Source organism: Lithobates pipiens, unplaced genomic scaffold (assembly GCF_037356315.1).
Source record: "Lithobates pipiens isolate NorthernLeopardFrog02 unplaced genomic scaffold, aLitPip1_a1.2 Scaffold_13, whole genome shotgun sequence".
NCBI classification, from domain to species: Eukaryota; Metazoa; Chordata; class Amphibia; order Anura; family Ranidae; genus Lithobates; species Lithobates pipiens.
The window spans coordinates 225,845,632-225,917,720 of record NW_027507718.1 but is presented as its reverse complement, the minus strand read 5'-3'; the positions used below and the strand labels follow the sequence as shown (position 1 = coordinate 225,917,720).

Below are 72,089 nucleotides of genomic sequence, written 5' to 3'. Positions count from 1 at the left end.
CCGGTCACCTGACCCCGCCCCTCTGACGCTGGAGAGGGAAGCCAGGGGTTCCCCAGTGACGTGGGGGTGACCCCGCCCCCTCTGATGTAATGCAGGTTTCCGTTACATCAGAGGAGGCGGGGTCACCCATACGTCACTGGGGAACCCCTGGCTCCCTTCACCAGCGTCAGAGGGGGTGGGGTCAGGTGACGAGTGGCCCCGCCCTCCTAATATAAGAAACGTCAGCGCTGGGATCTCCGCAGTCTCCGCAGTGGAGACAGAAGAAGGATGTATAGACAGCGCTGGACTCAGAGATCCCCCGTCGCTGGATATGATCATCCATCGCTGGACCCCGGAGATTCGTCGCTGGATAGCAAGAGTGGATTAGCACCGCTGGAATCTTTTTTTTATTTTTTTATTTTTAATAAAGGAATTTTTCAAAAGTGTGTTTGTCTTATTTAACCATTTTGACACTTTCTTTGTGAAATGGTAGGGGTACTTTTGTACCCCCTTACCATTTTAAACAGGGGGGGGCCGGGATCTGGGGGTCCCCTTGTTAAAGGGGGCTTCCAGATTCTGATAAGCCCCCCGCCCGCAGACCCTCACAACCACCGGCCAGGGTTGTGAGGATGAGGCCCTTGTCCTCATCAACATGGGGACAAGGTGCTTTGAGGGGTCACAGACCCCCAAAGCATCCTCCCAATGTTGAGGGTATGTGGCCTGGTACGGTTCAGGAGGGAGGGGGGCCGCTCTCTCGTCCCCCCCTCTTTTCCTGCGGCCTGCCAGGTTGCGCACTCGGATAAAGGGTCTGGTATGGATTTTTAGGGGGACCCCCACGTCAATTTTTTTAAAATTTGATGCGGGGTTCCCCTTAATATCCATATCAGACCTGAAGGGTCTGGTATGGATATTTAGGGGGGCCCCCACGTCAAATTTTTTTTTAATTTGACACGGGGTTCCCCTTAATATCCATGTCAGACCTGAAGGGCCTGGTAATTGAATTTAGGGGAACCCCCACGCTTTTTTTTTTTTTTTTATCAATGAATGAATGAATTGTCGGCTAATACAGAGAACACTCATTGAGTGTTCTCTGTATTACGGGGAGCCAACAATTTAGCCGCAAGTGATTTTAAAAGACTTTTTTTCCTGCACAAATGACACTTTGTGCAGGGACAGTTCTAAGCAGCAGAAACATGCGCCCCTTCACAGGCATACTATAGATACCCCCCAGCTACGAAATTTAAAGGAATATTACACTTTTATTGTTTCACTTTAATCATTATTAAAATCACGGCTCCTGAAAAAACGGCCGTTTTTAAAGCTTTTTTTTGCATTGATCCATGTCCCCTGGGGCAGGACCCAGGTCCCCAAACACTTTTTAGGACAGTAACTTGCATATTACCCTTTAAAATGAGCACTTTAGATTGTGAACGTTCGAGTACCATAGACTTTAATAGGGTTCTAAAGTTCACACGAAGTTTAGGTCTGTTCGCAGGTTCTCGTGCGAACCGAACAGGGGGGTGTTCGGCTCATCCCTACTGAGCACCTGTCAGCCCATCTGAGTACCCGAGTACCTATCCCAGCCCATCTGAGTACCCGAGTACCTGTGTCAGCCCATCTGAGTACCCGAGTACCCGTCACAGCCCATCCGAGTACCCGAGTACCTGTCACAACCCATCCGAGTACCTGTCACAACCCATCCGAGTACCTGTCACAGCCCATCCGTGTACCTGTCACTGTCCATCTGAGTACCTGTCACAGTCCATCTGAGTACCCGAGTACCCGAGTAACTGAGTACCTGTCCCAGCCCATCTGAGTACCTCAGTACCTGTCCCAGCCCATCTGAGTACCCGAGTACCTGTCACAGCCCATCTGAGTACCCAAGTACCTGAGTACCTTTCACAGCCCATCTGAGTACCCGAGTACCTGTCACAACCCATCTGAGTATCCGAGTACCTGAGTACCTGTCACAGTCCATCTGAGTACCTATCACAGTCCATCTGAGTACCTGAGTATATGTCACAGCCCATCTGAGTACCCGAGTACCTGAGTAGCTTTCACAGCCCATCTGAGTACCTGAGTACCTGTCACAGTTCCTCTGAGTACCCGAATGCCTGTCATCAGCCCATCGGAGTACCCGAGTACTTGTCACCAGCCCGTCGGAGTGCCTGTCACCAGCCCGCCGGAGTACCCGAGTACCTGTCACCAGCCCGTCGGAGTAACGGAGTACCTGTCACCAGCCCGTCAGAGTAAAGGAGTACCTGTCACCAGCCCATCAGAGTACCCAAGTACCTATTTGCAGCCCATGCCTCATAGAATACACATTGGGGTGTTTGCTTTCCAAAATGGGGTCATTTTGTGGGTAATTCCATTGTTCTGGTGCTCCAGGTCCTTCAAAAGTGTGATAGGTAGGAACGAAATGAGATGTGTCATTTATGCTCCTAGAACGCCTGAAGGTACCACTTCCATGTTGGACCGCTGTATAAAAGTCTCACACATGTGGTATCACAATACTCAGTAGGAGTAGCAGAATGTGTTTTGGGGTGTAATTTTTGCTATATACATGCTATGTGTTAGAAATATCTTATAAATGGACAACTTTGTGTAAAAAAAAGAAAAAAAAAAAGATTTTTATTTTCTTTCCACGTTTTCTGAAGACTTGTGTAAAAAAATTAACCATTCAAAAGACTCATAATGCTTCATAGAATATACTTTGGGGTGTTTGTTTTCCAAAATGGGGTCATTTCTTGGGCAATTCTATTGTCCTGGTGCTCCAGGGCCTTCCCAAATGTAATAGGTCATTAGGAAATTAGAGGAGTCATTTATGCTCCTAGAACACCTGACGGCGCTCCCTGCATGTTGGGCCTCTGTATGTGGACACGCTGTGTAAAAGTCACACACATGTGGTATTGCCATACTCAAGATGAGTAGCAAAATCTATTTTGGGGTGTCATTTTTGCTATGTACATGCTTTGAGTTAGAAATATCTTATAAACTGACCACTTTGTGTAAAAAAAAATATGTTTTAATTTTCTTTCCACGTTTTCTGAAGACTTGTGGAAAAAAATTAACTGTTCAAAAGACTCATTGTGCCTCATAGAATATACGTTGGGGTGTCTGCTTTCCAAAATGGGGTCATTTTGTGGGTAATTCTACTGTCATGGTGCTCCAGGGCCTTCACAAATGTAATAGGTCGTTAGGAAATTAGAGGTGTCATTTATGCTCCCAGAACCCCTTACGGTGCTCCCTGCACTTTGGACCTCTCTGTGTGGCCAGCCTGTGTAAAAGACCACACATGTGGTATCGCCATACTTGGGAAGAGTTGCATAATGTATTTTGGGGTGTAATTAGAAGTATGTATATGCTGTGTATGAGAAATAACTTGTTAATATGATCATTTTGTAAAAACAAAAAAAAAAACATTCTTCTTTTTCCCAAGAATTGTGGGAAAAAATTACAACTTCAAAAAACTTACCATGCCTCTTACTAAATACCTTGGACTGTCTACTTTTCAAAAAGGGGTCATTTGGTGGGTATTTGTACTTTTCTGACATTTCAGAGCCTCAAGAAATGAGATGGGCCATCAGTACATCAGGTGTGATCAGATGTGATCAATTTTCAATGATTTGCACCATAGCTTGTAGACTCTATAACTTTCAAAGAGACTAAATAATATCCACTAATTTGGTTTATTTTTACCAAAGAGATTTAGCCGTATACATTTTGGCCCAAATTTATGAACAAAAATGAATTTTATCATAGAAACAAAAAAAAGTGGGTTTTTTTTTCAAGATTTTCGCTCTTTTTTCACTTATGTCGCAAAAAAAAAAAAAAAAACCCAGTGGTGATTAAATACCACCAAAAGAAAGCTCTATTTGTATGAAAAAAATGATTTGAGAGCGCTGAAAGCTAAAAATTGGTCTGGTAAGGAAGGTGTATAAATGCCCTGTATTGAAGTGGTTGAGTGCAAATTATAGTATTTAGGCTACAAACAAATACAATATGCAATTAGCAATATGACTTAAGGTAGATGATAAGGCAAAAAACATATTTCTTATTTTAATTTCGATATAGTAAGTAAGTAGCTCAGGGACAGGACCTAGGAGGGCAAGAAATTAGAATGGGTGGCACACACATATAATTGACTCTCCCAGTGACACTGACAGCAGTGTGCAGCAGCATAGATGATGATGAGACCTCACAGACATGACATGTCCCCTCCTGAGTCACAGTAACAGTCTCTCTCCAAGCCAAGTGGTCCCTCCAGTCCACTCTAGTCCAAACAGCACTGACGGTCCCGGTCCCAGCCTGCCTTGCTTCCATACCGTAGACTGGCACACGAGGCTCTGGCCACTCTGCTTGGCACCATTGCACCATGATATCACACGGCATGCTCAGGCACCGCCTCTGCCAGAGCTGCCCAATCACACTGTAGCAGGCACGTGGATGGTCTCAGCTGCCTCCGGACCAAGCCAAGCATCACAACCATATTTTTTATTTGGCAACCTTTTACTTTTACTGGCAGGAGAAAATTACCTGTTTTTTACTGGCTGCCAGTAAAAATACTGATGGTTGGCAACACTGACATATGAGTGCTGCCAGCATTGCTGCAGAGGTTGAAGGGGTAGAGGGTCAGCCTGTCAGTGCTCAGACCATACACCGCACACTGCATCAAAATGGCTGTCATCCCAGAAGGAAGCCTCTTCTAAAGATGATGCACAAGAAAGCCCGCAAACAGTTTGCTGAAGACAAGCAGACTAAGGACATGGATTACTGGAACCATGTCCTGTGGTCTGATGAGACCAAGATAAACTTATTTGGTTCAGATGGTGTCAAGCGTGTGTGGTGGCAACCAGGTGAGGAGTACAAAGACAAGTGTGTCTTGCCTACAGTCAAGCATGGTGGTGGAGTATCATGGTCTGGGGCTGCATGAGTGCTGCCGGCACTGGGGAGCTAAAGTTCATTGAGGGAACCACGAATGCCAACATGTACTGTGACATACTGAAGCATAGCATGATCCCCTCTCTTCAGAGACTGGTCCATAGGGCAGTATTCCAACATGATAACGACCCCAAACACACATCCAAGACGACCACCGCCTTGCTAAAGAAGCTGAAGGTAAAGGTTATGGACTGGCCAAGCATGTCTCTAGACCTAAACCCTTTTGAGCATCTGTGGTGCATCCGCAAACGCAGAGGTGGCTGGTGCTCAAATTTTTTAGGGGGATGGGGGAGTGCAAGCAAACTGAAAAAAAATTGAAAACAAAAACATAAATTACAGCCATTGTGCCATCAAACGCAGCCACTGTGTCATCAAACGCAGCCACTGTGCCATCAAACACTGCCAGTGTGCCCATCAAACACTGCCTGTGTGCCCATTAAATGCTGCCATTGTGCCCAACTGCCCATCATATGCTGCCAGGGTGCCCATCTAATGCAGCCAGTGTGCTCAACTGCCCATCATTTGCTGCCAGTGTGCCATCAAACGCTGCCAATGTGCCATCAAACGCAGCCACTGTGCCAAACGCCGCCACTGTGCCATCAAACGTAGCTACTGTGCCAAATGCTGCCATGGTGCCCATAAAACGCTGCCACTGTGCAATAAAATTTAGCTACTGTGCCAAACGCTGCCATTGTGCCCATAAAGCGCTGCCACTGGGCCATCAAATGCTGCCACTGTGCCATCAAACGCAGCCACTGTGCCATCAAACACAGCCACTGTGCCCATGAAACGCTGCCACTGTGCCATCAAACGCTACCACTGTGCCATCAAACGCAGCCCCTGTGCCATCAAACACAGCCACTGTGCCATCAAACGCTGCCACTGTGCCATCAAACACAGCCACTGTGCCCATGAAACGCAGCCACTGTGCCATGAAACGCAGCCACTGTGCCAAATGCTGCCACTGTGCCATCAAGCACAGCCACTGTGCCATCAAACGCTGCCACTGTGCCATCAAACGCTGCCAGTGTGCCCATCAAACACTGCCAGTGTGCCCGTCAAATGCTGTCAGTGTGCCCATCATATACTGCCTGTGTGCCCATCAAATGCTGCCATTGTGCCCAACTGCCCATCATATGCTAACAGGGTGCCCATCAAATGCTGCCAGTGTGCCCAACTGCCCATCATATGCTGCCAGTGTGCCCATCAAATGCAGCCACTGTGCCATCAAATGCTGCCGATGTGCCATCAAACACAGCCACTATGCCAAATGTTGCCACTGTGCCATCAAACGTAGCTACTGTGCCAAACGCTGCCACGGTGCCCATCAAACGCTGCTACTGTGCCAAACGCTGCCATTGTGCCCATCAAACGTTGCCACTGTGCCATCAAATGCTGCCAGTGTGCCCATCAAACGCTGCCAGTGTGCCCATCAAATGCTGCCAGTGTGCCCATTATATGCTACCAGTGTGCCCATCAAATGCTGCCAGTGTGCCCAAAAAATGCTGCCAGTGTGCCAACTGCCCATCATATGCTGCCAGTGTGCCCATCAAATGCTGCCAGTGTGCCGAACTGTCCATCATATGCTGCCAGTGTGCCCATCAAATGCTGCCAGTGTGCCCATTAAATGCTGCCAGTGTGCCCCCGCCCGCTCGCCGTCTGCCCGGCACTTACTCTGTGTCTGTGGGGTATGGAGTGACTGCGACGAACGGAGACCTTCGTGTGTCTCCTCCCCTGCCTCATCTCTCGGGCCGTGCGTTCCATGGAGTTTCAGATGCCACTTCCGGTTTCTCTCCCTTTTTTTACTGCTGGGGGGGCGCCGCCCTTGCACCTCCTATGGACGCTGAAACAGAAGCTGGAGGAGCGCAAGGTCTCTAACATCCACCAGCTCTGTGATGTCGTCATGGAGGAGTGGAAGAGGACTCCAGTGGCAACCTGTGACGATCTGGTGAACTCCACGCCCAAGACGGTTAAGGAAGTGCTGGAAAATAATGGTGACCACACAAAATATTGACACTTTTGGCCCCATTTTCACTTAGGGGTGTATTCACGTTTATTGCCAGCGGTTTAGACATTCATTGCTTCAGCCAATCAGGGCTTTCAATGAACTGTGCGGCAAAGTTCATTGTGGTCGTTCGGTGGGCCGAACACCCTTTTAATTTTGTTTTTTCAGAGAACTTCAGGCCAAATGTTCAAGCCAGACTCATGCTTGGTCCTAACCGTTCACCCATCTTTATTGTTTGGGGACTTTAAAGCCTTGTTGCATCAGTTTTGGGGACTTTTAAACCCATTTTTACACATTTTCTGCCTCCCTAAACTATTGGCCAAAGGTGTGAATATTTAAAGGCACACCTTTCTCCTTGACATTTTAGCCTTCAAAGCATTGTTGCACCCCCAAAGTGTGCAAAAAAAAAAAATCGAGGTCCAATTTACCCATGAAAATTACTCAAAGACCCAGGACATTTTTCTTCCCTTCCAAATCCTATCCCATAGCCAAGCAGGAAGTTAGAGGAAATCCCTGCAAATTAAGGGCATTCCTTGGGGGACCCCCCAGTCACCAGAACTAGTGTCCCCATAGGAAGATTTCCCCTCTATTACTTTTCTGGGGACAACCCAACATTTTGGATTTTCTTTTACTTTCACTGATAATGGTAAACAGGATAAATAGAGAGGGTTAATCTCCTTAATGCAACTTTCACACTAGGGCGGGCAGGCCCCGGCGGTAAAGCGGCGCTAATTTTAGTGTCGCTTTACCGCTGTGTTAGCAGCGCTATGCGGCCACTAGCGGGAGGTGTTAACCAAGGGTGTCTTAGACAGGTTTAAAAAGAAAAAGGGTTAAAACCGCCCGCAAAGCACTGATGCAACTGGTGCTTTGCCGGCGGCTTGGTGGCGCTGCCTCGTTGTTTTCAATGGGCAGGGGCGCTTTAGGAACAGTGAATACACCACTTCTACAACGCTGCAAAGATGCGGCTTGCAGGACTTTTTTGACCGTCCTGCAAGTGCACCGCTCCAGTGTGAAAGCACTCGGGCTTTCACACTGGAGAGACATGAGAGGCTCTTAACAGGCGCTGTGCAGGCGCTATTTTTAGCTCTGTAGCGCCTGCAATGGCGCCTCAGTGTGAAAGTAGCCTAACAGGTGCACAGACAGAATTAAAACTAACAGGTGTATTTTATCCCTCTCCACTCTATCCAAAACAAAAAAAAAGGCTTTGCCTTTAGTTATACTTTAAAGAAAACGTGGCAACTTTATTCACACTACAACGCACGTTAAAAAGAAAGTAAACTCCTCTATTTTGTTTTTACCTATAGGTAAACCTATAATAAGGCTTACCTATAGTTACTGTAAATATCTCCTAAACTTGCACTGTTTAGGAGATATTTACTGTATACGCTGGCTATTACGTCATCAGTGCATGCATTCTGAAGAAACGTCCGCCCGTGCTGTCTCTTTGTGGTCCCTGCTGTGACTGGCAGCTCCCGCGCACATGCGCAGGAGTGACGTCATCTCAGCTCTGGCCGATCACAGCGCCAGAGCCCGTGAACCTGGAAGAAAAACCTTTGAAAGATGTCAGCTGTGTCAGCGGTATGCGGGCGCCGCTGCAGGGCTTCATTCTAAGGTAAGTATTTCATAATGAGCTAGTATGCGATGTATACATACTGGCCCGGCAAGAAGAACCGGAGAGGGTGACAAGACCCCCGAAGTCAGAAGAAGAGGGCGGCAGCGAAGCCGGGCTCCTCCGCTAGTAAAAGAGCTAGCAGAAGATAGCGGAGGAGTCCGGTGACAAGACCCCCGGAGCTGTGCAATAAACTATTTTAACCCTTGTGTGTTGTGTTTTTTTTGTAAATTTTTTTCACAGGTGAATGGGTAGGGGTACAGTGTACCCCATACTCATTCACATAGGGTGGGGGGCCGGGATCCGGGGGCCCCCTTATTAAAGGGGGCTCACGGATTCCGATAAGCCCCCCGCCCGCAGACCCCGACAACCAACGGCCAGGGTTGTCGGGAAGAGGCCCTTGTCCTCGTCAACATGGGGACAAGGTGCTTTGGGGTGGGGGTGCCGCGCTGTCCCCCCTTCCCCAAGGCACCCCCCCATGTTGAGGGCACGCGGTCTGGTACGGCTCAGGAGGGGGGGGCGCTCGCTCTTCCCCACCCCCTTTCCTGGCCGGCCGGGTAGCATGCTCGGATAAGGGTCTGATATGGACCTAGGGGGGACCCCATGCCATTTTTTTCGGCGTAGGGATTCCCCTTTAAGTCCATACCAGGTGACGAGGCCAGCGACGCTTCCTTCGCTGGTCCCAGCTACCTGGAGCCGCGCTCAAAATGAGCGGACTTTTCTCCTGGCGGGAAAAGTCAGTTCATTTCAAAAGTACGGCGGACTAGCACACACACGGCCGTACTGTCCGCCAAAATGCAAGTCCGGCGGACAGATTGATGTGCAAAACTCCAATCTTAGTCTGCCGGACTTTTGGGTAAAAAAAGTCCGCCGGAGCCTACACACGGGCGGATTGCCCGGCGGACTTGGGTCCGCTGGACGTTTCCACCTGATTGTTTGATCGTGTGTATGGGGCATTATCTGCATTTAATTAGCCTCAGAACCTGTGTAATTCATATGTGTTCGGGTTTAAAGGGATGAGGTGGTAACCCTAGCACCGCTAAAGCTATCGCTAACACTGGCACTGCCCCAGTGTGAAAGGGGGTCTAATGCATAGAAACACATAAAATGTATGTAGCACTAACCCCCGAAGGCGCGGACTAATTTTTCTGGGCTTACCGATTACCTCCACCAGCTCGTCACTCGTTATTCTTCTGTAGGGGTTCCCAGGGTTGATGACCCAGTAACTGTAGAGACCGACACTTGTGTTCCTTTTTAGGATTTTTATTTTGCATAAAACAGTTGAAAAAACTCAGTCTCTTTGTTGGGAATAGAGGGTATAAGGATAAAGTTTAGCGCAGGTGCTTGGAACTGCTAACTTCAATAAAAGTCTCTTTGTATACAATCCAGGGAATAGCCATTCACAACTGTATTCTTTAACTGGTGGATAAATCCTTGACCTTTCATCTAGCAGCCAACAAGTAATTCTAGCCTTGCAAAGTCTCTCACAGACTTGGTTGAAAACTTAGTTGCAAACGGAAGGATAGAGGTAGGAACTTTTCTTACTGTACCAGAATCTTGCAGCCGGTCTAGCGATACTGTAAGAAATGTGGATTCAATCAATGGCCATGGCAGCTCAGCTGCCAGGCTCTTACCAGGCAGCCAGCCTCGTACGTGGCTCTCTAAGCCCTTGTACACATGGTCAGAAATTCTGACGGAAACTGTCCGATCGGATTATATTGTCGGAAAATCCAATTGTGTGTGGGCTCTATTGGATTTTTTCCATCGGAAATTCCGACTGGAAAAATTTGAGAGCAGGATCTCAAACTATCTCAGGATCGTTTGTAGAGAATTCCGATCAGACAAAGTGCCACGCATGCTCAGATCAATGTACGAGAGCAAAGCTATTGGCTACTTGTCGGATTTCCCGACAACTTTGTCCGACCATGTGTATGCAACACCAGTTTTGGACAAAATCCGTCTGAAAAAATCAGACGGATTTTGTGGTCAGAATTTCCGACCGTGTACAAGGGCTTACTGAAGAGTCCTCCCCTGGTTGCATGTAGAGTTTGCTGGGCCTCTCCAAACCTGAGACGGCACCGGAACACCTTAGAATCCTCTTTCCAGTTACTGCTCCTCGAACTAGCCAGTTCCGAGGCTCGGGCATCTGAGGGCCTCTGGCGGCTGGTCAGGAGGACCAGGACCACGGAGTCAGCAACAACTTCTGGACCGGAACCCAGAACCACGTGACTTCAGCACCTTAAGTACCCTCTCCTGGAATACACAGCAAGACAAACACGCCCACTGATTGGCTCCGAGAGAGAGATTGATACCCAATGTGTCTGTAGCGGCGGGCTCCTGAAGAGCACGCGCTATGTGTTTTCAAAATTTAACTTTACCCAAACTACATTTTGGTTTGGGTCTATTTGCCTAAATTTGAATTTTGTGTCAGTCTGACTGGGCTGTGAGATGTTCAGCCTAGCCACAGGGGGGCGCTGTCTCTGGTGGCAGGCGTGGAACTATGGTCTGGTTGGGTGTTTAATTTACTCTGTCTCAGAGTCAGGTCAGTGGGAGTGGCCCTCTCGCTGTGCTCTCTGGGAGAGGGTATTTAAGATGCGTACGTCACATGGTTTGGGGTTCCGGTCCAGTATGCTGTGCTGATTACATGGTCCTGGTCCTCCTGACCAGCCCCCAGGAAGGCTATGGCCTGGGGTGTGGATCCACCCAACTTTAATGCCTCGAGGCTGGCTAGCCCAAGGCAAGGGAACTAAGGAAGGATTTCAAGGTGGACGAGTGCTGTCTCTGGGTTCGGGGGAGACTCATTGAACTTCAAGCATTACAGGGGAGGACTCTTTAGAAGAACACCACGTACGGGTTGGTTTTCTTAACAAGAGCCTGAAAGGGCTGAAGTAACTGAGAGAATACGGTCTTGTGGATATCGCCAAGCAGGCTAAAAGATCCAGGTATTCTATAAGTGTTCTACAGTTTCGTTTCCTATGTGTTCTGCAACGTCGGTGATAAAGACTTAGTTCCTGAGTAAACACCTGGTTGGCTGCTAGGCCTTGTGAGAGAGGGATTGTCCAATCTGAGTGTTCATCCAGCTGCAAATGGCTATTCTCTGGATGCAGTCAAAGTAAGCAAATTCTTTAACGTTTTTGGACTTTGACATTGAGAGTACCTGAACCTTCCTTTCCAACCCTCTGATCCCAAGTTGAAAGACTGTTCAATGGTTTGAATTTTTTCAAATAAAATCCATTCAAGTGGATCTATTGTAAGTCTCAAGTTACTGGGCCATCTACCACAGGACATTCCCTAGACGTGAAACAAGGAGAACGAAAGGTAACATTAAAGCAGGGTTCCACCCTAAAGTGGAACTTCCGCTCATTGGAACCCTCCACCCTCCAGTGTCATATTTGGCACCTTTCAGGGGGGAGGGAGTGCAGATACCTGTCTAAGACAGGTATTTGCACCCACTTCCGATCATAGACTCCCACGGGAGTCCTGTCCCGCCGCGCTGTCTGCTGGGACACAAACGGGTCCCAGAGACAGCGCAGACCATTCCTAGTGCTATGCGTGACTCGCACATGCGCAGTAGGGAACCAGAAAGTGAAGCCGCAACGCTTCACTTCCTGATTCCCTCACCTAGAATGGCGGTGGCAGCAGGTCTCGGCTGCCGACATCGCTGGACCCTGCGACAGGTGAGTGTCTATTTATTAAAAGTCAGCAGCTGTAGTATTTATAGCTGCTGGCTTTTAATATTTATTTTTTTGTAGGTGGAATCCCTCTTTAAGCCCAAAAATAACCAGCAGCTCCTTCGGGGCTTAGTGCTACACTTCCAACCAGACTGCGTTCTAATACCTCTCATAGGTGCGAACCCCACCTATGACCAGGCAGAACCTTAAGACAGCCCAGCCAAACTAATGTCAAAGCATAATTTAGAACAATTAACCCCAAACGTAACTGTAGTTTGGGGCAAAAAACTAAATTTACAGTGCGTACTCATCACGTACACAAATGCTTGCCACTGCATATCCATGTGTATGACCCGAAAACGTTTGTTACAGTAAATAAAAAGTGCTCAAGGTCACATACAGCTAGAACTATTGCATAATATGCCCCCACCAAACACGGCCGCTGAGGATTCATCAGCAAAATGTCTGTGGCTGCCTGGACATTGGTGGGAAGGCTCTGACGTCACCGCTGTGCGCCGGAAGCAGCGTGCTTGACCGGGTCGGAGAGAAGCTGACAGCATGACTGGTTATCAGCGGCTATGGAGCTGCAGCCGGTGGCTGGGACAATGCCGGAACGGATTAATGGGAGCGGTACCGGAGACTGCGTGGAGCCCGAACATACGAGGCAGGCTTTACTCCGCTGTCAGCTCTTCCTATTACACTCGTGTTGCATCAGCCAGGACCCAGCTGATCCGCTGTCTCAGTGCTACCTTTTCTTCCCATGTCCCTCAGCTGCATACCGTGCACAGGCGATCTGTGCATGACTTCGGGAGTAGGGGCAGCGGGGCTTTCTCTGGAGAGGACGGAGCACAGTCCGGGGAAGGAGGAGATGAGAGCAGCAGTGGGGAGGATGGTGGAGGGGCAGAAGAAGCAGCTTATAGCGCTCCCATAGTGACTGCTCTCACCCCTCTCATTGTTCCAGAGGTGTTCCCCAATGTGCCTGTCATCGCAGTGTCCAGGAACCCCGTCTTCCCCAGGTTCGTCAAGATCATCGAGGTAAGGGCTGGCATACACACTGGACTAGCTGTGTGGGGGGATCTAGGGAGAGAACAGGCTTAGGTGGAAGAAAAGCCCAACCATAGTATGTGTAGCCACTTCAAGACTTGGCTTTTTTCTGCCACTTTTTGTTTACAAGTTGAAATTTAGTTTTTTTTTTTTTTGCTAAAAAGTTTCTTATAAGCCCAAACATTTGTATGTGTGTGTATATATATATATATATATATATATATATATATATACACACGTTTATTTTTTTAGCAGAGACCCTGGGTAATAAAATGGCGATTGTTGCTTTTTTTTTTTTTTTTTTTATATATATTTTGTGCAGCGATTTTTGCAAACGCAAAAAAAAAACACTTTAATGAATAAAAAAAAAATATATATATATATATATTTACCCCAATTTTTTTCTATACTATGTAAGATGATGTTAGACCAAGTAAATAGCTAACATGTCACACTTTAAAATTGTGGACGCTTGTGGAATTAGCGACAAACTACGGATCTTATAAATCTCTATAGGCGACGCTTTAACCACTTCCCACCCGGCCAATGCACATATATAGCCGGGTGGGAGCCGTCTACTTCTGATCGGACGTTCAGGAACGTCCATCAGAAGGAGCGGGATCGCACGCGCGTGTGCCCGCGCAGCGGCGCGATCCCGATGCGCCCGTGTCACCCGGACACAGCGCATCTCAGATCGGCAGGAGGGCTCTCTGATTGGCCCTCCTGATCACATGACGCCGTGTCCAATCACGGCCGTCATGTGATGTAAACAAACAGCCGGTTGCTAGGCAATCGGCTCCTCCTCTCCTCACACAGAAGTCATCGCTGAGGAGAGGAGAGCAGATCGCTGCAGCCAGCTGATGATCAGTGAGTATGAGCTGTTTTTTATAGCTTTTTAATCACTGATCACCAGTCTAGTGTAAACACACAACATACCATACAGTATAAACACAGTCCCCACATATGTCCCCAAAACATGCATGTCCTCAAATAATAAAAACACATGTCCCTAATAATAAAAACATGTCCCCCACATATGTCCCACTAAAATCACATGTCCCAATGATTATCTGCACACATATATACGTGATCAACTGCACACATATGTACATGATCATTTGCGTACATATGTCCGTGATCACACAAACCAATTATTATACACTTAACGGAATTTTTTTTACCAAAAACATGTAGCAGAATACATTTTGGCTTAAATTTATGACAAAATTAGATTTTATTGGATTTCTTTTAAAATAGAAAAAAGAAAATATAGTTTTTTTCAAAATTTCCGCTTTTTTGCGCTTATATCGCAAAAAATAAAAAACGGAGTCGTGAATAAATACCACCAAAATAAAGCTCTATTTGTGCGAACAAAATGATAAAAATTGAATTTGGGTACAGTGTAGCATGACCGCGCAATTGTCACTGAAAGCGCTAGAGCGATGAAAGCTGAAAATTGGGCTGGGAAGGAAGGGGGCGAAAGTGCCCTGTATTGAAGCGGTTAAGCACCTTTTTTTACAGGTTACATGTTTAGAGCTCCAGAGGAGGTCTAGTGCTAGAATTATTTCTCTCGCACGAACGTTTGCGGAAATAACTCACGTGTAGTTCTAATACCGTTTACATATGCGTGTGCTTTTGCACACAAGCACAGACTGATGGGGACGCTTTAATAGTATTATTATTTTACTTTTTTTTTTTTTTATTACACTGTCCCTTTAACTGATTCAGCCCCAGAAGATTTTACCCCCTTCCTGACCAGAGCACTTTTTGTGATTTGGCACTGCGTCGCTTTAACAATTGCGCAGTCGTGCGATGTTGAACCCAAACAAAATTGAAGTCCTTTTTTTTCCCACAAATGGAGATTTCTTTTAGTGGTATTTAATCGCCTCTGCGGTTTTTATTTTTTGCACTATAAACAAAAAAATAACAACAATTTTGAAAAAAACACATTATTTTTTGCTATAATAAATATCCCCAAAAATCTATATAAAAAAAAAATTCTTCAGTTTAGGCCCGTATGCATTCTACATATTTTTGGTTAAAAAAAAACAAATTACAATAAAGCCCCATACACACTATCAGATTTGCATATAAATTGAAACTCCTAAGGTTTGACCTCATATTATATGGTTTTGGTAAATCTGAAGGAAAAAATCAGCAGAAAATCTGATAGTGTGTATGGGGCTTAAGCGTATATTGATTGGTTTGCGCAAAAGTTATAGCGTTTACAAAATAGGGGATAGTTTTATGACATTTTTATTGATAATGATTTTTTTTTTTTTAACTAGTAATGGCAGCTATGAGCGATTTTTTTTTTTTATTGTGACTGCGACATTATGGCAGACACATTGGACAATTTTGACAGATTTTTGGTACCATTGGCATTAATACAGCGATCAGTGCTAAAAAATTGCATTGATTACTATAAAAATGTCACTGGCAGTGTAGGGGTTAGGTGTGTCCTAGGGAGTGATTTTAACAGGGATTGAGGGGCTGTGTGTGACACGTCACTGATCATCGCTCCTGATTATAGGGAGAGCTGATCAGTGACAGTGTCTCGCTCTAACATTCACGACAATAACTCACATGTGTAGTTATAATACCATTTACATATGGATGTGCTTCTGCACACAAGCACGGAGGGATGGGGCGCTTACATTTATTTTATTTTTTTTAAACACTGTCCCTTTAAATTATTATTTAGCACTTTTATTCCTATTACAAGAAATGTAAACAGCCCTTGCAATAAAATAAGGATGACAGGTCATTCTTTATGGTGGAAATGTCCCCTCATAAGCTGACCGCCTGAAGAAAAGAAACGGTATGGGTTATGGCTGCTATCTTTAGTTATAACCCCAGAAAACCCCATGCAAACTGTAATCTTGCGTCTATTGACGTCGTCCTGTGCCCAAGTGGCCTGCGTGCCCCCTACAGGGCACGCTCTGTGATCAGCGGATCTGAGACCTGGCCCCTTACCATGTGATCAGCTGTCAACCAATGACAGCTGATCATGTGATGTAAACAAAGCCGGTAATCGGCTATTTTTTTTTTTCTCCTCACGCTGACAGTTCATCTGTGCCCACCTGTGCTACCTGCCAATGCCACCTAGCATTACACAACAGTGCTGTCCATGAGTGCCCACAGTGCCACCTATCAGTGCCTCATCAACAGTGATGCCCATCAGTGTCACCTACCAGTGCCACTCATCAGTGCTGCCTTAACTGTGCCTATCAGTGCCCACCAGTGCCGCCTTATCAGCCCATATCAGTGAAGGAAAAAAATTACTTTTTTTTTTTTTTTCCACGCGCATATGTGAGTCCTGTGTGTTAAAGCCCACCCTTTTGCCGACGCATATGTGTTACTACCAGTTTAGGCCACAGTCCACAGATATGTGTTTAGGGCTGATTTCCATCACAATCTCCCCATTCAGTGTGCAGCTCCACATGCTCGATTACATGATGCATTTGTTGTGCATTATTTATGATTTTTTTTTAATTAATTTAATTTTTTTAATCCAGTTCCATTCACATACCGTATATACTCGAGTATAGGCCGACCCGAATATAAGCCGAGGTCCCCAATTTACCCCCAAAAAACTGGAAAAAATTATTGACTCGTGTATAAGCCGAGGGTGAGACATGCCTGTCCATCCCTGTGTGTCGTCCATCCCTGTGTGTGTCCATGCATCCGTGTGTGTGTGTGTCCATGCATCCGTGTGTGTGTGTGTGTGTCCATGCATCCGTGTGTGTGTGTGTGTGTCCATGCATCCGTGTGTGTGTGTGTGTCCATCCATCCCTGTGTGTGTGCATGCATCCGTGTGTGTGTGTGTGTGTGTGTGTGTGTGTGTCCATGCATCCGTGTGTGTCCATCCATCCCTGTGTGTGCATGCATCCGTGTGTGTGTGTGTGTGTGTGTGTGTGTGTCCGTGCAGCCTACCTGTGTCCAGCCTGCCTGTGTCCGTCCAGCCTGTGTCCGTCCAGCCTGTGTCCGTCCAGCCTGCGTCCCGTCCCGGCCTGCGTCCCGTCCCGGCCTGCGTCCCGTCCCGGCCTGCGTCCCGGCCTGCGTCCCGGCCTGCGTCCCGGCCTGCGTCCCGGCCCGTCCCGCAGCTCTTCGTCGGTGGCCATTCTAGGATTCAAAAGCCGCGCCTCCGTCGGTGATAGGCGGAACACTCAATTTCCCACTGACTGCTGGGAAATTGAGTGTTCCGCCTATCGGATGTCCGTGATAGGCGGAACACTCAATTTCCCAGCAGTCAGTGGTCCGCCTATCATGGACGTCCGCTCATCCTCATACTACGGACGAGGATGAGAGGACGTCCGTGATAGGCGGAACACAGACTGCTGGGAAATTCAGTGTTCCGCCTATCACAGGCGAAGGCGGAGACGGAGGCGCGGCCTTTGAATCCTAGAATGGCCGCTGTCTGTCTGCTCGACACGCTGATCGGGCAGACAGACAGCGATGACTCGAGTATAAGCCGAGGGGGGCACTTTCAGCCTCAAAAAAGAGGCTGAAAATCTCGGCTTATACTCGAGTATATACGGTACATCTGCAGGGCATTCCAGTAATTTTATATATAAAAAAAAAAATGCAGCATGCTATATATTTTTAACATACATGAAATATCTGCATTTGGGTAAACTAGGCTATTTTAAATATATTCTTTTTCTTGCATATGTGTTCATACTGCATTTATAAGTGCATTTGACTGCATCTGGTGTAAGGGCTCATTTTATGAACGCATATAAAAGAAAAATGAATGTACAGTGCCTTGAAAAAGTATTCACACCCCTTTAAATTTTCCAAATTTCTTCATGTTACAACCAAAAACATAAATTTATTTTATTGGGATTTTATGTGATAGACCAACACAAAGTGGCACATAATTGTGTAGTGAAAGGAAAATGATAAATGGTTTGCAAAATTTTTCGCAAATACATTTCTGAAAAGTGTTTGTATTCGGCCCCCTTTACTCTGATACCCCTAATTAAAATCTAGTGGAAATGCCATCAGAAATCACCTAATAACGTGTATTAAATAGTCTACCTGTGTGTAATTTATTCTCTGTATAAATACAGCTCTTCTGTGAAGCCCTCAGAGGTTTTATAGAACGTTAGTGAACAAACAGCATCATGAAGGCCAAGGAATACAGAGACAGTTTAGGGATAACGTTGTGGAGAAGTTTAAAGCAGGGTTAGGTTATAAAAAATAAAATATCCCAAGCTTTAAACATCTCACGGAGCACTGTTCAATCCACCATCCGAAAATGGAAAGCGCATGGCACAACTGCAAACCTACCAAGACATGGCCATCCACCTAAACTGACAGGCCGGGCAAGGAGAGCATTAATCAGAGAAGCAGCTGAGGGCTTTCACACTAGAGTGAATGGAGAGGCTCTTTCAGGGTGCTTTTCAGACGCTATTTGTAGCGCCTGCAAAGCGCCCCAGTGTGAAAGGGGTCTAACACTGCAACTTACATGAACCACCCATAGTGATTACATGAGTCTTTTTTCCTCCATCACAAGAAAAATTGGAACAGACACTGATGTTCCACATGTGATATGTTTGCATTATGATCCAATTAGTCTTCGATCCTCTGCTGAGATGGAATGGAGGGCCTGAGAGCAACGTCTTTCTTCCTCCTCACACGGAAGATTGATCGCAGCGGGAGCCATTGGTTCCTGCTGCTATTAATCAAATCCTGTGATGAGGGAGTATGGGACAGGGCCAAGCCGCCCTGTATGTGTGAATAGATGTAGATATCACAGCTCGGGATCGACACCTCAGGTGCACCACTTAGGAAGTGCATCCCTGTGGTGGCACACCGAGTAGAAGAGGAAGAGCCAGGAGCATCGTCGGTGGACCCCAGATGAAGAGGGTCGGGGCTGCTCTGGGCAAAACCATTAAAAGGGCCTTACACTGACAGAAATAAACTGTTTACAGACTACCACAGACTAAAATTATGCAGTGCAAATAGTCTATAATGCTGTCCAACATAAACTATGCAACTTTCTCCCTCAAGAACCATAAACAAACAAAATACTATGGTACAACATGCCCATAAAATACTAAAACCACTCTAATATTGGCCAGCCCAGAAGACTGCAAAATTGTATGGACTTCTGAAATTCCACGGAAGAAACAATATACATGATCAAAAAGAATCTAAACTGACTCCAAGAATATTATATTTGGGCCTAAATTCCCATGAGTCAGTCCAGAATAGTATGTTATATACTGTGAAGTTCTTACGTTTTTATACTCTGGCTCCAAAATGCATCTCGCATGAATGTATATAAGGAACATGAAACGGCATTCCACAAAAATTTATTCTCAGAGCTTTTAGACCCCATACACATTATACAACTTTTGTCTGATTTTGCCAAAATCATGTAGTGCTTGCCTGATTGCATACAAATTGAAGTTCTTACCCTAGGTTTCCACTATTGCGACCTGAAAGTCACACAATTTTGCCGCAAATTTTTACCACGATTTTCCCAGCGATTCTGATGTAACTTGAAACTATGCCTGTGTATTCTTGGTCTATGGATCTCAAGTCGCATCAAAGTCGGGTCAAAGTAGTGCAGGGAAGTCGCACAGACATTAACTATAATTTACTGATTGGAAATCATGGAGTACAACTTGTCATTCAACTTTGCAGTCCCATTTAGCAGGACAAGTTGCACAAGTGAAACCGGAGCCTTAAGGTTTGATCTCATATTATATGGTTGTGGCAAATCTGAAGGAAAAAAATCTACAGAAAATCTTCGAATATGGTAATGTCTTGATATGCATCAGTCAGTAAAATATCTTTCAGATTGATCTTGAGCAGGCTGGCAGTATGCTCCATTGTATAAATCCATCAGCATATGCAAAGAATGAAGGCCAAGTCCACCCATGTCAATAAACAAACATTTGCAAATAAAAATGTGCATTTAGGTCAGGGTGGATTTGATTTAAATCGCACTGTGGTCACTTTATGGTGATTAGGGCACTTGTGTTACATTGATATCTACAAGGTCATCTGCTGTGATGGCAGATGGGACTTGTAGTTCATTCATTCAAGGCTCTGTGACTGATAGGGTAGAGCCCCCCCACAACTGCACAAAATTAAAAAGCGACAGGGAGAAGAACTCCCACATGCTGTCAGCTTGGGAAGTCTGATTGCAACCAATCGGGGGTGAAGTCCAATTGCAACCATGTTCTATGTCACACCCTTAATATGGGTGTAGCATGTTATATAGTCTAAAAGGTGGAGTTAGCCTTTAATGTTCTCTGGAAGGTATAGTTCCCAATGATGGTACCCGATTCATCAGAAAGTTAGTAGTCATTGCAAATGTTAAACCCAGAAAAAAAGAACATTCATTTTATATTCACCTTTTTGGATGAATTGCTAATCTATTCCATGTTCAGCTGTTGCTCTACCACTTCTGTGTTTCTCCATGGCCTATAACAGTGATGGCGAACCTTGGCACCCCAGATGTTTTGGAACTACATTTCCCATGATGCTCACTTACACTACAGAGTGCAAGAGCGTCATGGGAAATGTAGTTCAAAAACATCTGGGGTGCCAAGGTTCGCCATCACTGGCCTATAATAAGCTTGTATACTGTCTCTTCTCCTAATGAAATATGGTTTGCACTGTTTCCTCAGTTCTATGATCAGGTTACACTTCCCATTATAATTTCTGAAGACCTGGTACACTTGCCCAAACAATGTGTTCAACAGAACTATTGTGGGATGGGTCTGTAATAAATACCAGTGTGTTACATTGTGTATTTAGTAAACATACATTTTGAGTCGTTATTGCAGTATGTGTGGTAAAGCAACTTTTATGAGACTTACAGATTTTTGCATGCTTGCTATATCCTGTTGTGATAAATTAGCTTTGTAAATTAGCCCTATTGAGAGCTGTCAGTGGCCCAGTACAAATACCCTGCCTCCCTTTCCTAAAGCATTATCTTTATTGCTAATTTACAAGTGGTCAAGTTCAACACTGTAATTATCCATATCTTATATCTGGTGGGACTGGGAAACCACTGTAATAACCTATGTTGCATACAGTTGAGCATGATATTCCAGGTCCTGCTTGAGTGGCTTCCCCTCTGCACACTTGCTCAGCACCACCATGTATTTTTTTATTTTTATATTGAACACAAGGCATTCTCTGGACAACGTGGAAAGGATGGGAGGATGAGATCATGATGTAACCTGATCAGAGAATGCCTTGGATTTATAGGGAAAAATACTAAGCGTCCTCTGAATGGTGGCACTGCAGATCAAGCAACCCCCTGTGATCAGTGTGCAGAGGGAAAGCCACTTAGGCCCCTGTCGCACTTGTGCATCTTTTCCTGAGACTTTGGACATCAGTCGCATGACAAGTCATACACCCCATGATTCCCAATGCTAACCATTCATATCTGTGCAACTTCAAAATAGTCCCTGTACTACTTTGGTCTGACTTTGATGTGAGTTGAGGTCCATAGATCTCAGGTTTACACAGGCATTCCTTGAAATTGCTTCAAAATCATGCTTTTCGAGTCACAGCAGTGTGATAGGGACCTGAAGCAGAACCTGGAAGATGGCAGTTGTATATCGCATAGGCTACTACAGTGGTTTCCAGCCTCCCCAACTGCCCTCCAGAAATAAGAAATGGATAATTACACCACGCCAAGCTGGACCATGGTGAGTTGACAATAAAGATAATTCCTTGAGTTACACTTGACCAGCTGTTGAACTACTATTTCAAACACATATGAAAGGGACAAGATCTGTAGAGCTTTTAATCATTGAGGGTTCAGTGAACTCTAAGGTCTATTGGGAAATTCCGTCAATGAAAGTTGGGATGTATGTCTGTGATCCAAAATGAAAAAGAAGTTGGGCCACGCACAAAGCCTGATTTATATTTCCGGAGAGAATGCACTACAAAAAAAATGAAATTAAATAATGGGCACTTAAGTTTGTGTAAAAAAAAAAAAAAAAAAAAAAAAACCTTTTCAGTATAGGTGAATCCCATTACCAAAAAATGCCTTTTCCAAAAGAAGACGCCTGTACAGATCGGAGAACGTTTAGCTTTCTTATATATTTTTAAAGTATAAAAAAAATGGGTACACTGGCAGCGTAATATTCTACTTCTTCAACCACTTTAGCAAAAAGACATGTTTGCAGAGTGGCTTATATCGTAAAATGTTTACAATACCCTGTAATATACAACACTTAAAACAGGAAAAAAAAACTTGTGTAAAAAATTTTTTTTACTTGTTTTAATGTAACCTAATGCCCTAATATGCGCCCAGCTGACACATAGGGAGTTATTTACTAAAGGAAAATCCACTTTGCACTGCAAGTGCACTTGGAAGTAAAGTCGCTGTAGATCTGAGGGGGACATGCAAGGAAAATAAATAAAAAAACAGCATTTTTAGCTTGCACGTGATTGGATGATAAAATCAGCAGAGCTTCCACTCATTTCAGATCTACCCCTCAGATTTAGAGTGACTGCACTTCCAAGTGTACTTGCAGTGCAAAGTGGATTTGCCTTTCGTAAATAACCCCCATAGTCATGTTGATTTTTACGTCGATCATTGGGTACTGACAATTAAATGCAGTTTAGCTATTTCCCATCATACCCTCAAGTTCCAAGACCATCCTGCTCAGGCAAGATATCTGCCCATCTATGGCCTCCTTCAGATGATGGTTGAGCCCTAGGAGGTATTGCCAGACAATTTTAAGGTTTTTTTTTTTTTGTTTTGGTTTTTAAGGAAAAAAGGGTTTCTGAACCCCTCCCACAGTAAACTCCACTCTGTTTTTTTTTTTTTTTTTTTTATTTGCAAATGCTTTTCAGTTAACTGACCTTGCAGGCATCACTTTTTGACATGTACAGCCTTGGTGTGATGACCATGGAATTTTAACAACCGGCTTTTGAAATGTCACTTGCAGATATGGAATAATAATGTAATAGTCCACTGTACATCCAGAGTTGCTGGATTAAACTACAGATACAGCCATTATTTCCCAAACTGCATGCAGCAGTTTCAGGCCAGTTGTCTGTAAAAGCAGTGTATATAACCATGACCTTTTATGGGGTAGGGCTTATGGACCAACACAAATCACAGACAAATGATTGTAAAATGGGTTAAAGGGGACTACCCCCACCACCACTGCCTTCAAGAAAACAAAATGTAATTTCCAGCTTCCAGGCCTTTGTATGTGCAAACACAGTTTCAGACTGAATACAGTGTATATATTAAGACTGCTTGATATTTCTATATGTAGATTAACAAAGCTAAACTATTATAATTTAAATTAATGTTGTTATATTTTATTTATATACTAATGTATTTTTTATTCTCAACTGAAGGTCAAAAACCCAAATCTTATGGCTCTTCTGAGGCGTAAAGTAAGGCTTGCCCAACCATATGCTGGAGTTTTTCTCAAGAGAGATGACAAGTAAGTATGAAATAGCTTTGTAGAACAGGGGTGGGAAAATTTTGATAGAATTCACAACCAGCTATTACATTTATCTAATTTTAAAATCAATAGTAAAGGACCACATTAATTAGGTACCAGCTACAGATTAGAAAGTGGCATTCTCTTCATCTAGATCAGTGGTTCTCAACTCCTGTCCTCGGGATCCACTAACAGGCCAAATTTTAAGTATTTCCTTGGGGAGATACAGACTAGAATACTGCAATCGCTGAGCAGCAATTCATTTCACCTGTGATGTATTTCAGTTCTCTTGAAAACCTGGCCTGTTAGTGGGTCCTGAGCACAGGAGTTGAGAACCACTGATCTAGATTGTCATAAGATGTTAGCATTGGTATTATGTGTACATACAAATATATATATTTCAGAAATTACTGTCTGAATTTTTGTTTACCTTTTAAAGCGGAGTTCCACCCAAAAATGGAACTTCCTCTTTAAGTACTCGTGACCTCCTGACATGCCACATTTGGCATGTCATTTTTTTGGGGGAGGGGGGAGTGGGTACCTAGTTTCACAGGTACCCAGCTCCCACTTCCTTTCCTAGTGCCAGAAGGAAGTTCACCCCCCCCCCCTGCAATCTTCTGAGACACGTCACAAGTCCCAGAAGATTGCCTGGCCATTCAGAACACATGGCTCGCGCATGCGCAATTTGTGCCCGGCTCTGCCCCACACTTGTAATGCCAGTGCCGCAGAGGGGGGAGAGAAGCGAGGCTTCGGGTAGCCGGATTACTGGATCGCGGGACAGGTGAGGGTCTGTTTATTAAAAGTCAGCAGCTACACTTTTTGTAACTGCTGACTTTTGGGTGGAACTCCACTTTAAAGTAGTTCTAAAATAAATTTCTATACCCGTTGTAAATAATATAGAGGATCAACATTAAAAATGACTTACAAGGACTTGCAGTGTCAAATGACACAAAACCTATATGAAGAAATGGGCATGTAACTGTACAAGTAAAAAAACAGTGTGTGCAATTCAGTCTGGCCCACAGGAAGGGCAGGGGGATCCAGCCTAGACAGTACTGAGGTCCCAAATGCGCTGTAGAGATATAAGAAATCATTCAAAAGACAAAAAAAAAGGAAGAGACCAAAATGTACCTGTAGCTGGACTAATAACATTCATGATTGTTTAGGTTAAATGTTTGTGCGTAGAGTTGACAAGTGGTGCTGGTGCTAGCCTTATTTTAGTAATATGCAAAGTCACCAGCACTCCAAATAGCAGCGTCTTATTGTAAAGACAGCATTGCATAAGACATAAGAAACCAACATGTCGGTGCCTTGCAGGGTCCATTTCTGAAGGCAACATAGCAACAAAATTATATAAATAAATATGTATTGTTTGTTTTTTGTTTTGTTTTTTGTTTTTTCCATCAGTCAGTAAAACCTTCTTTTTTTTTTTTTTTTTGCTGGCGAATAATAGTAATGAGTCCGATTTGGTTGGAAGCCTGGATGAAATCTACCACACTGGTACGTTTGTTCAGATCCATGAGATGCAGGACATGGAAGACAAGCTGCGAATGATTGTCATGGGTCATAGGAGGTATGTGTTTCAATGCAGATATTGATACTACTGTTTAATCATCCACAAAGAACTTGATCCTTATAGAAGAAGCACATATTAAATCATAAAACCTTTTTAGGAAGCATTATTGTTTCATTTTTTAAGTGTTTTGTATGATGGTTGATGCAAACCAGTGTTAATTTATCTGTTAGCAGGGTCTGGTGGGCTAAGGTGTTCTCTGCATTCATATAGATCAGTGATTCTCAACTCCTGTCTTCAGGACACACTAACAGGCCAGATTTAAAAAAAATGGGTAGAATACTGCAATCACTGAGCAGCAAATTGTATCACTTGTGATGTATTTCAATTATCTTGCAAACCTGGCCTGTCAATGGGTCCTGATTTCCTTGTCCTAATTTCCAACTTTTTTCATGTATACCTGGGTGAGAATCTGTCTCATTTAGGCTGCCTGGGATTCCAGATTCAAGGGGTGATAAACAGAAAAGGTTATACTTTGTTAAATGAGAAGCAACTCGAGTTAAAAATAATTGGTAAATGTCCAACTGTGTAATAATTTAATGCCATGAAACCCTACATAGCTGAAGGAATATGAAATATGAGTAAAATTTCTACTCTGGGATCTAGCCATGTATTGTGACTATATTCATTCTTTCTGAGCCCTTTGCTCCTGGCATCACCTGTGAGGATTTGGCTATGTACTTCAGTTTTGGATTTGGCACAATCAGAATCTTTCACAAAGCAATCTGCTTTCGGCCTCTTAAAGGCCAGTGTCAATGTGCTTTTGTACGCATCGAGCAGGTTTTGGATCCTTATACACGTCTATGAGAATGCAAAGCCCTTCTGGAGCAGGTCAAATGCACTTTTTACTTCTGAATGAACTCAGAAGTGTCAAAAATGGATGTCAAACGGATGCCATTGCCACAAACCAAAAGCCTATTGACACAGGCCCTAATACAAGCCACTATTCTTGAGTCGCATACTGAAGGCAAGACCACATAGCTTTACTGTAAGTGAACATACAGTATAGTGTCCATGAATCCACTTGTTACAGGCTGGTGAATGCAATTGGTCAGTTTAAAGAATTTCAGTTTTCATGATTATACAGATGTTCAACTAGCTGAGTCTGCTGGAGACTTTACTATATTTGGAATAAAACCAAAAATGTTCAGATTGTGCTTTGAAAATATATTAAAAAAATCTAATGTGAATAAAAGAATTGAATCGTTACTTCTAATATGCAGGATCCACATCAATAAGCAGCTAGATATTGAAGCTGACGATCAAAAGCCTGATGAGAAAGCAGATGGGAAAAAGAGACGAAGAAGTTCAGCAACCAGGAACACAAATGAGGTTGACAAGAGAGAGCAAGTAGTTGTGGATCCAAACTCCCCGCCAGGAGTCCTTATGGTCGAGGTAGACAATGTGGCACATGAGGAATTCCAGATCAATGAGGAAGTGAAAGTAAGAACATGATCATTTACGTTGTGTGTGTTTTTTTTAAAAAATTTTTATGCATATATTGTAGTCTTAAGATGGCTGCTGATGGACAACGCACTCACGGTTACATGATCGTTCATGCTTTTGGGGGTTTTATTTGAGATGTGCAAAGAGAGATCACACAAACTCTTAAATATGTATAACATTTAATTAAGTAATGACCGATACAGGTAACAAATGTTAATAGTACTGAGAAATGTAATAAGAATACTTGGCTATAGATTCCTTTTTGCCAAGGATCCCCCATCTTACGGCTTGACAAAGATTATCCAAACTAGGCACGTACATTTATTTACTCAGCCCTGGGACAGCACTATTTATTCCAAGTTTTGGCTGTGGTATATACACGACTAGCTGGCAACATCTGACCCAACCCCTCCTTGAAAGCAACATTACCTTTTGGCTGGGTTCACACTGATACTACACAACAGTCATACCACTGTCCACCTACTTAGCTCTGCTACATCAGTCCTACTTCGCTCCTACATGCATCCGACTTGAATGAACAGGATACTACTTTGATCCGACTTTGATAGTACAACTTGTCCTTTGACCAATCAAAACAATCTCGGTGTGACATACATTCCTTTTACTGCTGCTGTAAGCGCCATGTTATATGTCACAAGTCGGATGGTTAGGGCAAGGATCCTCCTTTTATCCGACTTCAATGATATTCAGCGGGTTGAAGTAGGACCAAATTAGTGCAGGGAGCATTTTCAAAATCAGACCGACTTGTGTCAGACCAATTAAGATGGATCTCATAGGGAAACATTGATTTTTCACACGTCCTGCAACATGAGCTCCCAATGTCAGAGTGTTTGTTGTACAAGTGTGAACCCAGCCTTTAAGGACTTGGTCAGTTGGTAATGACATTCCTTTGGTATGAAGTCAGCTAATGTAACCAGGCTTAAAAAAGTTTCTTATATATGTAAGCCAATATCAAGGAAATATTAATTTCTCCATAAAAAACCTCTATCTGTTTTGTCTCCACAACCATCTGGCACAAACCAGTGTGAATGGTCCTTTTACAAGTACATAGCAATAGAAATGGTACATATCCATAGCAGAGGATTAATAGGCTATAAAGTGGACCTTTTACTTTGGCCTGAGTTGGGAAAGCGAGATGTTCATTTTAAAGTTAGTCTGTCTCATTTTTTTTATATCTAGAAGTCTTAGCAAACACCCTGCAATTACTAAGAAAAGCCTTAGTTGTTGTGGCCCTCTCATTTTGTTTAGCCTTGTAACTGGAACCTGACTTAAAAAAAAGTTCTGCCAACAACCTTTTAGGCATTTTGAACTGCATCCAATTCGCATGACTTGTGAACCAAAGTGGCTTTTTATGGAGCCGGTTCATATGTATGTGGTGCTGCGGCATTGAAAATTCTATGTGTTTTCTAAGCACGACTGTGCGGTTCAGATGTGAATTCCAGGCTCCTTGCCTTCTATGGGAACACATTACACATTCATTTTTGACACAAATTCAGTTCAGTAAGAAAACAGCCCTAGGTCTGGTATGGATTTTGAGGGAAACCCCTCACCAACATCTTTAAGAAAATGTTGTGGGTGTCCTTCCTAAAATCCATACCAGACTGTTATCCTGGCAGGCCAGGAGAGGAGGGGACGAGCGATACCACATGTGTAAGACTTTTCCATAGACTGGCCACATACAGAGGCCCAACATGCAGGTAGCACCGTCAGTGTTCTCGGAGCACATTAAATTACACACTTAGTGCCCGTTCACACAGGGGCGACGCTACTTGCAGCGCGACTCAGACGCGACCTGCACACGACTTCAGCGGTGACTTGAAAAATGACTTCTGTATAGAAGTCAATGCAAGTCGCCTGAAGTCGCCCCAAAAATAGTACAGGAACCTTTTTCTAAGTCGGAGCGACTTGAGTCGCTCCTATTAGAACGGTTCCATAGTACAGAACAGAGCGCGACTTGTCAGGCGGCTAAGTCGCCTGACAAGTCGCGGTAGTGTGAACGGGCACTAAGTTTTCTGACTGCCTAACACATTTTTGAAGGCCCGGAATCACCAGGACAGTGGAATTACCCACAAAATGACCCAATTTTGGAAAGCAAACACCCCAATGTATGTTCTATGAGGCATAATGAGTCTCTAGAAGGTGTTCTTTTTTTTTTTCCACAAGTTTATGGAAAATGTGAAAAGAAAATTTAAAATGTATTTTTTTTTTTTACAAAGTTGTCAAATTATAAGGTATTTCTCAAACTTAGCATGTACATAGCAAAAATTACAACCCAAAATACATTCTGCTACTCCTCCTGCCACATGTGAGACTTTTCCACAGCCTGGCTGCATGCAGAGGCCCAACATTCATGAAGCGCCATCAAGCATTCTAAAGGCATAATTTACACATTTCATTTCCTGACTACCTATCACATTTTTGAAGCCTCCTGAGCCTCTTTGTTAGGATTCTATCACCCTCAGTTTCCTACTGGCTCAAACTCTCTATCCGAGTCTGAAGGAGAGAGTTCCCCGCTACTCTTGTCTGACCTACTATGGAGTATATGGAAAGCCTCTTTGCTACTGCATAATTTTTTTAGCCTTGTTGACAGATTACTGGGGCAAATGTGTGAGAGATGTTGATCACTGGGGCAGATTTGCGCCAGATGATCACTCGGACCGATGTTCACTGGGACCGATGTGTGACAGTTGTTTTTCACTGTGTGGGGACACTAGCTGGGTGATCAGTGTGTAAAAAGCTGTAAAAAAAAAACAGCTCATATACACTGATCTCTGGATTGCAGCACCGATCCGCTCTCCTCCTCCCTGACAGGCTCTGTGTGAGGAGAAGGAAAGCCAATTGCCTCATGTCACAAAGGGGCAATGGGGTAGGGCCCTGCCCCTACTATTTGAGGAGTTAGATGGCCTCTGTTTTATTGCTTTTCAACACTTTTTTTGGTGAATGAGTTAGGGGTACAATGTACCCCATACTTGGTCACGTAGAGGGGGGCCGGGATCTTGTTACAGGGGGCTTCCAGATTCTAATGAGCTCTCTGCCTGCAGACCCCCACAATTACCAGTCAGGGTTGTGGGGAGGAGGCCCTTGTCCCCATCAACAAAGTGCGCACCCCCCCACCCATATGTTGAGTGCATGTGGCTTGGTATGGTTCAGGAGAAGGAAGGGCGGGTGCTCATTCGTCCCAACATGTTTCCTGACTGCATGTTCGGATAAGGGTCCGATATGGATTTTGGGGGTGGACCGCCAAGCTTTTTTTTGGCATTTTTCTCTTTTCTTCCACTCTGCCAATACTTTGGTTTACATTCAGCTATCAGCAGGGAACCCGCTGGCAGCTGATGAGTCATCGGTTGTTAAGGATGTGGCGGCCAGCTTCCCGCCCCGATCCTTTACCAATTAGCTATTGTTGAAGACACCGCTGGCTCTGAAAATTCCCATCTGAACCATATCTTGTGTTGGCTCTTGGGCAGATAGTCCACATACAATGTAGTAGTTAAGAACCTTTTTAAGATGACAGCCACTTTTAAACCCAAGGTTAAGGGATAAATGCACTTCATCCTAAACCAATCTTAATTTTCCTCTAGTTCGCACAATGTTCATAACCTGTAATGCTCATATCGGCCCTGAGAATCTTACACAGTTGTAAGGTTCCAGACATAAATATTTGCTTGGAACATGTGCTAAAGGGAAGATGGAGACTGTGTAAATTGGCCATTATTCAGTATAACTTTTAGCTGTACTCGGCACCAGGCGTGCCCTTGATTAATAAAGATGGGAAAATGCAGGCCTTGATAAATACTACAATCCTACTCAGGCCAGATGGTGAAAATGTGCATTTCTAAAGGACCGAAATATTAAATAGACTTTTATACAGAGATGTGGAGGTCATTTGTTTTAAGTGGAAGTAATCTTTGATTTACAGGACAAAGTGGTTTTATGTATTTAATGGCCTTTTGTCTTTCTTAGGCTCTCACTGCTGAAATAGTGAAAACTATCCGTGATATAATTGCTTTGAATCCACTATACAGGTATGAATTAGAGCTTATGCTGTGTTTTAACTGTTGCCTTACTTAAAGTGGAACTTTAGACAGAAAATGTATTAGTTATGCTAGATCACTTCAGGCTGGCACCATTTGCAGGTGTAGCTATGTAAACATTTAAAAATAATTGCCTATACTGTTTAAAAACTAGTAATGCACTGCACGTGCATTACTTTATTTTTTAGGCACTGCCGAGTATACGCTGCTATGTATATTATTTGGTCTTTTGCCTAGGTTCACACTGAGTGAGCGAATGAAATGGTGCAGCTTAACTCTCACCACTTCATTCCCACATTTCACTCCAATTCCGGCGGCGATTTGAGAGACATCCTGTGCGGGTTTCTGCACAGATGTGAATGGAAATCGCACCCCAAAATCCCAAAAAGTAGTACAGAAACTACTTTTTAAAATCGGTGCACGATTTTTCACAGCCTAGCCACATACAGAGGCCCAACATGCAGGGAGCACTGTCAGGTGTTCTAGGGATCTCTAGGAGCACAAATTACACATATAATTTCATGACGACGTATCACACTTTTGAAGGTCCTGGAGCATCAGGAAAATGGAAACGCTCACACACTCCAACGTATATTCTATGAGGCATTTTGCGTAAGCTGCAAGGCCTCTTCACGGGACCCTGCATATTGCTTGTAGTCTACTGAACTTATAAACATCACCACAATGGTAGCACATGCATTAAATGTATAGATGAGGGGCAGGTGGGCCTGGAGGCAGCCCAATCCCCCTTAAAGGAACAGGAGTTCACTGGACACCCAACGGATTGGGAGGGACACTGGGGACAATTCTAGCTGGTATCCATTTGAAATCCTCTTTTGCTGCATACGCAACATCTTTTTTTGGTGTCTTTGGCCTGCTTCAGATGGTGGAATGTTGTCCAGGAAGTGGTGATCATGAAGTTGGCAAACGCCATCACAGCAAAGGTTTTCTTGGGGTGGGGGATCGGCTTTCCGTGGATTTGGTGTAGCTTATGTATGCATTATAAATGGCCAAAAGGATGAGATATTTTGATATTATGATACTGCAGCGCTGGCACTGGGCCTGGGCATTTATTGCAGAGGGCCTATCACTGGCGGCAGCGCTGTTACGGGACCTGGGAATTTGTTCTCGAGGCCTATTGCTGGCGGCAACGCTGGTACTGGGCCTGGGAACTTTATTCTGGTTACTGGCAGCTGCCTGGTTTCCAGAGCGCCGTGCACTTTTATGAAGGACCCATTCTTCCTCCGATTCATATGCCAATCCGCTGCTATCAATCAGTTCAAATGCTGAATTTGATTCCGAATCAGAATTTGCATTGGAATCTGATGAGACCTCACCGCTGCTCTAATCAGTCATTGAGATGGGTGGCAGGTGACGGTGGCTGGTGACGTTCACCGATGGGCCGTGCGGCGGGTGACGTTCACCGATGGGCCGACTGGCGACGATCACTGAGGGGTGACGGGTGCACCACTGACGGTCATTGACAGTCTCTAATGTCACGGGTGCACTCTATGGGCACTGATGTGAATGTTGGGTGACAGGTGCAATGGGGGAGGGGTTGAGGTGATGTGACAGGTTCTCTGTGTTATGCAGTACACTAATGCCGGGTACACACAATCGGAAATTCGGCCAGAAAAAGACAGATGAGTTTTCGGTCGGAAAATGTGACCGTGTATATGCACCATCAGACTTTTTTGCTGGCCGAATTTCAGCCAGCAAAAGACTGAGAGCAGGTTCTCAACTTTTCAGTCAGAAAAAAGTTCCGATCGGAAAAGCCAATCGTCTGTAGCAGTTCCGACACCCAAAATTTCGACACATGCTCGGAATCATTTAAACGTAATTTTCTCGGCACATCGTAGTGTTGTATGACTTAACTTTCAAAATTTCGGAGAACTTTTATGTGACCGTGCGTATGCAAGCCAAGCTTGAGCGTAACTCCGTCGGAAAAACCATCTAAGATTTTTCTGACAGAAAATCTGCTCGTATGTACGTGGGATAAGACCCCTTTCACACTGGGGTGCATTTCAGGCATTTTAGCGCTAAAAATAGCACCTGTACAGTACTTCTCAAGCCATCCAAGTGTGAAAGTCCCAGTGCTTTCACACTGGGGTAGTGCGCTTGCAGGACGGGAAAAAAAGTCCTGCAAGCAGCATCTTTGGGGCGGTGCGGGACCTTTAGCGGAGCTTTAACGCTAATGCTGGCACCACCCCAGTGTGAAAGGGGTCTAAAAAAAACAGATTGGTAACTCGCTGCTCCTGGCTCGTCTCATCTCACACTGGAAATGGTGTGTGAGGAGGCAAGAGGCGGTAACAGCCAGTTACCGGTCTTTGTTTACATTTTGTGATCGGCTGTGAATGGATCACAGCTGGTTACGTGGTAAATGGCCAATGGCTGTTTACCAGTGTTGCTGACAAGCAGTGTTCCCGGGAGCACGCCACCAACAACTTCCCCATGCAGCGCGCTCCCTACCGCACGCATTTGCCATGTTCACGGGGGGGTTTAAGTACCCCTTGTGATCACCCATTGTATCACTGCCAATCATGTAGTAAACAGCCATTGGCTGTTAACACCCATCGGTGACTAGCTGTGCCTTGGGGACACCCCCACTGACAGTGCAGGGCTGCGCGCACCCAATCTTGTGCATGCCCTGTTTGAATGGCCCGACGTCATATGATGTCCGGCCAGTATGAGCCGCTCCGGCATTTGAGGGTGGGCGGGCAGCAACTGGTTAAATAGAAGCAGTGTCCTTGGCTGTAAAGGATAGGAGGGTTTAATTCTGCTTTAAGGCTGTTAGCAAATTGGCCTCTACAAACTCGTCGGTGCCTAAAAATGCCTAAAATGGGAGCAACTGAGCATGTGCAGAGCAGGGTGAGGCAGTATATTACTGGCTTTTAAACAGTATAGGTACTATATTTTTAATATTTTACATTACTTTACTCTACCTGCAAAATTGGCCAGTCTGAAGTGATCTAGGAGGACTTAGTCAGAAAATTAAGGTTCCACTTTAATGTTCCTTGCTAAAGCACATTATTTTCTAGCAAGTTGTAATGGGTAAAGTTCCACTTTAACCCTTTTGCTGCCAGTCCATATGGACCTGACAGGGTGGGGGGGGGGGGGGGGGATTGGTTGTAGCCACTGGGATTGTGTGTGAAACTGATACACGCCCCCCCCAGTACTGGTGCACGCCATGCCATGTTTTCCAGGATTCACTTGCCCATCTGCGGGCTCGGGCAGATCTAACATCTGCTAGTGTTTTGGGGCACCTAAGAAGATGGGACAAAGTACTATATGTACTTTGTCATATAAGGAACTAAATTTAAAAAAAAATTGTGATATTTCTTCTTTAAGGTTTCTACAGACTCTGAATATCAAACACATGCTGAATGATCTTTCTTAGATTATTGCACAAACATTCTTGGTTTTTGTCGGGTAAATGTGCAAATTGTTTGCTTTGGAGGAGGAAGTGGGAGTACTGTGCAGACATAAGTACTAGCCTCCTAGGTAAAGGATTGCTCCATTTTTAGATTTATGGTGCAACATTTTTCCTCAGACATATACTTTAAGGTGCCCACAGTCATAAGAAACTGTACCTAAATTCAGACCTTTTTTTTTTTTTAAGATTGGATACAGTGGTGAGGGGCTAGAACCACTATTAAGTGTTTATTGCAGTCTCCACTTGTGAGATTCACTCTCTAATGGTGTTGTTCACCAATGAAATAAAAAAAATCTTTTTCAGATTGTTGTGGGTAGATGGGTTTCCTAAAAATATGCAAAAAAACAATGTATTTTTATAGTAATGCTTGTGAATTCAATACATTGAGCTTCTGTCTCGCCAGCAGTGGATTTTTATTTAAATTTGCTGTTACTTTACATTTACATTACTTTGTGACCATTGCGAGAGACGGCCACAGTTGTTGCTAGCTTTAATTGCTGAGTTCAATCCGTGATCTTGGCTTTCGTTCATAGTTCAGCTGAGTGAAGCACAATCCCGCTACAGCTAAACCACGTACATGGGCAGCAGCTTAGAGCATTGTATGTGTTGTACTTTTACAGTAAAGCATATGATATGTATAATGATATGCATTGTTGAAATATGCGGTTTTCTTTCCTGTTATCTATGTAAGGGAATCTGTAATGCAGATGATGCAAGCTGGACAGAGAGTGGTGGACAATCCTATTTACCTAAGTGACATGGGAGCAGCACTGACTGGGGCCGATTCCCACGAATTGCAGGATGTGTTAGAAGAAACCAATGTAAGTAGAGGTGATAAAACCTTGATTAAATGCACACGGTGATCAATTAAAAGCATTTTTATATTGGTAAACAAAAATTAAGTGATGTTCTTTTAGCCTTTGCATGACACTTCTTTGGGTATTTCTATCACATAAGCAATCCTTAAAGTTTGTGGGCTTTTTTTCCTTCTACAGATCCCAAAACGCCTGTACAAATCTCTTTCATTGTTAAAGAAAGAATTTGAACTAAGCAAGCTACAACAGCGTCTGGGCCGAGAGGTAATTAAAGTATTTTTTTTTTTTTCTTTAGTGATTGCATGGCCAGCAAGACCTTATTGTGTCTCCTCAGATATTTAGATCTAAATGTAAAATGTTACTTCAAAGGCCATATGTGGCATAGATTATCCATTTAGAAAGGGTCAATGTGGTACGATAAGTAACCTGTTATATTACAGTGCTATACTGCAATACCAAATAATTTGTAATTTAAAAAAAAAACGCTCACATTGTTTAATATGAAATATTTAAAAGTGCTTTAAAAAAATCCTTTAAAATAATGGCAGTTCATTTTGAACATATGAAAAATTAGCATAGGTATAAAAAAAATAATAATAATCAAAGCAGACACAAAGGCAGCTAAAAGTATAAGCAAGCTTGAATTCTCCTATAAACCCCAAGCTTGGTCTTGCAACTTCCTAAATGTCTGTCATTGTACATTAAAGTTTGAGTTTATCCTAAATTGCAAATACAAAAATCAGCACAGGGGACAGAACTTACTGTTTTTGGTTTAGGAGAAATGTTAGTCCGGTCTTGTGACAAGCTTGTTGTTTCTGGTGCCGTGTAGGTTGAAGAGAAGATCAAACAAACGCACAGAAAGTATCTCCTACAAGAACAGCTAAAGATTATCAAGAAAGAGCTTGGCCTGGAAAAAGAAGACAAGGATGCTATTGAGGAAAAGTTTAGAGAGCGTTTAAAAGACCTCACAGTTCCTAAGCATGTCATGGAGGTCATTGATGAAGAGCTTAGCAAATTGGGACTACTTGACAACCATTCCTCTGAATTCAAGTGAGAAACAGATACTGTCTCCTACTTAAGGATAGACCAAGGCTCAAAATGTAAACTCCTGAGCTACTTGCCAGGCCTCGGAAGTTATTCAACACCAGTTGCACTCCACAAATCTAAAGTTTTCTTTTTTTTTTTTTTTCCCCCCCCCCCAGAGTGTGCGGTATGCCAAAGATACACAACTGGTTAAATATTAGTGATCTTTTAACGTTTGGGGTTTTTTTTGTTTGTTTTTTTTGCTAAAATTTTAAGGAAGGGAAGGTGAATGTCTTGTCCATAAGAAAAGATTGGGCTTTAGCTATAATTTCTTCAGTGCAGATAAAACTAAAAGCAGACACCCGAATAATTCTGAGCAACATCAGCTTTTCCTTTGTACTTATTAAAATGTTGGGTTTGTCAGTATCATTTTAGTAGTGTCTAGTCTAGAGACTGATTTTGGTTTTCTAAATGTTTTGGTGCATTTTGTTTGCTTTAGCAATTATCTGTGTTTTGCAATGCTTTGATCTAATACCATTATCTAATATGGTATTTATTCACAAATTTAGTGTCACAAGAAACTACCTTGACTGGCTAACTTCCATTCCTTGGGGAAAGTACAGTCAGGAGAACTTGGATTTGCGTAGAGCAGGGGAAGTTTTGGAGGAAGATCACTATGGAATGGAAGATGTCAAAAAGAGAATACTTGTGAGTATGTTGGGGATATAGCCTTATAGTTAACCACTTATAGGCCTTACAACGTAGAGCCATGATCCTGATGTCAAAATTTTCAGCTGTCACTGAGCTTTACTATAAAAGTGATCTGAGATGTATGTGGACTATAGATCTTGGGAAGTAAAAACTTTCATTTTGCTACAGCTTCTTTATATTTTTTTTATGATGGTTTATAATGTATACAGTTATTAACAACATAAAAGGTTTTGTAATATGCAAGGAACAAAAATGTTTCTATCTTTGTCAAAAGGCCCCTTGTAACCGCTTGCCATCTGCCTTATTGCAGTTTTACTGTTTACAGGGTGGCAGCTGTGTGGCGGATATATACGCCTGATCTGACACGTCCGAGTAGGGGGCTCACGTGTGCTGCCGGTGGCTAATTTCTGCTGGGATTACACACAGCGGAAGCCCATTGGCAGGTGCAGAGGGTACTCGATATAAACTGGAACCCGGCGATCGTCAGGCAGAGACACAGAATCTGCCTATGTAAACAAAGTTGATCTCCGTTCTGATGGGGGAAGGGATGGAGTTTGTGTGCCTGCAAAGCGGGAAATAAATTCCATCTCTTCCCCTAGTAAAAGCACCCAACACAGTTCACATAAACACTGGTTAGACACCTGGGTAACCCATTGATGGCCCCTGAATTTAACCCCTTCCCATCCAGTGTCATTAGTACAGTAAGAGTGCATATTTTTTAGCACTGACACTTTTTGGGACTGATACAGTGTCAAAATGTCCGCCGCAATATCAAAGTCCTGCTATAAGTCACTAATTGCTGCCCTTGCTAGTAGAAAATAAAAACATCCCTTAGTTTGTAGATGCTATTACTTTTGCACAAATCAATCAATTCACGCTTATTGGGATTAAAAAAAAAAAATATGTAGCAGAATACATATTGACCTAAATTTATGAAGAAATTAGATTTATTTTTGTTTTATAGCAGAAAGTGAAAATATTTTTTTGTTTTTTTTGTTTGTTTTTTTTTTCAATATTGTCTACTTTTTGCTTTTATAGCACACAAATTTAAACCTAGAGGTGATCAAATGGCACCAAAAGAAAGTTCTATTTGTGCGGAAAAAAAGATAACATTTATTTGGGTACAGCGTGCATGACCATGTAATTGTACTTTAAAGTAACGCAGTGCCGTGTTGTGAAAATTGGCCTGGTCATGAAGGGGGGTAAATATTTTCCGGAGGTAAAGTGGTTAATTTACATGTAACAATCAGTGTTTTTTAAATTTCTTCGAACCCCCAAATATTTTTTATTTTTTTTTAAAGCTGAGGCCCTAGAGAATAAATTGGTGTTTTTTGTTTTTTTTATGTCTCGCGGTATTTGCACAGTGGTTTTTCAAATGCAAAGTTTTTGGAAAAAATACTGTATTATTAATGCAAAAAACATAAATAGCCGTTTTTTTGGTAAAATAGAAAAGATGAGGTTATCCCGAGTAAATGGATACCAAATCTATCATGCTATTAAATGTGCGCAGCCGTGCAACTCCAACAAACGGCGGGTACGTCGCTAGTTGGCAAATGGTTAAGCTGTGTATGGTGGCCCCCTTTCTATTTCCATTAACAAAAATGACAGACAAATTTCCTCCCTCCACCATTCCCAAAAAAAAAAAAAATCCCTTTCCCTCTTCTGGGCAAGACTTTGTAAGTAGTGAAGAGGCAGTGGCCAATCGGACTACAATTTTTTTAGTTGCAGCGTCATAGGGGACTAAAAGACCTAAAGTCACTTTAAGTCTAGGGTAAGATGGTTAGTTGAAACACAATCCTTTTAATAAGTAGCTACGATGTGACCATTCTGTTTTAATATTTTACAGGAGTTTATAGCTGTAAGTCAATTGCGTGGAAGTACCCAGGGGAAGATTCTTTGTTTTTATGGGCCACCTGGAGTGGGTAAAACTAGCATTGCCCGTTCCATTGCACGTGCATTGAACAGGGAGTACTTTCGCTTTAGCGTTGGAGGAATGACTGACGTAGCTGAGATTAAGGGTCATAGGTAAGAGATTGTATGTCTCAAGGAATTTCTTAAGTGAATAATGCTATATCCTATGAAAATGATTTCTGTACTGTGGTGTAAAGAACTCCTTTATGCAGCTGATGCAATTGTAGCAAACATTAGATAGAATCCTCCAGGAAAATGAATAAAATACACCCTTGTGGTGGACCCCCACCCCCCCTACGCTGCAAGGATTAAATGCTCATTATGTGTGTAGGGCAGAGATGAAGACCTCCCTTACCATACACCCTGCTCCAGCCAGCTCTGGTGCTTTCCTCCTGCTTCCAAAGCTCCAGGTTTTTAGATGAATTCTTGGGGTCCTCATGCGCAAATCAGGGACTTTAACCCGGTATGTTATGCTGAGGAGACTGAAGTGTGATCAGTGTCCGTCACAGATCAGTTCCAGGGGACCATTCACAGCACTGAAGGGAGCTTGCTGGAGCAAAAGGAGTAAGTTAAGCATTTACTCCATTGACCTCTTTTCATGTTGGATTGACCTCCATCACTGCGGCATGCCATCATCACCTGCTGTCACCGTTGTCGGCCGGGCTGTCAGTAATAATTTTGATCGAACGAAAAAAATGAACGCTTAATCTAGGAATTAATCGTTAATTTCCACAGCCCTAATATATATATATCAGTGTTCTGCAAAATGCATTAGCCCTGACTCAAGCTGAAATCTGGGCTCTCACTTGACAATTTTTTTTTTTTTCTATTTGCACCACTTTGCTTAACAAATCCAAAATGATGCCACATTTATCAGGTTATAGAAAAGCGAAGTGTCTTGCCTATTGAAGGCTAGCCTGTGCAAGATTTTTCAGTAGACACCAGCTCTTTTTCCATATTGTTATTAAAAAGTATAAATTAAGTTTTATAATGTATACAAAGAACTTGTAAGGGCCGGTTCACACTGCGGGCGATGCGAGGCAACACGACTTGCCTCGCCGCGATCTGACAAGTCGCCCCCGTTCTGTACAATGGAACCATTCTGAGAGGAGCGACTCGAGTCGCTCTGACTCAGAAAAAAGGTTCCTGTACTACTTTTGGGCGACCTCGGGGCGACTTGCATTGACTTCTATACAGAAGTCATTTGCAAGTCGCCGCTGAGGTCGCGGCGAGGCAAGTCGGTGTCGCCTCGCATCGCCTGCAGTGTGAACCGGCCCTAACTGTTTAAAGGATAAGTTCATCTTTGGGAACATGTTATTTGTTCCACTTGTTTTTAGAGTGGCACATATAATATGTTCTCACTGCTTCAGCTGACCCCCGATCCCCTCTCTCCCTATGACAGCAGTACAGGGAGAAGTTCCCCGTACCAGGTGTCGCTTTGAATAAAGTGCAGCCGTGCGGGGCTCCACTCACACAGCCGCGTCATTCATTCGCAGAGTTTTGTAAATTAATGAACTACAAGTATCTACATCCTTTGGAGATGTCGACTTCTAGTTCTCAATGGACTACCATTGTGCTGTTGAGAGCTATGGTTGTTCATAGATTCTTCTTGCCAGTGTGAAGCTTACACTGACAGTCTGTATGGAGCTCATGATATGCTGATAGCTGGTCCAATGCTTTACAGGCTCCTACAAAAGAAAAATTAGTACGTATACTGCCTCTTCTTTTTTTTTTTTTTTTTTAAGGTGAACTTATCCTTTAAGGGAAACCTGCGATTTTTTTTTTTTTTTTTTTTTTTTTTTTTTTTTTTTTTTTATGCAAGGAATTAGAAGCAGATTCACTTAACATACTTTTATGCCCTCTCACAGGAGGACTTATGTTGGAGCTATGCCAGGGAAAAGCATACAGTGCCTGAAAAAGACAAAGACTGAAAATCCTCTTATTCTTATTGATGAGGTAAGCTGCAAAAAATGAATACTGTATGCCTGAGTTGTAATGCAGTGGCAAATTTTGTTGGTATGCATTTGTGAATCTCCAGATCTATTGTTTTATATTGGACTTTTCTCTTGCTGTTAAAGAGAAATTTACCTTTTTTTTTATTTTTATTTTTTAAACAAAAAGTCACCACGAGGAAGAGCAGAAAAGCTGTTTCCCATGCAGTGTACAGTTTGGCTCTATTTTCAGCTTGCTGAGAAAAGGGCTAGATGCTGGAGACAATATAAATCCAGCTTGCATGTGCAAGAGTTAGATCATCATTGGCTGACCAATGATGGCGGATCACTGCAGGACCCAGAATAATTGGTTACAGAGATGGTGGTAGCAAGAAATGCAGCAGTGACAGGATATTGGATCAGTCATTGTCACAGAAGGAGGAGTAGCTCAGTGCCACCTTTTGCAAGTATACAGTGCATACTTGTAGATTATGGAACAAGCTCACGCCCACAAACACGTTTACATCTGATTTAAGGAACACAGTACACTTCTGGGGTTATTGCCCACATTTCCTAATTGTTGGGCACGTATTAAAATGGGTTCTCCAGTCCCACATCCACCCAGCTTCCTCTGTAGCATAGACGCCATCATTGGTAACTTCATATGGTAACATAAAAAAACCTTGGATTAAATAAACTACTACCATGGACCCCCCCCCGACACAGATATCTCCCACAGAATCCCTGCCACTTTTGGTCTCGTATACACTACATGTCTGGGTCTATTGCCTGCAGGGGTGTCTGTCTACAAGGCTTATTCCCCTGGTATTTTTGTTCGGTGACCTTGCATTTCCCTCGACTCTGCAACCCTTCCACTTCCTATCATGGGCCAAGACTTCTAGAGCATCTGTCTCGGATCATTATCTCTTTCCAGCCTCCTGCCACACTGTCATAATCCTACGACTGTTTGGCTTGAATACTCGCAGCTCCGTTTTCGAATGATGCCCTTTTCTGTCATACGGACGTTCAATCCTTCTCCAATCTGAAACACCTGTACGCGGTACACAAACATTTCCTGAATGAGACACATCCATCAAACCCACGCCTTTTCTCTAAGTGGCAAGAGGACCTTGCTCTTACTGAGTATAACAGACTGGGATAAAATACTACTGTTTACTCACAAAGCTTCCATAGCTACCAGAGCTCAGGAGCCTAATTATAAGATTTTATCCAGATGGTATTGATGCCCTTATGTCCTGCATAACATTGACTTCTCTATATAAAACATCTGCTGGAGGTGCATGCATGCCCCAGGTATTATGGTACATATAAGGGGGATCTGCTCATTCATCACCCGATTCTGGGATAAAATCCTTCAACTGTACCATAAACTGGTCGGAACTGGGTTTCCTAATGATCCTCTGATTACACTGTTATCGGTGATGCCTGGGTCCTATAAGCAAAATAAGAAAGGCTTACTCCGCCATTTTTTAACCGCAGCACTTACTGTTCTATCCAGAAACTGGAGTAAATCGCGAACCCTCCCCTCTGGTTGTCTGGGCCCGTGAGATGGACTCCTTAAAGCCTTGTACACATGATCGGATTTTCCGCAGACAAAACCTCTGACTTTTGTCCAAAGGCGAATGCCAGGAATTGTCAGCCAACAAACACAAACTTAGTGACGTACTACATGGGTTTTCTGTTCTTTAGCGCCCTCATTTGGGCTCCTTCTGCTAATTTCTTGCTTAGTATAAGTTTAGTGAGTGTTGATTTGCGCTTTTCATTTAGTTTCTAAATGGCTGTTCATCAACCAGACATGTTGTGGAATCGGAGATGTCTTATTTATTATTGGCCTTGGAGTTATTACTTTGACCCAAGTCCAGTCCAGGAACAGGAGGAGGAGTTCATGGACCAAAAATTTTTTTCTTTATTAAACGTGACCAATTATGTTTTATGCCTTTGTAGCGGGAGCTCCAGGAGAATAATACAGATGATTTTCGGAACTATCTGCGGATGATGGACCCCTGCTTTTCACCAACTCTTGGCATTGTTGACCCCCTATATTAAGAAGCAGGGCATATGCATGAGGCTCTTATTTTATTTTTTGGTTGAATAATAATGATTTGATTTGTTTAATTTTCTATATTTTTGGAGGCATAGAATGTACTTTTTGGTTAAGTTCTATTGGCAGATAGCATGTCTAATTGTATTTGTTTTCTTTCTTTAATGCACAATAAAAAAATTGTGGGAAATATTTGGCTATTTGGAAAAGTAGGCAGTTAGATTTAAAAAAAAAAATGCAATATAAAATTGACAAGGGACACCAACATAGTTGTATCTTTGATCGTAAAAACTGTGGGATAATGGTGTTGTGGTAACTTGCCCAAAAAAAAAAAAAGCATAGTATTATCATTATTGATATCGCTAGACAAAAAAAAAGTGAACTTTTTTTTGCAATAACTCCATCAGTATCGCCAGCAAAGCAGCTTCATTATTATCGCATTAAGAGGCAAATGTGCGCTGCATTTTGAGAATTCATAATTTGCCACGTTACAAATGTCAATTCTCCATTACGAATGCTAGTTTAGAAGGCCGACCCCTTCTGGCTTTTCCTTGCTTCTGAGCATGAGTGTTTGTACTTTTGTCCAACGGACTTGTGTACACACACGCGGCTTTAGTCACATGGAACAGATGGTCTCCTGGAAAAATTATAATTGGACAGGAACAGTATTTTGTGGAATTACTTTAGATATTCCCCAGAATTCGCCACATACTTCTCTATTCTACTTATTGGGAAATTAAGCTGAGTGTCTGAGAGTCACAAGCACTGCACCCCTCGAAGTTGTGGAAAATAGGCAAATTTTAAGAAAATTGGGTTTTTGAGGTGCTACACACAAATAATTTAGAATAAAAAAGTTTCAATATTTAAAGATAGACTGTAAAAAGAAAATCATTTTACATGTCCTATGCAGTTAATTCAATTCACTCAACATGTTTCGCTATAATTTAGCTTCCTCAGGAGATAGTTGTGGATGCTGCACATGTAAACACTATGAAAGAATATATACTTAATAATTGAAAAGAAAACAAGTTGAGCTTAACATACAAAAAAAAATACAGATCTTCCTTTAAACTATACATTAACCCAGTGATTCTCAACCAGGGTTCCGTGGAACCCTAGGGTTCCTCCAGAGGTTGCTAGAGGTTCCTTCAGCATTAGGCAATTTCTGCCGACCAGATAAGTTCCCACTGACACCATTCATCTTTTTAGCTATCTGTAAGGAGGTAATTCTTCCCAATGATCACAAGTGTAAGGAACATTCCTCTCACTGACCATCAAATTAATGTATCATGAGTTGTAGAGTTCTAATTTTTAGCAGGGGTTCCTCGAGACCGGAGAACTATTTCAAGGGTTCCACTGTGTTGAAAAGGTTGAGAGACTGCATTAACCAATTGCCGACCACCCATCGCAGTTATACTGCGGCAAGGTGGCTCGGCTGCCCAAATTGCCATAGGTGTACGTCAGCTCATGAACTCTTTTGTGGGCGTGCGGGGGAGCCAATCGATGGCCACCTGCGATCGTTCCCTGCAGTGACAGAATGGGGATCTGCCTGTGTAAACAAGGCAAATCTTTGTTCTGATAGGGAAGATCACCCAGATCCTGTATTTCTGCTATGCAGGAAAATTAATCTGTGTGTTGTCCCAGTGAGGCCTTCCCCCATACAGTTAGAACACAGCGTGAGGGAAACAAGCTGATCGCCCGGTTAACCCCTTCCATGCCAGTGTCATTAGTACAATAGTGCATATTTTTAGCACCGATTTACTGTAGTAATGTCACTGGTTTCCAAACAGTGTCAAAAATGTCCATTGGGTGTCCAATCTGCCCGCCGCAATGTCGCGGTCCCGCTAAAAATCACGGATTTTTTTTTTTTAGAAATGTTTTATAGCAGAAATTTTTTAATTTTTGGTTTTATAGTGCAAAAAATAAAAACCGCAGAGATGATCAAATGCCACCAAAAGAAAGCTCTATTTGTGGGAATAAAAGGACATCAATTTTGTTTGAGTACAGCGTCGCACAACCCCGCAATTGTCAATTAAAGCGAATGCAGTGCCGTATCGCAAAAAATGGCCTGGTCAAGAAGTGGGTAAAGCCTTCTAGGGGCTGAAATAGTTAATGATACTTGCAGTGGTAGGTCCTCTGGAAAGAATACTAGTCCTGTATAAATACATCAGATAGTGTAATATAGTTTTACTGTTGATTTTTACCTTTGTATAAAGTTTGAATATTTTTTTTTTTTAATCCAAATTCTCTTTTGTGTGTAGCACCTCTGTACAAAGGGTACCACCACAGCAGAATCTGTTTTGCCTGAAACCTTAAACAAAATGTTTCAAAAAGATTGGTTCCAAAGACTGAAAGGCCACTTGCTCCAGTACAGCTTCTGTTCTAGTGTTTTTTTTGGGATGGGCTAATATCCTAAAATATCATTGACCTTCAGTGCAGCAGATCCGACTAGTCAGAAACCCATGGTGAAAGCACTCCTCATCCTGCTGTTTGACATGAAGGTACAGCACCATACTTCTGAGATCATTCCTCTGCTTGCTGTCTACACTTGCCAGCATGTTCTCGGCAGTACATGTGCATGCAGCAGAACCTGCCTGGATCCTAGTGCTGACCCTTCCTCTACCAGGCCGCGTGCTGCCATACAGGGCTTTACACGAAGCTTAAATCAAGAGCGTCTTACACAAGTTGCAGTTAAAATGCATGTTTAAGTAACTGCATAACTGCAAGTTATGTTTTTATATCCATTTTGGATTTGTTTTAAAGCCTCCAAATTGTTCAGAATAAAATTAAAGGGTAACTTCACTTTTGTGGGTGGGGAAAAAATGGGCAAGAAAAAATAATATAGTGTATACAATTGTGACACAAGTCATTTTGTAATCGAATGTTAATTAAAAATTACTTTTCCTTTTCAATCTGCAGCCGCTGTAATTTTCTGAAAATGCAATGTAATATGGCTATATGGAGTTCTGTACACAATGTGTATTGACCACCCCCCAGAAACATAATTTCCTGCTTGTGTGATTGACTCACAGATTTTCCCAGAAGTCTCCCTAAGATACAAGTCAGATTTCTGGCATCCTCTGTAGCAAAAATTAAATTTTTGGTGAGGTACTCCCAATAGGAACACGTGTAAAGGGATGCAGGGCCAGCAGATTGCCTCATTTGTGCTCTGCACTTGTACAACTTTTTGATAATTGGGAAATCACTCCCATTAGACCCACTCAGCACAGAGGAACAAACAGTGATTTCTTCAGAATAACAAAAGGTAGGAATCGGCAACTAAGGTTGTTATAATCTATGCAATGTACATCGATCACCCAGAGGGGAATGTGTTGTTTTTTGCAACAAAAGTGGAGTTTCGCTTCAAAGATCAGTCTAATAGAACTCTTGGAAAGTCTTGGGGTGGAGAGGCCAAAAGCCATTCCACAACTACAAAAGTATGGGACTGTGATCCTTTTAATTACAAAATGGGTATGCTTTCCAATCGGTTGCTTCATTGGAGAAAGGGTATATAGGTTGTTGTCTCTTCATGAGGGTCATCATGTTTATCTCAGGTGTGTTTTCTTGGAGATGACCAGGAAAGCATGACATTTGGCTGGTAAAATATTGAACGTTGTAGACAGTGCTTTCTGTGACCCATTTTTTTATGATGCTTGTAAACACTGCTCTTTTTATATATTTGGTGAGACTTCAGCTCTTTCATCCTGTGAAAGTCTTACTTTTATCTCTTGAGAGAAAATCTTATGTTTTATTTCTTCCACAGGTGGATAAACTTGGCCGTGGGTACCAAGGCGATCCATCCTCTGCCCTCCTTGAACTTTTGGATCCAGAGCAGAATGCAAACTTTCTGGATCATTACTTGGATGTTCCTGTTGACTTGTCTAAGGTAACTTGACTACAATTTTTTTTAAAAGCACATAAATATATAGCTTACATTTGTTACATGCTAACACTCCCTCCTGTTTTTTTTTATATCAGATCTCCATATCTAGGGTGTTGCTGCTCTTTTTGTCTTACTTGAATTGTAAGCAGTAAGTTTTATGTTCTCATAATGAGTTCTATATGAACATTTCCCAGGTCCTTTTCATCTGCACAGCCAATGTTACAGAAACGATTCCAGAGCCTCTGAGAGATCGTATGGAGATGATCAATATATCTGGATATGTGGCCCAGGAGAAATTGGCCATAGCAGAGGTAAGCTATCCCCTGTATTTTAATATGCATGTACTGTGGGTGTGTGCCTGTGTACACACAACAAATCCTCCGTTTTAAATGCAGAAATGTTACAGCAAATCCAAACAAAAAAGCAAGCGAATTTGCCGGTCTGAGCTACTAGCTCAGGTCATTTCCTGGCTGACAGGCTGTCTCCTACTGGGTTCCCAAAAACGGGCAGCACAGCTATATTTTTGTGTTCTGTCGTTATTCAAACTTTTAACTGGCAGGCTCCCACAGCAGAGAGAGAAACCTAAGCATTAGTTTAGTTGGCTTGCATATACAAAGACCCGTTTACAGCTCAGACAAATGAGTTTTGGCTGCCAGATAAGATATGGACATAGGGACGTAGAAATGGAGGATTTGTTTCACCCAAAGCTGTAAAAAGCCTCATCTGGACTTCAGAACAGCGCTTATTAGGATCTAAGAAAAGAAAAGGTTTTCTCTGCCTCACTATAAACCCTTGACAAGACTGCTACCAGGCCAACATCAGTGTGTGTGTATATATGTGTATATCTGACTCTACTGTTTTGTTTTCAGAGGTATCTAGTGCCACAGGCACTTAATTTGTGTGGGCTGGGTGAAGGAAAAGCTAAAATCACATCTGAGGCACTTACTGTATTGATCCGGCAGTATTGCAGGGAGAGTGGAGTACGGAATTTACAGAAACAAGTAGAAAAGGTGGGTGAAATTTTTAACTACATTTTTTTTAATATACGCTATGTTAACTTGTGAGAGGAGCACTGGAGATGAGCGTTCTTGTAATTGGCTCTTTTTTTACTTAGGTACTTCGGAAGGCTGCCTATAAGATTGTAAATGGGGAGGCTCAGTCTGTGGACGTAACTTCATCCAACCTTCAGGATTTTGTTGGAAAGCCAATCTTCACTGTAGACAGAATGTATGAGGTCACTCCACCTGGGGTTGTGATGGGCCTAGCATGGACTGCTATGGGTGAGAATCAAAAATCTATTGCAGTACTACTTGTGTTAATAGTTCCATTCAGGTTTGTAATATTGGGTGGTGAAACTGTAAATGCTTACGTTTTCACAAGCAGTTACTTTGACATCCATTGTTTTACCTGCTCAAACCTTTGCCTCTGTGTAGAGCTGTCCTTGGGGAATGAGATAATATATAGAGCATTTGTACATGTATGGTGGGGTACTCTGCATTAGTGACTAACACACACACACACACACTCTCACACACACACTCTCACACACACACTCTCACACACACACTCTCACACACACACTCTCACACACACACTCTCACACACACACTCTCACACACACACTCTCACACACACACTCTCACACACACACTCTCACACACACACTCTCACACACACACTCTCACACACACACTCTCACACACACACTCTCACACACACACTCTCACACACACACTCTCACACACACACACACACACACACACTCGCACACTATGAAGGTCATGTTAATGAAGATGTGCTGCTAGTAATGGAATTAACAAAAAAGCATCTTAAAGTGGATAAAAACCCGATTCATGAAATTTGACCTGGGAACATATCTGTAATGTTTACTTATCTCTCTCCAGAGCGATAAGTCCTGTGTCTTTCTGCTGTTTTGTCCCTCTGTTATCAGCATGATACTTCTGACAAGTTCTCTGACAACCAAGATAAAACTAGCCTGAAATTTGTGTCAGGGTGGGTGCTATATATTGGCAGAGAGCTTGTCTTGTGGAGGGGAGCGGGTTTTCTTTTTACCTTTCTTCCAATCAGCTGTCACACATTGAATGCCAAGACTATATTCCTACTGCTGAATGAGGAAGTAAAAATTCAAACACAATGTTAGAATTCTAAAGACTATAGAAAGCTGAAGGCAGCAGAGATGCATGTAAACCGTAGGTAGAGAGATTTCTTTCATCTCTGTGTATCATCTGAGGCTGGTCACTTCACTGGGTATAGGAGAGGGTGTACATCCACTTTAATGAAATTACTTGAATGGCACCAAAACGTAAAATATTGAAAACTGATTTATCCTATACACTACCAACAGAAAACTTGGGCATCTGTCATTGACCTAAAGAAAACTACTTAACTACTTAACCACTTGAGGTCCACGCTATAGCCGAATGAGCCTATAGCCATCATAGGACGTCCTTCCCTTTTGCGCGCGCGCCCCCTGCAGGGCACATGCTGTGATCACCGATCCGAGTAAGGTTTTGATCCCGGCCCCTCACACGTGATCATCTGTCAGCCAATGACAGATTTCGTGTGGTGCATGACACTGGTGTGGTGCGGTGCATTGATACTGATTTCGTGTGGTGCATGTATTAAGGTGATTATAGGAATTGTTTGTATCGCCATTTAGGTTAATAATGAATAATAGATTTTTTTGGTTTTATAAAAAAAATTTTGTGCCACATATCTTTATTTTAGGTTGGGTATACCCACTCACAAACTAGATTATCTGCTTTTTAGCAACAGCAGTCGCATATCTCTTGATCAATTACAGAAAAAAAAGGAAAATGTTGAAATATGGAGGTCTTGTTACAGATGAGAGCTTACCTGCAGCCTGCCCTGCACATTCCATCTATTTGCATGTAACCAAAGACCCGTTACTGCTTTTTTTTTGGGTATAGAAATCGAAATATAAAGCCCCTTTTTTCAGAAATAAAAGGCTGCTTGGTCTGAATTTGTCCAATCTTGGTAAAGTCTCGATTATAAACTAAAGCCATACATTAAAGACCAAATAAAGTCTTCCTCTTCAGTCGTACCTACAGGTAAGCCTATAATAAGGCTTACCTATAGATACTGTAAATATTTCCTAAGCTTGCACCGTTTAGGAGATATTTACTATATACTTTGCTGCCGACATCATCGGCGCACGCGTACTGAAGGAGCGGCTGTTTCTTCAGGGCCCTTGCCGTAATCACTGCTCCGGCCAATCACAGCGATTTTACAACCTCTTTAATTGTGGGCTTGGTTTATGCAAATTTTGCGATAACACTGTTCACCATTTGTTAATTTCAGGTGGTTCTACCCTGTTTATCGAGACTTCTCTTCGACGTCCATTGGACAAAGAAAAAAAAGATGGTTCCCTTGAAGTAACAGGACAGCTTGGGGATGTTATGAAGGAAAGTGCCAAGATTGCATATACATTTGCTCGTGCCTTCCTGATGAAGAAACAACCAGATAATGACTTTTTGGTTACCTCACACATTCATTTGCATGTTCCAGAGGTAAGATTTACTTTTGAAAGTGCATGTGTTAGCTATGAAAATTATCATTATTAAATCATATTTTGATGTTGCAGTAATAAAAACGCTAGTAACAATTAATAGAGCCCTGTGGCCAAACCTGTGGTCTGAGGCAATGTGTGTCCGTTTGATAATGGGTGCCTGGCCTTTTCTGGACCTCAGAAGAGAAAGCAGGAATGAGAGCATTGAGTTGTAAAGGGGCCATAATGGCAGTGATAATCCCTGTTAGCAGCTTAGAAAAGCAGCTGTGCATTAAGCTGTTTGGTCACTGTGTATATGTTCTGTTGGCATGAGAGCTTCTCAGTGACCAATTATGGAAAGTAGTTCAAAAGATAATCTTATGCTCGGTCCAACATTTTAAATGAGATTTTATATTCTAACACGATTTTTACTGTCAAAAGTGAAACCCATGTGCATAATTAACCACTTGACCTCCAGAAGATTTACCCCCCTTCATGATCAGCAGATTTTTGCAATACGGCACTTTTATTTTAATGGACAATTGTGCGGTCGTGTAACGTCGAACACAAATAATAAAATAATTACAAATAAAATTTGTAATTTTTTTTACCACAAATAGAGCTTTCTTTGGTGGTATTTGATCACCTCTGCGTTTTTTTTTTTTTTTTTTTTTTGTTTTTTTTTTTTGTTTTTTTGCGCTATAAACAAAAAAGACAGACAAATTTGAAAAAAACACAACATTTTTTTATACATTCTGCAATAAAACATCCAATAAAAATGTCTTCATAAATTTAGGCCAATATGCATTCTGCTACAAGTTTTGGCTAAAAAAATAAAATACAAAAACACAATAAGCGATCATTATAGCGCTTACAAACTATAGCGCTTACAAACTATAGTATAGCTTTATGGAATTATTTTAGTCATTTATTTTTTATCTTTTATACTAGTAATGGCAGCACTCAGTGACTTATAGCGGGACATCGATATTGCGGCAAACAATCAGACAACGGACATTTTTTTTGGGGACCAGCGACACTAATACGGTGATCAGTGCTAAAAATATACACTCACTGTAATATGGCACTGGCTGGGAAGGGGGTTAAACATCTAGGGCAATCAAAGGGCTAACTGTGTGCATAGCCAGTGTTTTTGTGTACTGTTGGGTGCTTTATGGGAAGAGATGGATTGAACACAAAATAAATCCTATGCCCTGCACCCGCAGATCGGTTTCTGCTGTGAATAATCACAGCAGTAGTGGGCTGCCGGCATCATGCGTGTGCCCTCTGCAGGCGGAAGTGCAGAATCGCGTTATATGTATGCAATCCTGCACAGTAGAGCCGCCCTATAGCAGTAAATCTGCTTTGGGGCGGACAGAAAGTGGTTAAAACCATATCACATCACAAAAATGAAATGTAATGCATGTGGTACCTGCATATTTTTTCCCTTTTATTTTTACCTGGTGATTCTGCCACTACCACACTTTGTCCTACGATGCCAACACTCCCTCACCATACTGTATTGGGACAGGAGAAGGATAGGACTACTGGGATCTCCCTGTCTCCTCTTGTCTGTAACAGATGGACAGGGTCCTGTAATAGCATAGCACCCAGCATAGTATCCACAGGATGGCAAAAAAAATAAACCTTTATAAAAAAAAATGTTCCAATTTGTCCCAATGGGGAAAAAAATATTCTAGTTCCTCTAAAGCACTCAAATAATAATGTTAATATACAGTTATATGCTATTTATTTTAGCAATACATCCAACTTTGTTTAAAAAAATAAATAAAAAATTCATATGTCCAGAGCTTGTTCCTGATGTAGCCCATTCCCCATGTTAACAGCTCTTACATTGAAGGAGTTCTTCTATATACATGGTTAAAGTTTAGTTTTCTTTGTGGTCACTCTTCCTTTTTATATTCAATTTTATTTTATTTTTTATATATTATATATCTCCCACAAGTGAGTACACCCCTCAAATTTTTGTAAATATTTTATTCTCTTTTCATGTGACAACACTGAAGAAATGACACTTTGCTACAATGTAAAGTAGTGAGTGTACAGTTTGTATAACAGTGTACATTTGCTGTCCCCTCAAAATAACTCGGCACACAGCCATTAATGTCTAAACTGCCATTTTCCCTCTCCGGTGTCATGTGACTCATTCGTGGTACAAGGTCTCGAGTGTGAATGGGGAGAAGGTGTGTTTAAATTTGGTATTATCGCTCACTCTCTCTCATACTGGTCACTGGAAGTTCAACATGGCACCTCATGGCAAAGAACTCTCTGAGGATCTGAAAAAAAGAATTGTTCTACATAAAGTTGGCCTAGGCCAGTGATGGCGAACCTTGGCACCCCAGATGTTTTGGAACTACAGTTTACATGATACTCGTGCACTCTGCAGTGTAATTGAGCATCATGTGAAATGTAGTTCCAAAACATCTGGGGTGCCAAGGTTTGCCATCACTGACATAGGCTATAAGAAGATTGCCAAGACCCTGAAACTGAGCAGCAGCATGGTGGCCAGGACCATACAGCAGTTTAACAGGACAGGTTCCACTCAGAACAGGCATCGCCATGGTCAACCAAAGAAGTTGAGTGCACATGCTCACCGTCATATCCAGAGGTTGCCCCTGGAAGATAGACGTATGAGTGCTGCCAGTATTGCTGCAGAGGTTGGAGGGGGGGGGGGGGTCAGCCTGTCCAAGCTCAGACTATACATTGCATCATATTGGTCTGAATGGCTGTCGTCCCAGAAGGAAGTCTGTTCTAAAGATGATGACTCCAGACCTAAACCCTATTAAGCATCTGTGGGGCATTTTCAAACGGAAGGTGGAGGAGCACAATGTCTCTAATAACCACCACCTCCGTGATGTCATCAAGGAGGAAGACTCCAGTGGCAACCTGTGAAGCTCTGGTGAACTCCATGCCCAAGAGGGTTAAGGCAGTGCTGGAAAATAATGGTGGCCACATACAAAATGTCCAAATTGGGCCTAATTTGGCCCAATTTTCACTTAAAATATTTAGAAAAATGTGAGGGGGGTGTACTCACTTTTGATGAACCTTACGCAACAATTTTTTTTTTCATTTACAACAAGTGATATACAGTATTGCTCTTTTTAGGGTGCTACACCAAAGGATGGCCCTAGTGCAGGCTGCACTATTGTTACTGCTTTTCTTTCCTTGGCTTTGGGACATCCTGCTCGCCAAAATGTGGCAATGACTGGAGAGGTGTCTTTGACAGGAAAAATCCTACCTGTAGGCGGTATCAAAGAAAAAACTATAGCCGTGAGTATGAGATAAAGTACCTCAAATCCCCATGCTTACTCTCTGCTTGTATCACTGTGACAGTATAAACATTCTGAAGATCAGCTAATGTCTTGTGAACCTTAATGTGTCTAGTAATACATTTTACAGTAGGAATGCAGTGTTAGAACAGCCAAGCAGATAAAAGATGAGAGGACTATGCTCCAGATATAGTAAAAAGTCAACCATACATACACACGTGTACACACACACACGCTTGTTCTTTTTATATTGTATTATGCTGTATACTGGTTTTAAAGTGTTTTTCTACTTAAAAAATGTATTTAAAGTGGTTCTAAAGGCTCAAGGTTTTTCAACTTAAAATTGATATTAAAGCCTTGTGTTTTTTTTTGTATATACTTCCTCTGTGCAGTGGTTTTGCACAGAGCAGCCCAGATCCTCCTCTTCTCGGGGCCCTCGCCAGAGCTGCTGGACCCTTTCTCCTGCTCTGTGTGTCCATTTAGACATGGAGCCATGGCCCTTCCCCATCTCTCTCCTCATTGGCTCACTAACTTTGAGTGACAGCTGTGGAAGCTAATGGTGCCCGCTGCTGTCTCAGCCAATTAGGAGGTAGAGTCCAGGACAACCAAGGTTCTTGTGCAACATCGCTGGACTGAGATGAGGCTCAGGTAAGTATTGGGGTGCTGCTGCACACAGGTTTTTTTTTTTTTTATCTCAGTGCATAAAATGCATTACGATAAACCTTCTGCCTTTAGAACCCCTTTAATGCATTCTAATTATTAAGGTATAAAGTCTTCTGAGTGCAGCCCCCCATATACTTACCTGAGCCCCATCTTGTTTCAGCAATGTGCATGAGAGCAGTGCCTCTCCCGGTTCTCTCTTCTCATTGGCTCACACAGTGCTGTCAATGAGGAGAGAGCAGGGGCAGGGTGAATGGACCACAAAGCTTAGCCCGGGAGCCTCATAGCAAGAGGCTTGCTTTTGGCATTACTCAGCAGGGGGTGGAGCCAGGAGCGCCGACAGGGGACCCCAAAAAAAAAAAAAAGAGGATCAGGGCTGCTCTGTGCAAAACCATTGTAGAGAGCAGGTAAGTATAACATGTTTTTTTTAACTCTTTCCTTCAGAATCACTTTAAGTTGTGGCTATGTGCTGGCAGGCTGCATTATTCGTGATTGTTTATTGTACATGATCTCCTACCACACCTCTACCCTCCGTTGAAATAAATTGTCTCTACCTCTGCTGTTATTCTTTGTAATGTAAAAATCTGGCATTGGCAATTAAATAGCTCATAAATGGCTTCACCATAGACCTTGGACATCATAACAAAAAAAAAGTATATTCCCAGAATTCAGGTGTAGATTATATAGATATAGATATATATATATATATATATATATATATATATATATATATATATAGAGGGAGAGAGAGAGAGAAATGCTATATATATATATATATATATATATATAGTGTGTGTGTATATATGTATTGGCTGCCCAGCAGCAGTCAGCCTTTTTATATGGTGATATCTAGTACTTTATAATCACAGAGATGCAGCATAACATCCAATGGCAGAATCTTTCACATTCCTGGTTGGGGAGGGTTAACGTAATTAAAATGAACGTATTGCCCAGAGTCTTATTCCTCTTCCAAATGATTCCCCTGGGGGTACCTATAGGTTTTTTTGCAATTTTACAGACCATGATCTCCCGCTATGTCTGGAGGAACAGTCATCCCAGAGTGTCTAGGGACGTCTTATATCGTGCCAAAGATGCTGGGGGTCTGGCCCTTCCAAACTTTAGGTTGTATTATTATGCAGCAGTACTTTCCAGGGTGGCAGACTGGAAGTACGCTGCTAACACCAAGCTGTGGGTGTCCATGGAGCGCTTTTTGTGTGGGGCAGACCTCACGGTTGCACCGTGGATCCCTCGAATACACAGACGCCTTGGCAATGACACCTCTTCCCTTACTTCCTCCACCTTGGCTATATGGGACAACCTTCACAGACAGTGCTCCTGGTCTTACAACTCCCCTCTAATGCCCCTTCTTCACTATCAGTACTTTCTACCGGGTCTGCTAGATCCAGGCTTCCGGGCCTGGTCCTCGGATGGGCATCTGATGATACACCAAGTCCTCCGGAACTCTACCATTAAGTCTTTGTCGGATATACTCGGTGCTAAACCAGCTACACTCCTTGACAGGTGGCGATATGCTCAGTTACGCTGCTTCCTGAGGGCCTTGCCCCAACCACTGAGAGGTTCCGAGACTTTGAATGAAATTGAGGTAGTGTTCTACCCCAAAGACCCCCCCCCCTACGCTGCATTTCACTGCTCTATAAGGCCCTCATCAGACTCCTTCACAACTCATTCCCGCCCTATCTGGCCAAATGGGAGGATGATTTAAATATCCGCCTCACAGATTTACAAAAAAGGAAGGTACTACAACTATGTCATGTTTCATCCATTGCTACTCAAATTGCCGAAGTTAATTATAAATTGCTCACCAGATGGCACTACACCCCTGTGAAATTACACCAGATGTTCCCTGAAAATTCCCCGTTGTGCTGGAGGAACTGTGGATTTAGGGCCACTCATGCACACATCTGGTGGTCATGCCCCCTTATTCAGCAGTTTTGGTCTGACATCATCCAGATTACACAACGTATCACTGGCATCCTCCTCCCTAATGATCCCTGGACCATTCTCTTCCATGCTACTACAGATCCGGTGGGCCGGTACAAACGCTCCATCATCCCCCACTTGCTGAACGCAGCTAAGGCACTTATTCCTGCCTTCTGGGGTCAACCCAAGATCCCGTCACTGAAAACCTGGATGCATAAAATAGCGGCAGTTTACCTCATGGAGGACTTTACTCATACTAATAAGAATACCTCTCAAAAAACCCTCTTGACTTGGTCTTGTTGGAGGGAATTTACCTCAACTACATTCTACAAGGATATCTTAACGCAACCCCACTGAGCCGTGTATGCTGAATGTTACCACGCAGGCCACCGCTCCCCCCATCCTTCCCTTCCCCTCCCTGACTCGTTTCTGTTCTTCCTGCCCCCCCTTTTTCTTTACACTCTCTTGCCTTTATCTGTTCTTTAATTACACTTCTCAGTTTCTATGATAGACAACATGATGCCCGGTCCTTTTATAGGTGCTGCGCACCTTGTTCATAACCTCCAGAATGTTTGTTCCTTTGGCACTTCCGTTATTATTGTTTTACTGTACTGATTCCAAGCTGCTCTAGTGCTAATTGATCATCCTGCCCCCTGGTTTGTGGGATTGGGCATTGATTGTATGTTTGATTGTATGTTTGATTGTATGTTTGTTTGTGAATTCTACAGTACATGTTTGTTGTTTATCTCCAATAAACATTTATTAAACAAAAAAAAACATCCAATGGCACCACATCCCAATACTACATGTATACAAAAAGAAAGGAGGCAACAAAGGCTAAGGATTTTAAAGGCGCCAAAGAAAATCCAGTACTTTTAATCCACTCCCTGTAGACTGGTCTCCATTTAGCGTGCATGCACTGGGTCCAGTCATAGAAAAAAAAAAATGCTCATTAGGCATGTCATTTTATAATTTATTGGGAAAGACTAGGGGAAATTAGTTATGGGTTAGGGTTATGGTTTCAGTCCGTCTTTTAATGCCTTTTAACTAGAAGAATAGCATGTTTATAATAACATATATCTCTTTGCAGGCTAAAAGAGCAGGTGTCACCTGTATCATCCTACCATCAGAAAATAAGAAAGATTACTATGACCTGGCCGAGTTCATCACTGAAGGACTAGAGGTGCATTTTGTTGAGCACTATAAAGAGATTTATGACATTGTGTTTCCAGCTCCCTGATGCCATCCCTATCCAGGATCATTCATTTCGGTGTAAACCACTGGAATAACGTGCTTGATATTGCTGCTGCGCAGCCCACATTTATTATGGCTTAATTTACTCTTTGCCTTAGTATATATGATATTCAATTAGTAAAGTAATTATTAAAACATTTTAACTACAACTTTGTACTGAAGTAATGGCCATTCTGTTTCTCTCGATCACTGTGTGGTAAATGAAGAAAAGTAGGACCAAGATTGTGCTATTTGTGAACCAGCATCTTAATAAATATATTTGTTTAGCCATTTTTCAGACTGTGGTAATCCTTCCTCATTCTAAAGTTTTATACATTTCTTCTGCAATACCTGTTAATTGGATAAAAAAAGTATTTAACACTCACAATGTTTAGTTTACTGGGAAAGCGTGATTATGGGCATGGTACAAGAGATGGACAGAGATTGCAGATATGATACAGGAGAAGGTCGGAGACTGGTATCATAATACAAGAGATGGCCAAAAACTGTGGACCTGGTACAGGAGATCTTCAGAGACTGTACACAAGATGCAAGATATGGTCTGAGACTGTAGACCTTTGTACAGCAGATGCTCATAGACTGAAGACAAAGTACAAGAGATGTTTAGAGACTGCAGACATGAAAAAGGAGCTGTTCAGAAAATGCAAACCCAATGCAAGTGATGGTCAAGACTTGGGGGGGGGCATGCTACAGGAGGCTGTCTGACTGTGAGCAATGATATAGGAGTTGTTGGAAACTGAAGACATGCTTCAAGACATATTACATGAGATTTCTAGAAATCACTGCTATAACAAGCCAATAGGGAAACTCTGATTAGTATCTGCAGGGGCCCCTAGGGCTGCACAAAATGTGCCAAAGATCCACAGGTTGGACACCATGGGCTTGATTTACTAAAATGAGAGCAAAAATTTTTTTTCTTATTTTTTATTTTTACACCGTTCTTTAAAAAAAAAAGTGTCACTTTTATTCCTATTGCAAGGAATGTAAATAAAAAAAGCATGACAGGACCTCTTAAATATGAGATATAGCGTCAAAAAGACCTCAGATCTCATATTTACACTGAAATGCAATAAACATTTTTTTTTTTAATTACCCTTTAAGAGCTATGGGCGGAAGTGACATTTTGAAGTCGCTTCCGCCCTGCATTGTTATGGAGATGGGTGGGGGCCATCTTCCCCTCAATTGTCTCCATACCCAGCAAGGGATAACGTCCAATCGCCGCTGCCGACAGCTCCGGTAAGTGTTGGAGAGCACCGGAGCCCCTCTCCCGCCGCCGATAAAAGGGATCTTGCGGCGAATCCGCCACAGAGACCACTCTTATCGGAAAGCGGACCGCTGGCCAAAGAGGAGGATAGTAGCTAGCTGCTGCCATAAACGATATTCCTCTTCAAAGTTAGGACGTATATCAGAGTGCAGCGGTCCGTAAGTGGTTAACTTACCCTGCATTATCCACCCTCCCATTCCCAGGTGCATGTTTTTCTTTTCATACATCAGGGGACACAGAGCCATAGTAGTTACTATGTGAGTTAATAGGCCACCAATAGGTGATGGACACTGGCATGCCCTAAGACCAGAAGTGCACTCCCTATATAACCCCTCCTATTATCAGGAGTACCTCATTTTTTTCGCCAGTGTCTAAGGTGTTGGTAACGAGTAGAGATGTGCTGAGCTCCACTGGAGCAATCCTTGCTGGGGCTAGCCATGCTGACCAGATCCGTTCAGTGTGTCCTTTAAATGGGCCTAAGGAATGGTACCCGGGCCTCGCGTCCGAAGAAACAAGGTTTTACTTGCGAATGCTTCTCTTTTTAGAGAGCTGGACCCTGGGATCCAGTACTTTTTGGTAGTAAGGCCATAAAGTTTTTACTGGCAGGGTGCTGTTGCAGGTCCAAGATTCTAGGTAACCTCTAGGTTCCCCTGTTCCGTGAAGGGTGAAGATTCGGTTTATCTCAGATAACCTTGCGGTGGGAAGGTAAGTGGCGTTTTCTAAGAAATATCTTTCGATTTTCATATGAATTTCTCCTTTTAAGTATATAATGTTATGCCTATTGAGCACTCACCGCCTTATGCTGGAAAAAGCGTTATGTCGGGAGCCATCATTTCCTCCTCCTCCTCTGGCCAAAGCAGCAGATTGTCTGGAAAGAAAAGGGGGTACTGGTCTCCTACTGCGCCCCCCCCCCATGTTGAAATTACCCCCTTCGGGGGAATTGTGTGCCGAAATCATTCTTTAAAAAAAATAAAGAACCGTGCAACCGCTCGTCAGGGACCCCCCCGCCACCATGTCAGCTGTTCACTGGGCGCCTATAGTCCACCGCTCACGCGGGAAAGCTGTTTTTTTTAAAAACAGGGGTGTAAACAGCGCGAGGGGGTGGGGCTAATGGCATCAGACACCAGCTACACACGTAGGAAGTTTTTAAGAGAAGCACTGTGTGTGTTGCTGCTGCTGGCTGTGGAGGGACACATGAGCAGAGGTGGCTTACTTCAGGTTTGGTGGCACAGGCATTTCCTTTTGACACATTGTTACTTTACCAGGTTAGGCATTAATAGCAGCTTTGTAGCGCTGGACTATAACCTAGCAGTGTACATTCTTTTTGGTAGTGCCTCTGCTTTGTGCTTCAGGCTGTGAGTGGAAGAGGGACCAGGAACTCCTCAAAGGGTTCTAAGGGCTCAATGGTTTCACAACAAACTAAATTTCCAAAAGAATGTCATCCTCCTCTGAGAGTGATGCGGCCGGTCAGGGGAGAGTTGTTGCAGCTGCGCTGGACACTTCAGTCCCTATATATATATCACACAGGAGGTTTTCTCTTCTACCATTTCTAATTTGGAAAAGAAGATTGATGCTATGATCACTCTCCATAGTGGGTTTAAACGTAGCAGATCCCCATCTAGTGCTTAGGACCCTCATATTGAGGTGCAAGGGGCAGGGGATCAGGAAGATCTTCCAAGAGATTTGAAAGATACTAATATATGCTCTTCTGAGGATCTTAATATAGAGGGAGTAGCATCACAAGACAGGTTGCTTGTACACTCTTACTAAATTGGCTCATTCAAACTTTTTGCTGCCTGCAGCGCAGGCTCTTGATGACCCCACCTCTGGTTTGGGATCACTAAAACCTCCCCCATCTGGGGATGCCTTTCCTATTCATTCATGGCTAAAAAAGCTTATATATTCTGAATGGGAACATCCAAATAAACAGTATTCTCCTCCCAAAAAAATTTCTACACTATATCCTATGGAGGAGGATTTCTATAAGAAATGGGGGGTTCCAGCAATTGATGCTGCAATCGCCTCAGTGAACAAGAGTCTCACATGTCCGCTGGATAATGCGCTGATGTTAAAGGATCCAACAGATAAAAAGTTGGAACTTCTTTCTAAAAGCAATATGTCTTTAGCAAGTTCAGTAGCGCAGACGGTTCTTGCGGCAATTGGTGTTTCTCAGTCCATTTAGGAACAGTTTGTGGCGATACTTAAGATTCTTAAGATTCTGCCTGAGCATCAGGCCCAGCAATGGGCTGGTGTATCAGATGCTCTGTTTCACAGTAGATGCTATGAACGATTGTCATCCAACCCTCACGGCTTATGCTAGGACTAATGCATTCTCAGAGTTCTGTGGCTGAAAAATTGGTCAGCTGAAACACCGTGTAAGAAACTCTTGGCCAGTTTCCCCTTTCATGGTGAACGGCAATTTGAGGACGATCTGGATAAATACAAAAGGATCTCTAATGGAAAAAGCTATAAAGAAGAAGTTTATACATTTCTCCTTTAAGCGTGCTTCCTCACTGTGCCAGATTAAGGGCTCAGGGCATAACGGTCTTAGCCTATTTAGACTATCTACTTTTAATAGATCATTCAGTCTCTGGTCTAAACCAAAGTCTAGTCACTACCAGGAATCTCTGGGTTGGATACTCAAGCTAGAAAAATCCTCCTTAAAACCATCAAGGAGATTACAGTACTTGGGGCTGGTTATAGATACCGTACAGAAAAAGATATGCTTACCCCAGGCAAGAATCAGTATAGGACTAATTCAACTTGTCAAGGAAAATAAGTCCTTCCTTCAGGCTGTGCATGAGATTGTTGGGGAAAATGGTGGCCTCCTTTGAGGCTGTCCCTTACATGCAGTTTCACTCAAGACTGGTACAAAACACAATCCTGTCGGTCTGGAACAAGAAGGTTCAGGCTTTGGATTTTCCAATACGCTTATACCCCGACGTACGTCGGAGCCTAAATTGGTGGTTGATATCCAGCAACCTCCAAAAGGGGAAATCCTTTCTGCCAGTATCCTCGAAAGTGGTGACAACAGATGCCAGCCTTCTAGGCTGGGGGGAGCAGTCCTGGAAGAAGATTCTGTCCAGGGGAGATGGTCCAAGTCAAAAAGGACCTTGCCTATCAAAATTTTGGAGATTCGGGCAGTACATCTGGCCCTAGAATCCTGGACGCTCAGGCTACTGTCAGGATTCAATCCAACAATACCACGGCTGTGGCTTACATCAATCACCAAGGGGGCACGAGAAGTCGTGCAGCCCAAAAAGAGGTGAATCATGTTCTAGCTTGGGCAGAAAACATTCCTTGCCTATCAGCGATTTTCATTCCAGGAATAAAAAATTGTCAAGCAGACTACTTGAGTCGCCAACAGTTATTTCCAGGGGAATGGTCTCTTCACCAATCTTCCTAGCGATATGTCAGAGATGGGGTATTTCGGACGTGGACCTGTTCGCGTCCAGATTCAACAACAAAGTCAACAACTTTGTGTCGAGAATGAGTGATCCGCTAGCATGCGGAACAGATGCATTAGTCTTCCCATGGGATCAGTTTTCACTGATCTATGCGTTTCCTCCAGTTCTGCTACTTCCGCGCCTTCTCTGCAGGATCAAGCAGCATCTTCTGGCCCCAGTGTGGATGATAAAGATGGTGGTAGACCTTTATGGCCAGACCTTCTCGCACAAGGTCCGGTATTCCATCCTACCTTACGGACGCTAAATTTAACAGTTTTGGCTATTAAAACCCACATTCTAAAGGACCGTGGGTTATCTCCTTCAGTAGTGTCTATTTTGGTTAATGCCAGGAAGCCGGCTTCTAGAAACATTTACTATAGAGTCTGGAAGGCATATGTTTCTTGGTGTGGATCCATGGGTTGGCGCCCCAGGAAGTATGTCATAGGTAGGATCCTTGATTTCCTGCAAATGGGATTAGAAATGAAGCTAGCCTTGAGTACTATCAAGGGCCAGATCTTGGCTTTGTCAATAGTGATGGCCGAACGGTTCGCCCGGCGGTCGTTTCGCGGCGAATTTCCGACTTTCGCCGTCCGCGGGTTCGAACGCCTTTTTCCGTCGTTCGCCCCGGCGGACTTACGTGTTTAATGTATACAAGAACTTTAACCTTTCGTGACACGTTTATCATGTGTTACAGGACAACCAATTGAGACATGACAGCTCATGGACACTTGGACATTCCCCCTAACCTATAAATACACCCGATCCGGTGGCCATTTTACATTCTTTCTTCTGTCACTGTAGGGAAAGGATCCTGTGTGGAGTAGGGACAGAGAAAACGCTAGCTATTTGGTACACAAAAGTTCTTTTCAGGACTGGTATAGGTGTTAGGTCAGCAGCCTGAGTTTCTTTTGTCAGTTTAGATAAAGGGACAGAGCGCTGTATGCTGCTATTTTAGGGACAGCTCAGCCAGATTAGTCTTTCTTCATCATCATCATCATCATCATCATTAGCTGTTACTATCAGGTCCACAAAAGAGCTGTTCCAGCTAATCGTTCCAGCCTACTCTTTTTTGCCAATTTGTATAGGGACAGGCAGGAAGCAGTGTGTCAGGCAGTGAGGATAATTTTAAAGACTTGCTGTTACTATTAGTTCCACAAAGGTTCTTTTCAGGACTGGTATCAGTGGTACGGTAATAGGCTTGTACACGTATAATATTCTTTCTTCCAAATATAGAAAGAATATTATACTTGACTGCTGCCCTTCTGCTGCAGTCTGCTAAACATTCACAACTCACTTGTTCCACAAAGCTCTTTATCAGGACTGGTAACTTGGTCTGTCTAGGGTGCTACGGTACATAGGCTTGGGTGCGGTACAGTCTGCTGTTCTGTAAGGACCGCTATCGGTCCACAATACATAGGGTTGCCGTGCACTACTGCTGACCGCTGCCCTATACTGCAGCAGTCCTTCATTGGTATAGGGACTGACGTACAGTCTGCTAATCACTAACACACAACCTGCTTGGTCCACAAAAGTTCTTATAAGGACTGGTAACTTGGTATAGGGTGCTACGGTACATAGGCCTGAGTGCGTTACAGTCTGCTGTTCTGTAAGGACCGCTATCGGTCCACAATACATAGGGTTGCCGTGCACTACTGCTGACCGCTGCCCTATACTGCAGCAGTCCTTCAGCGGTATAGGGACTGACGCACAGTCTGCTAAACACTAACACACAACCTGCTTGGTCCACAAAAGTTTTTATAAGGACTGGTAACTTGGTATAGGGTGCTACGGTACATAGGCCTGAGTGCAGTACAGTCTGCTGTTCTGTAAGGACCGCTATCGGTCCACAATACATAGGGTTGCCGTGCACTACTGCTGACCGCTGCCCTATACTGCAGCAGTCCTTCATTGGTATAGGGACTGACGTACAGTCTGCTAATCACTAACACACAACCTGCTTGGTCCACAAAAGTTCTTATAAGGACTGGTAACTTGGTATAGGGTGCTACGGTACATAGGCCTGAGTGCGTTACAGTCTGCTGTTCTGTAAGGACCGCTATCGGTCCACAATACATAGGGTTGCCGTGCACTACTGCTGACCGCTGCCCTATACTGCAGCAGTCCTTCATTGGTATAGGGACTGACGTACAGTCTGCTAATCACTAACACACAACCTGCTTGTTCCACAAAAGTTCTTATAAGGACTGGTAACTTGGTATAGGGTGCTACGGTACATAGGCTTGAGTGCGGTACAGTCTGCTGTTCTGTAAGGACCGCTATCGGTCCACAATAGATAGGGTTGACGTGCACCACTGCTGACCGCTGCCCTATACTGCAGCAGTCCTTCAGCGGTATAGGGACTGACGTACAGTCTGCTAAACACTAATACACAACCTGCTTGGTCCACAAAAGTTCTTATAAGGACTGGTAACTTGGTATAGGGTGCTACGGTACATAGGCTTGAGTGCGGTACAGTCTGCTGTTCTGTAAGGACCGCTATCGGTCCACAATAGATAGGGTTGACGTGCACCACTGCTGACCGCTGCCCTATACTGCAGCAGTCCTTCAGCGGTATAGGGACTGACGCACAGTCTGCTAAACACTAACACACAACCTGCTTGGTCCACAAAAGTTTTTATAAGGACTGGTAACTTGGTATAGGGTGCTACGGTACATAGGCCTGAGTGCGTTACAGTCTGCTGTTCTGTAAGGACCGCTATCGGTCCACAATACATAGGGTTGCCGTGCACTACTGCTGACCGCTGCCCTATACTGCAGCAGTCCTTCATTGGTATAGGGACTGACGTACAGTCTGCTAATCACTAACACACAACCTGCTTGGTCCACAAAAGTTCTTATAAGGACTGGTAACTTGGTATAGGGTGCTACGGTACATAGGCCTGAGTGCGTTACAGTCTGCTGTTCTGTAAGGACCGCTATCGGTCCACAATACATAGGGTTGCCGTGCACTACTGCTGACCGCTGCCCTATACTGCAGCAGTCCTTCAGCGGTATAGGGACTGACGCACAGTCTGCTAAACACTAACACACAACCTGCTTGGTCCACAAAAGTTCTTATAAGGACTGGTAACTTGGTATAGGGTGCTACGGTACATAGGCCTGAGTGCAGTACAGTCTGCTGTTCTGTAAGGACCGCTATCGGTCCACAATACATAGGGTTGCCGTGCACTACTGCTGACCGCTGCCCTATACTGCAGCAGTCCTTCATTGGTATAGGGACTGACGTACAGTCTGCTAATCACTAACACACAACCTGCTTGTTCCACAAAAGTTCTTATAAGGACTGGTAACTTGGTATAGGGTGCTACGGTACATAGGCTTGAGTGCGGTACAGTCTGCTGTTCTGTAAGGACCGCTATCGGTCCACAATAGATAGGGTTGACGTGCACCACTGCTGACCGCTGCCCTATACTGCAGCAGTCCTTCAGCGGTATAGGGACTGACGTACAGTCTGCTAAACACTAATACACAACCTGCTTGGTCCACAAAAGTTCTTATAAGGACTGGTAACTTGGTATAGGGTGCTACGGTACATAGGCTTGAGTGCGGTACAGTCTGCTGTTCTGTAAGGACCGCTATCGGTCCACAATAGATAGGGTTGACGTGCACCACTGCTGACCGCTGCCCTATACTGCAGCAGTCCTTCAGCGGTATAGGGACTGACGCACAGTCTGCTAAACACTAACACACAACCTGCTTGGTCCACAAAAGTTTTTATAAGGACTGGTAACTTGGTATAGGGTGCTACGGTACATAGGCCTGAGTGCGTTACAGTCTGCTGTTCTGTAAGGACCGCTATCGGTCCACAATACATAGGGTTGCCGTGCACTACTGCTGACCGCTGCCCTATACTGCAGCAGTCCTTCATTGGTATAGGGACTGACGTACAGTCTGCTAATCACTAACACACAACCTGCTTGGTCCACAAAAGTTCTTATAAGGACTGGTAACTTGGTATAGGGTGCTACGGTACATAGGCCTGAGTGCGTTACAGTCTGCTGTTCTGTAAGGACCGCTATCGGTCCACAATACATAGGGTTGCCGTGCACTACTGCTGACCGCTGCCCTATACTGCAGCAGTCCTTCAGCGGTATAGGGACTGACGCACAGTCTGCTAAACACTAACACACAACCTGCTTGGTCCACAAAAGTTCTTATAAGGACTGGTAACTTGGTATAGGGTGCTACGGTACATAGGCCTGAGTGCAGTACAGTCTGCTGTTCTGTAAGGACCGCTATCGGTCCACAATACATAGGGTTGCCGTGCACTACTGCTGACCGCTGCCCTATACTGCAGCAGTCCTTCATTGGTATAGGGACTGACGTACAGTCTGCTAATCACTAACACACAACCTGCTTGTTCCACAAAAGTTCTTATAAGGACTGGTAACTTGGTATAGGGTGCTACGGTACATAGGCTTGAGTGCGGTACAGTCTGCTGTTCTGTAAGGACCGCTATCGGTCCACAATAGATAGGGTTGACGTGCACCACTGCTGACCGCTGCCCTATACTGCAGCAGTCCTTCAGCGGTATAGGGACTGACGTACAGTCTGCTAAACACTAATACACAACCTGCTTGGTCCACAAAAGTTCTTATAAGGACTGGTAACTTGGTATAGGGTGCTACGGTACATAGGCTTGAGTGCGGTACAGTCTGCTGTTCTGTAAGGACCGCTATCGGTCCACAATAGATAGGGTTGACGTGCACCACTGCTGACCGCTGCCCTATACTGCAGCAGTCCTTCAGCGGTATAGGGACTGACGCACAGTCTGCTAAACACTAACACACAACCTGCTTGGTCCACAAAAGTTTTTATAAGGACTGGTAACTTGGTATAGGGTGCTACGGTACATAGGCCTGAGTGCGTTACAGTCTGCTGTTCTGTAAGGACCGCTATCGGTCCACAATACATAGGGTTGCCGTGCACTACTGCTGACCGCTGCCCTATACTGCAGCAGTCCTTCATTGGTATAGGGACTGACGTACAGTCTGCTAATCACTAACACACAACCTGCTTGGTCCACAAAAGTTCTTATAAGGACTGGTAACTTGGTATAGGGTGCTACGGTACATAGGCCTGAGTGCGTTACAGTCTGCTGTTCTGTAAGGACCGCTATCGGTCCACAATACATAGGGTTGCCGTGCACTACTGCTGACCGCTGCCCTATACTGCAGCAGTCCTTCAGCGGTATAGGGACTGACGCACAGTCTGCTAAACACTAACACACAACCTGCTTGGTCCACAAAAGTTCTTATAAGGACTGGTAACTTGGTATAGGGTGCTACGGTACATAGGCCTGAGTGCAGTACAGTCTGCTGTTCTGTAAGGACCGCTATCGGTCCACAATACATAGGGTTGCCGTGCACTACTGCTGACCGCTGCCCTATACTGCAGCAGTCCTTCATTGGTATAGGGACTGACGTACAGTCTGCTAATCACTAACACACAACCTGCTTGTTCCACAAAAGTTCTTATAAGGACTGGTAACTTGGTATAGGGTGCTACGGTACATAGGCTTGAGTGCGGTACAGTCTGCTGTTCTGTAAGGACCGCTATCGGTCCACAATAGATAGGGTTGACGTGCACCACTGCTGACCGCTGCCCTATACTGCAGCAGTCCTTCAGCGGTATAGGGACTGACGTACAGTCTGCTAAACACTAATACACAACCTGCTTGGTCCACAAAAGTTCTTATAAGGACTGGTAACTTGGTATAGGGTGCTACGGTACATAGGCTTGAGTGCGGTACAGTCTGCTGTTCTGTAAGGACCGCTATCGGTCCACAATAGATAGGGTTGACGTGCACCACTGCTGACCGCTGCCCTATACTGCAGCAGTCCTTCAGCGGTATAGGGACTGACGTACAGTCTGCTAAACACTAATACACAACCTGCTTGGTCCACAAAAGTTCTTATAAGGACTGGTAACTTGGTATAGGGTGCTACGGTACATAGGCTTGAGTGCGGTACAGTCTGCTGTTCTGTAAGGACCGCTATAGGTCCACAATAGATAGGGTTGACGTGCACCACTGCTGACCGCTCACCTATACTGCAGCAGTCCTTCAGCGGTATAGGGACTAAGAGTTTTGTCACAGGGTCATTTAAAAAATGACATGCAGAGGAAGAGGCAGGCCCTTCCGCAGGGGTGGTAGGGGTAGGGCAGGAGCAACAGGCTTGAGCCAAAGTGGGAAGTTGCAGAAGGTGCGTTCAATTACTTTAAAGGATGCACCAGACTTGGTTGAGTGGCTCGCTCAGCCTTACTCTTCTGCACCCTCCTCATCCTCTCGATCTGCACCCTCTTCTTCACTCTCTGCTATGTGCACCCCCAAAGACACTACCACCAACAACACGACCACCACCACCACCACCACATACCTTCCGCTTGAGTCACTGGAATTATTTTCCGATCCATATCAAGAGGACATTTCTGATGCGCAGCCACTCTTGGTATTGGATCAGGAAGAGGAGGTAGCAACAAGCGCTACTCAGCAGTCTGACGCCAGTACCCAGATCAGCCCAAGGAGGAGGTTGGTCCCCGGTGTTGCTGCCTACTCTACTTATAGCGGTGGGGAAGGTGACGTTGATGATGACGTGTCTAGTGATGTCACGTGGGTGCCCACAAGAGAGGAAGAGGAGGGGAGTTCAGAGGGAGATATGGACCAGCAGATAGGGAGGAGAAGCAGCAATGACTTACATTGCACAGCAGGGACAAAGCAGACTGCAAATGTATCAGGAGCGAGTCATCGACCATGTACGGTCACATCTGGCGCTCCCAGGACACCGGCACATGGCTCCGCAGTGTGGGCTTTTTTTAACGTGTCCGCTGCTGACAATAGCGTTGCCATCTGCAATCTTTGCAGTCAACGCGTTAGTCGCGGTAAGCCCAATACTCACCTAGGGACGACCGCCTTAAGAAGGCACATGAGCAGCCATCACCGAGCCCAGTGGGAGCAACGGAACACACAAAGCCACACTGCAGGCTCTCACCGTCCAGCCTCGTCTTCTACTTCTCCTTCTCCTCTCTCCTCACAATTGTCCTCCACTCCACCTTCCATCACGCCAAGCTCACATTTTTCTGCAAAAAGGCAGGCTTCCGTGGGCCTAATGTTTGAGCGTAAAAAAATGATGACGCCGGATAACCCTCTTGCCCAACGGTTGGCGGCTGGCTTGTCAGAACTCATAGCCCGCCAACTACTGCCATATAAACTGGTGGACTCGGAGGCCTTTCGCAAATTTGTGGCCATTGGAACACCACAATGGAAGGTCCCAGGAAGGAAGTATTTCTCAGAGAAGGGCATCCCAGAGCTATATGGCCATGTTCAGCGGCAAGTGAATGTATCTCTGGCACACAGTGTCGGTGCCAAGATACATCTGACCACAGACACGTGGTCTAGCAAACACGGGCAGGGAAGGTATATCAGTTTTACTGCCCACTGGGTGAACCTTCTGACGGCCGTCAAGCATGTAACCCGTGGCACCCGTGTAGATTTGGTTTTACCGCCACGGATTGCATGCAGGCCTGACTCTTCTTCTCCTCCTCCTACTCCATCCTCCTCCCTCTCCTCCTCAGCTGCCTCCTCCTTTTCCGCTGCTAGCGTCTCTTCCACTGCACCGCCCAAGCTCCCCAGAACCTATTCCACATGCCAGGTGAGACGTTGCCATGCCGTGCTGCGTCTGTTGTGCCTGGAAGCAAAGAGCCACACTGGCCCGGCACTCCTTTCAGCTTTGCGTTCACAGGCAGATGAGTGGCTAACACCGCTCAATTTGACAGTTGGTAAAGTGGTGTGTGACAACGGTGCCAATCTGCTTAGCGCATTGAAACAGGGCAAAATCACGCACGTGCCGTGCATGGCACACGTCTTAAACTTGGTCGTGCAGCGATTCCTTGTCAAATACCCTGGGGTCCAGGACATCTTGCGGCAGGCAAGGAAAATCTCGGCCCATTTCAGAAGATCTTACACGGCCATGGCTCGCCTTGCTGACATTCAGCGGCGACACCATCTGCCGGTCAGACGTCTTATTTGCGATTGCCCGACGCGATGGAACTCAACCTTCTATATGCTTGATAGGCTGCTCCAGCAGAAACGTGCAGTTAACGTCTACCTGTATGAACTCTGCGAAAGAAACGGTTCTGGGGAGCTGGGTTTTTTTTCACCGCGCCAGTGGCTGCTCATGCGCGACACATGCAGACTTCTGCGGCCATTTGAGGAGATCACCAAACTGGTCAGTCGCAGCCATGGCGCCATCAGTGACATGGTACCTTATGCCTTCTTTCTGGAGCGTGCATTGCGTCGTGTCATTGATCAGGCTGTGGAGGAGCAGGAGCGGGAAGATGAGGAAGTCGCAATGCTGGATGAATTCCCAGGGGGGGCTACTCTATCTGAGACAAGTCAACAACAGGAGTCTGATGAGGAGTCAGAGGAGGATGGTGCCGGGGCGGATGAGCAGGAGCAAGAAGAGCATGCTTTAAACCTTTCTGGGATCCCTGTTGTGCGAGGATGGGGAGAGGAGAATGAAGAGGACGACATTATCCTGGATGATGAGCAGGAGCCAGGCCACCACACCGCTTCCACTTTAGTGCAAATGGGGGCCTTCATGCTCCAGTGTTTTAATAGGGACCCCCGTATAAAAAGCATGAGGGTCAAGGACCAGTACTGGGTGGCAACGTACTTAGACCCCCGGTACAAACACAAAATGGCGGAAATGTTACCGCCGTCGCAGAGGGCTGTCAGAATGCAGCACTTCCAGGCCTTGCTTCGAGAAATGCTGCATTCTGCTTTTGCGTGCGCTGGCAGAGGAGCAATTCCCACTCCCAGAGAAGGATTTGCGGGTACCAATCCAACAGCGCCTGCAAGAAGAGGCCGGTTTGAAGATGTGTTGGTGACTTCGGATATGAGGTCATTCTTTCAGCCGACCCATCGACAGGTGTCATCCGGATCCAGCATCAGGGAACGCCTAGACCGTCAGGTGTCCGACTACATTGGGTTAACGGCCGATGTGGACGCTCTGAGGAGTGATGAACCCCTAGACTACTGGGTGGGCAGGCTTGACCTCTGGCCAGAGCTTGCCCAATTTGCAATCGAACTGTTGGCTTGCCCCTCATCCAGTGTCCTGTCCGAAAGGACGTTCAGCGCAGCAGGGGGGATTGTGACCGATAAGCGTACTCGCCTAGCTCACCACAGTGTTAACTACCTCACATTTCTAAAAATGAATGAGGCATGGATCTCGGAGGAATTCAACACATGTGATCAGTAGACCATGTATATGTCTATAAACAATTTTTGGAATCAAGCACACAGACCTTCTTAATTCATTTGGCTCACTTCCCTGACCCAAAAAAGCACACCGTACTATATGCCCCTACCCTCCTCTTTGAAGAGGTTGAGCGGTGTCATATTTCTACTGGGGCTGCTTATTATGAGGGGTTCCCACCATCCCTGTGCTGTGCTGACTTCCTCCTGGGTGTTCTTATTATGAGGGGCTCCCACCATCCCTGTGCTGTGCTGACTTCCTCCTGGGGGTTCTTATTATGAGGGGATCACACCATCCCTGTGCTGTGCTGACTTCCTCCTGGGGCTGCTTACGGTGCTGCTGTCAGCGCTGTATGTCACGGAGCTGCTGTCAGCGCTGTATGTCACGGAGCTGCTGTCAGCGCTGTATGTCACGGAGCTGCTGTCAGCGCTGTATGTCACGGAGCTGCTGTCAGCGCTGTATGTCACGGAGCTGCTGTCAGCGCTGTATGTCACGGAGCTGCTGTCAGCGCTGTATGTCACGGAGCTGCTGTCAGCGCTGTATGTCACGGAGCTGCTGTCAGCGCTGTATGTCACGGAGCTGCTGTCAGCGCTGTATGTCACGGAGCTGCTGTCAGCGCTGTATGTCACGGTGCTGCTGTCAGCGCTGTATGTCACGGAGCTGCTGTCAGCGCTGTATGTCACGGAGCTGCTGTCAGTGCTGTATGTCACGGAGCTGCTGTCAGCGCTGTATGTCACGGAGCTGCTGTCAGCGCTGTATGTCACGGAGCTGCTGTCAGCGCTGTATGTCACGGTGCTGCTGTCAGCGCTGTATGTCACGGAGCTGCTGTCAGCGCTGTATGTCACGGAGCTGCTGTCAGCGCTGTATGTCACGGAGCTGCTGTCAGCGCTGTATGTCAC

At 44.1% G+C, this 72,089-nt stretch overlaps 1 protein-coding gene across 1 annotated transcript; it reads left to right on the top strand.

The window, feature by feature from the left end:
* Positions 1-12,713: 12,713 nt before the first annotated feature.
* LONP1 (lon peptidase 1, mitochondrial) lies at positions 12,714-57,477 on the top strand. Its single transcript, XM_077476278.1, has 18 exons — positions 12,714-13,240; positions 23,603-23,691; positions 25,145-25,264; positions 26,488-26,707; positions 30,692-30,753; positions 34,887-35,016; positions 35,191-35,274; positions 35,840-36,060; positions 36,603-36,741; positions 38,591-38,769; positions 40,524-40,611; positions 46,412-46,534; positions 46,726-46,842; positions 47,401-47,541; positions 47,646-47,811; positions 49,874-50,082; positions 53,187-53,351; positions 57,042-57,477. The coding sequence occupies exons 1-18, from the start codon at positions 12,764-12,766 to the stop codon at positions 57,189-57,191; spliced, it is 2,880 nt and encodes a 959-aa protein (XP_077332404.1). The 5' UTR covers positions 12,714-12,763; the 3' UTR covers positions 57,192-57,477.
* Positions 57,478-72,089: the final 14,612 nt, after the last annotated feature.

Coding starts and splice junctions, on each gene's coding strand:
- LONP1 (XM_077476278.1), top strand. CDS start 12,764: ATGACTGGTTATCAGCGGCTATGGAGCTGCAGCCGGTGGCTGGGACAA. Junction 35,275..35,839: donor AACAGCGTCTGGGCCGAGAG/GTAATTAAAGTA, acceptor GGTGCCGTGTAG/GTTGAAGAGAAGATCAAACA. Junction 46,535..46,725: donor TTCCTGTTGACTTGTCTAAG/GTAACTTGACTA, acceptor AACATTTCCCAG/GTCCTTTTCATCTGCACAGC.